The sequence below is a fragment of the Lipotes vexillifer genome, unplaced genomic scaffold (assembly GCF_000442215.2).
Source record: "Lipotes vexillifer unplaced genomic scaffold, Lipotes_vexillifer_v1.1 scaffold134, whole genome shotgun sequence".
NCBI lineage: Eukaryota > Metazoa > Chordata > Mammalia > Artiodactyla > Lipotidae > Lipotes > Lipotes vexillifer.
In genome coordinates this window covers 14,812-74,344 of record NW_006787464.1, presented here as the reverse complement: position 1 = coordinate 74,344, position 59,533 = coordinate 14,812, and the positions used below count along the sequence as shown (strand labels likewise).

Sequence of the window (59,533 nt, the reverse complement as noted above, 5' to 3'; positions counted from 1 at the left end):
CGCCAAAAAAAAAAAAAAAAAAAAAAAAAAAGTTTATGTAGTTTAATGTGTTATGCTTTTCTCATGGTTTCTAGGGTATGTTGTTTTTAGAAAAGGCTTTCTCACCACACCCATAAAAGTTCTATTAGATTTTCTTTTTAGCATTAAAATTTTTTGCATTTGTAATCGATCAAGAATTTACTTCACATATGACTTGAGGTAGCAATCTAACTTATTTCTTTCTAAAATGTTAATTTGTCCATGCATTATTTTTATAGTAAAAAATTAGGTCCAACTAAAATACTGAATACAGGAATTAAGCTTATCATTCAGTCATTAAAAATTATATTTTGAAGAATGTTTAATATTGCAGAAATAAACACATTATGTCATTTTAAGTAAAAATATATAAAACTTTGTGTAATAACCCAACTATGTAGATAAAATGCATACATAGAAGAAGGAAATAAATTTGGTTAAATATAGAGAATAGTATCTCTCTGGATTAGGATGCAGGTGATAATTTTTTTCTGCCTTTTAATATTTTCCCCAGTAAGCATGCTTACTTTTATAATCATAACCAAGTGATTAAAAAGAAACATTATTAAACACTAATAAAGAACAAGGTTAATGGGGACAGAACCCGTGATGATAAAAATTTCATTTGTTCCTTACCATTTGGATGAAAAGGAATTGTTCTAAATTTCACAACTGGAGGGACAAAATTATACTCCGATGTAAAATTTATTCTCAGTTGGAAGAATGATCCTGTGATATAAAAAGAAACATTTTTACTAAAGTGTCATGTTGAACTGATTAACTGTAACCTAACACTGAAGTTTATTCCCACAGTTTAGCCTCCCCAAGGTCCCTAGAGTTTTATTATATTAATAAGTAAATTGGATTATAGGATGCCTAGACTCCTCTAGATGGTGTAATAGACTCCTCACAATCTAATTCCATGTTTTCAGCCACATTCCCACCAGTCCTTTCTACCCACTGACCCTGTCCCCCTAACACCCGGCCCCTTCACTGTGTATCTCATCTTTACTGAACTCACTGCTCCAGAACCCTCTCTTGCCACCTCATGTCAGGCTGTTTACTCTGCCTGGATTTCCTTCTGATTCTAAACCTGGTGAATTCTCACACAGTTTTTAGGACCCAACTCAAGTGTCACTTCCTCGGGAAGCCGTTCCTGACTCTCCAAGGCAAAATTAACTAATCACTGCCTCCTCGGTATTCCATTCAAAATCCATAATAGAACATGTTATACTTTATTGTAATTATCCACTTACATGTTTTTCTCCCCTACCTCACTAAACAAATGTATCTTGTTAATCCGCAACTGTAAGAGTGCGTGGTCATTAAAGTTTATAGTGGCCTAGTTTGCTTGAGAATTTGATTTATGGAAATTTGTGGGAAAATCATAGAGGAAAAAAATGAGACATAATTGTGGGATTTTTCTGCCAGTAGGCATTTTGTTAGCTATTCTCTGATTTCATGGAAGACTGTTAGATGATATTCTCAATTGATATGCTTTCCTGTGTGTGCTTCTTAAAATCATGATAACATTAAGATTGGGCATAAAGAAAAATTCAAACCTGAAATTTCCATCCATGTTGACAAATGGCAAAAAATTAAACCATATAATGAAAAAATAACATGTAAATACTTTAGGAATTCTAGAAAATTTATACAATGCAACCTTAAAGAAAATAGGGTAATAATACAAAGACTTTTAAAAAAGTAAATTAGTTTCGAAAGCACAAACCATGCCAAACTGTATTCTGTAGACCTTCAATATCAACTTCCCATTGCATCATATCTTCACTTACAGGAAAGCCAGTAATACCCTTTAATTAAGAAAAATTAAAGCAGAAAAAAGATTAAATATTTATTGCAGCTTGGAAAATCAGATATCAGATTACAATGAATTCCAAAAGCTCTACGCTTTTTCTGATCATTTTTTTTTGATTTTAGGAAGGTGTTATATATCGCCTTATTACAGAGAAGTTAAGATAGATTCCAGAAAACACATGCAATAGAAAATTTTAAATAAATCAGTAGTGTAGTGTGCAAATCACAAGTGGGACAGTAAGGTCAAGACTAGAATGTGTGGCTTATGTAAGACAACAGACAATTTAAGACTCAAATTCAAAATGAAAGAAATAGTTGGAAAGCTTGCATTTCTTCAAAGATTTAAAAAACCATATGGATGCTATATAAGGCATGAAGTAGAAAATTTTCATTAAGAAAAACACAACTCTAAAATTATGCTCATATATAAAAATAAAATTTTCCTACACTTGAGGCATTATTCCAATGGAGGGACAAGAATGTATTTCACAGAATAAGGTTATTGGTTATGCTGAGGAATACACTTAAATATAGTCAATAAATACTTCTGAGCAACCACATAGTTATTAGGTATGTTAAGCGCTAGTCTGGATAACCATTACATCTCTATTATCTACATTATCTATATTTACCTAACACTTCTCCCTTCAACAGATTTTCTTCCAACAGAAAGTCACAAAATTCAGGTGGAGCAGAAACAACATCAAATGTTACTTTCATACCTCTCGGATGTTTGTTGTTGAACTCAATAATTGCTCCCGACATCTGTTAAGGCAATACTTCTATGGCAGGAGTGGAAAGAGAGCAATGCCATTGAACTACACCCTATGCAGCTGTTGGTAAGCATGCTACACCCTCTTTCTACGCACGGCTTTCTATTCTTTCTAAGTACACCCTCGCCCCTTCCATTTTTAAATTCTCCATATTGTATGTGATGAAACAGCCTATGGCAACCACTGAACAGCCTATGAACACTGAAACCTCATTGGTGGCATTTGGCGCAAAGCCTTCCTCTGTGTTAAAATTATAAGGGAAAGGTGCTTCTGTGTTATATGTGACAGAAGTTGGCAAAAAGTGCACTAGACAGGAAGTCGTAGAAAACCCTGTGATGGAATCCTGCGGCCAAATATTTACTGACCCTTTCTGAGGCTTAGGTTTCCGGTAGGTAAAACAAAATACTACGAACTTATTTTGTAGTATTGTAATTAATGAGTGCAACCCTGGACCTACTAGTCACTTACTACCTGATGGACCCTGATATTCAGGGCTTAAATGCCCATAAATTACTCAGCATAGTGTGCTCAATATTGTTAACTATTATTATGAAGTACAAATTGTTATTATTATGAAGTAGATAATTATACTGAAATAGGTTCATTAAACAAGTCTGTAGTGGCAAATTATGCTTAACTAAATTATGCCTTATAGAATAAACACAGATTAAACTGCTTTTTGAAAGTGGTACTCCAAGGAAACACACCCTCCATGTCTCCAGTACTCACCTCATAATTGTTTTTCTTCAACTCTTGGAATTCTCTTTGCAGCAAGACGTAGGCTCTGCTGTACATGATAAGGCAGCAGAGTCTGGCACTTGTCCCCGCACTCCTAGGGTTCGCTCTGAGGCAGGTGTCTGAGGTTATGGGTCACCTTCCCGCACCTAGTTAACTGACATAAGTTACTTGCTTTCTCGACCGAGCCTCAGAACGCTGTGTGCTCCCAAGATAAGTGGCTCTAAGTTGGACATATAACAGTGACTTTTTTTCTCCTCTGACTCTTCCGAAGGAGGACTTCAGAAGGAAGACTTGAGCACTTTCTCAACTGCGGTGTGTCACTGCAGGACCAGCCCACAGCCCATCTGAAGGCAAACCTGGATGAGCTTCTGGGACCACCCGCGCTGCTTGTGCGTGAAGTGGGCGTGAGAGGCGTAAGCGTAGGGCGGTCGTAGCGGGTTGTCTCCTCTTCACAGGTGTAACTAACTGGGTGCCGGCTTGGCCGGAGGATGCCAATCGGTTGCCAAGCAACTGGACCGAGGGGGTCTAAAGTGAAGGAGGTGGGAGCTTCTCCGCTCCTCATCCAATCAGCGACGTGGGGCGGCCTCTGGAAACCTCCGCAGCCAATCGTCCAACCGGTTCAGTTTGGAAGGCCAATGAGAGCCGTTGTTGAGGCCCCCTCTACCCCCGCGCCCCGTGCGCCAGCGAGGTCCACCAACTTTTGACTCTACCCAGCTGGGGTTGGCGGGGAGGAGGGGTGAAGTCAGAGGATCTAGCATGTAAGTCTGTAAGTCAGAGAAGCCTTCCCTCGAAGTCCTTCTCCGAAAGAATGTTTTCTTTTTCTTTGAATATCAGAAACCATCAGGTAATAAGTGACCAGTAACATAGGTCTGCACTTATTTATAATAACTTATATGGCACGATAGCGTTCATGATATGTTCGCATACCTTATTATGTCATCGAATCCTACAGTTACTCTGGGAGAATGCTCCACAACAGGGAACTACTTAAAATTTCTCAGATTCCCATCACTTGCCGGAGAGTTTTGCACCTGCTGTCCCTTCTGTCTAGACACTCACGACGTTCCTTCCATCCTTCCTCCCCACATTTTTCCTTCACTCATCGTTCAGATTTACCTTTGCCTATGATTCCTTATGGACTACCCTAAGACAAGATTAGGCTCCTTTCTTGTGATCCTAGAGGACCCTGTTAGTATTTATCAGGCTGTATCACAATTGCTCATTGCATTCTCTAGCCCACTGTGAGCTACTTAAAGGCTTTAATCTGACGGTGTCAACTACAGAAACTGGCATCCTTGCTCAGAGTGCTTTTTTTTTCTTACTATTTATTTACTAATTTTATGGAAACAGGACATGAATTCAATTAGTTCATTCATTCCACAAATTTTTTTTTTTTATACACAATGTATTTATTTATTTATTTATTTATGGCTGTGTTGGGTCTTCATTTCTGTGCATGGGCTTTCTCTAGTTGTGGCAAGTGGGGGTCACTCTTCACGGCGGTGCGCAGGCCTCTCATTGTCGCGGCCTCTGTTGTTGCGGAGCACAGGCTCCAGACGCGCAGGCTCAGTAATTGTGGCTCACGGGCCCAGCTGCTCCATGGCATGTGGGATCTTCCCAGACCAGGGCTCGAACCTGTGTCGTCTGCATTGGCAGGCAGATTCTCAACCACTGCGCCACCAGGGAAGCCCCCACAAATATTTATTTAGCATTTCTCATGTGCTATGGAATAATAAAGATGAAGTGACTACCCCTTTGGCTCCAGTATTCAGTTAGTAAATATACAAAACCAAAACAAGGGTACAAAACAAAAACCATAATTTCAGATCACAAGTGTGTATAGATAAAAAAACAGTAATGTGATAGAGAGTAGGTAGTTAAGGGTTAGAAATGGTGGTCAGGGAAGGCCTTGGTCAGGAGTAGACTTTGAGGTGATACATGAAAGATAAGATGAGAAGGAGCCAGCTGTAAGAAATGTTGAGGGCAAAGAGTTCCGGGAAGAGGAAAACACAATAGTTCTCAGTCAGGAAAAAGCTAGGCTTCAAAAGGGAACCAGGGAGGGCCTGAGACAACATGGCGGAGATGTGATTAGGATGGAGCCCTACATGGTGCGAAGTTTGGGTTTTATTTGAATAGAAATGGGAATCACTGAATGGCTTTAAGCATGAGAGTGTCATGCTCTGCTTTACATTTACAAAGTTACTCTGGCTGCCTTGTGGAGAATGGATTGTGCAGGAGACCATTTAGAAGGCTCCCATGGTCAATTTCATGTCCAGGTAGGGTAGCTTAGAAATTCCCAACATCTTAACTTTACTGACATTTGGCACAATAAAATGATTTGATTCTGTGTTTCATAGAACTGAATACAAAGGTTTTTTTTCTATTAAAATATCAACTAGGACCTGAGATTGAATTTTGGGGGGCTCTCCTTCGGATGCCATCAGATTTTCACTTGGATTTATGTAGGACTGGCAATGTATGGTGAAAATGAAGAAAGGGCTGCTTCTGTGAGAAAGTAATGGACCCAATTTGGGGATATTAACTAGGTTTCTTGATGATACTGTGGTGGCCCTGTGGTCCTTCCTTCTACTCTGATAGGGGAGAACTGTGATAATAAATGCAGACTCCTTTGTTTTTTGTGTAAAATTTTACTCTGGGAGAAATTATGTTAAAGTAAGAGAGAAAGATAACATTAAAGCATTCTTTGTTCTGAAGTTTTAGAAATTGGTATACATATGGTACTTTAGTGCAGTGAAAATCAAGCTGGTATATTCTCCTACGACCCCTCAAATCTACTGTTAGCCTTGCCCTCTCCTTGGGACTTCAGACTAGTATACCCAGCTGCCTGGTTCTCAGCAGGCTGTCTCAAGGACATTTCAAACTCAAAATGTCCAAAAATAAACTCATTACGTCCTATCCTCTCAAGCAGCCTTCTATCCTCTTTGTTTTACCCAGTTTCTCAAGCTGGAAACTTGAAGTTTGCTCTGACTCCTCCTCTTCCTCATCACTTACATTTAATCACTTACCAAGACCTGCTGCTTTTCTAGCTTCTTCTCACACCTTACCACCAGTGCCCAAGCGCACAGCCTTGCAATCTCTTGCTAGAACACAGAACATCTTTATACTATATTCCCTGTCTCCACACTTTCCTGTCATAAAACTTGACAGTATTTAAACTAAACATGTGATCATGTAATTCTCTGCTTAAAATACTTCAAGGAATCCCCTTCATCTCTCCAGCTTATTCTGCCTCCATCTACAGAGTTTTAAATGTGGCTTGACTTCTCAGGGTGTGGGTAGGGTCGCTGAAATTGTGGGCAACTTTGTATGTGTCTGTATATCTATGTGTATGTGTGTGTACATAGACTTTTTTTTTTTTTTTTTTTTTGGTAGAACAGGGGCCATGGAATTCATTCATTTTAATAATAGCCTGTGATGTAAAAAGCTTAAGAAACTATGCACTACAGTACAAAGGATTGAAAAGAGAAATGTTGCATTATATTTCTTATGGTAGGCAGAATTCTAAGATGACCTCCAAGAGCTCCACCCCCTGCATAATCCTCAGGACTGTGAATATGATAGATTTTTCTCCTGTGATTAAGTTGACTTATGTGGCATAGTTGACTTTAAGAAAGGGAGATTATCCTGGGTGAGCCTGACCTAATCTGGTGAGCCCTTAAATGGGACTGGGCTCTTCCTAAGGCGAGTAATTGAAAGCATGAGAGGGATTCCACGTGAGGGAGATCCTCTGTTGACACTTTTGAAAATGGAAGGGGCCAGGAGGCAAGGAATTTGGGCAGCCTCTAGGAGCTGAGAGTGGCTGCTGGCTGACAGCCAGCAAGAGTATCAGGGCCCCAGTCCTACAACCATAGCAACTGAATTGTGGGACAAACACATGAGCTTGGAAGAGGACCTGAACTTCAAATTAGAACATAACCTGGCCAATACTTGTGACACCCTCAGTCGTGCCATACTGAGATCTGACCGAGAGAGCTGTGGGCTAATAAATGGTATTGTTTTAAGATATTAAGTCTGTGGTATTTTGTTTTGCAGCAATAGCTAACTTATACTACTTCTTACCCAGAGTGCACAGCTACTGACCAAGACAAGCTTTGTGGCACAAGGTCAGTCACTTACTGAGCTGGATTTACCTGATTCAGTGTGGAAAGAACTTGGGACCAGTTGATAGACATTAACATATGGCTTGAGACAGGGTTAGGGGATAACATGGGTATGGCATCCTGAAAAATGAAGTGAACCAAGGCTCATGCACAAGTTTTCATCATCCTCGGTGAGCAAGGCACCTGACAGTCTATTTTATTAAACATTTGCAAAGTTACTGAGGCCATCTCCAGCTTTAACAACCAAGAATCCCCTCCCCCTCTCTTTAAAAACAATTCTTTCCCTCAGGAGTGGAACAGATGTTTTCGTTTTACATAAACTGAAAGACTGTTTTTCTCATCCACCAGGAATATGTACCAGTACAAAGTGTTAACCTCGTTTGGATTTGAACCCCCATCCTCAAGAGCAAAAGAAGGCTGAGGACCGCCAAATGTCAGCTCAGCTGTGAGAAGCGTTTTAAATCGTATTTTGACGTATGTTACACTGTTAACTAGAAAACGAAGTGCAGCACACATGCTTCTAGTAACTCTGGTTTCAAATCATATGATCCCTTCTTTGTCTTGAAGACCTTTTGATGTGTGTTCCCAATATTGAGTTTCTCTGCTTTTAATAATCTTATATTCCTTCCTCAATATAAATGTCATGAAAAATACTGAATGCTAATCTTCAAAGATCAAACAGGAAGAAAGAGGTAGGCAGCATAGTTCAGTGACTTGAATTCCTGAAATTTCTCATTTTAAAATTTTCTTTTAGCTTATAAAAGTCTAGGCTCAAAGAAAGGCTTGGTTCCCCTTTGTAAAGCTGAAGTTGCAGGCTCCCCCAAATTTCAGAATTCTGTTAGCTGTAAAATAATTTGGTCTCTCCCTGTCAGGTACCTGAGATTCAGGGGCCCCTTGATCACTATTTATATCTATATTTGTGTCTACCTAACAGAGGGGGACTCAAAATCAATACATGCTGGCTTTTATTTCACCTTCTTTGCTCTAGCTAGGGCGACCCAGAGTCCAGGTTTGCCTGGGACTGGGGGAGTTCGTAGGAAAAAGGACTTTCAGGGCTAAAACTGGCATAATCCCTGGTAAAATGGCACCACTGGCTATCCTAGCTTGGGCTTCAAGAACCTTTTTAGGGTGGGAGTTGTATAGACAATTTGGTAACAGCTGTTTGTTTTTGGAGTTGGTGTTTAAAGGTTTGTGTCTATTTGTTTTTCATGGCAGGCTGGTGCCCAGACCTTGTAATCATAGTTCTGAAACATCATGCCCAGAATTACATCAGGAGAGGATTTTAGCAATGCCTATGATGAAGGAATGCAGTGCCTGCTTGGGTACTTTACTTGCGCTGAAGTGTTTTAGGAGAACCATGTCTCCTTTCACTTTGTTCCCAACATGGGAACACCAATCACTGAGACATAATGCATTTCATAATATCTAAGTACGACTGTGACTGTTAAGTGTGTGTGTGTGGTGTGTGTGTGTGTTGGGGGCGGGGGGACTGGTTAAAGGATATAATTATTCTAGGCTTCTTTCACATATATATCTACAAAGGCGGACCAAGCTTTTAATATACCTTTGCATAGCGCTCTCAGTTGCCCCCTGGGGGGTTCCAGAATTTCAACATGGGAGAAGCTTTGAGGTGGCAATCAGCTTGGAGGGGCGGTAAGGGATGACATATGGTTTACGGATAGCTTAGCGATGTGTCTTGAAGCTGTTTTTACTTAGTGTGTGTTTATTAGGGGTGGTTTGAAGGGAGATGATGAAACATTCATGGGTTAAGCCCACTCCCACTTCACTGGCACCAGTATGGAGTGTTCTACGTTATGGCATGTGCATGAATAATTAAGTAGGATATTTGTGCTCTAAATATTTTACCACATTAGAAAATAATGTATCGCTTTATAAAAATTGTTTAAAACACATTGAATAATGATAGCAACATTGTCACTTTTTGAGCACCTCCTATGTGCCAGATACTTCTCATATATTTGTATATGTTCTCATTAAATGCTTATATCAACTCTGAAAGACAGGTATTAGAGAAAACGGATAAAATTGTATATACTATGTTTCTGAGAATTTTGTGTCAGGCACTCTTCTCTGCAACTCATTTACGTTACTTAGCTTCAATTCTATGAAGTGGATACATTTTCAGGTGAAGAAACAGCAGTTCAGTAACTTGTGTACATTCACATGGTTACCAAAAGGTGAAGGGGAGATTTAAATCCAGTAAAGGTTCTGACATTAGAACCTTTACTCTCAACCTCTATGCTACATTTATACCATTTTACGGATAAGGAAGTAGAGATTGCTTTACTTACTCAAGGTCATCCGGATCACGGGCTGGAGCAGTTGAAAAGTACATGTGCCTGCGCCATTCTCCTCATCCAGGGTCCATGAAGGGGGGGCGGGCGGTGGACATACAGTGTCAGATGCTATGTCTGAGGAATTTATAGATTTTATGGTCACTTTTATGGCACATTCTGGGGTGGTCTTGAGAACTTAGAATTTTAAAAATCTCCCCAGACAATTGTGATAATGACGGGGTTTGGCAACTATTGCCCTATTGTAGGGCTGGCTAGTAAGTTTCATTCCTGGTGCTATTCTTGACTGATTAGTAGGTTATCTAGAGCAGTATGTTAAAACTGTTAAGGCTAAATCTGAGCTCAGCTGGGAAGAGCACCAGTTAGTGATTAGCCGCAAACACAAGAGAGAAGGGCGCTGGTGCCCTGGGTTTGCTATACTGACTCTATGTACTCAGGGCTTCAGCTGGGCTGGGGATTGTGTTATTGTTCCCAACTATTCACCCCCTTCCCTGGAAGAAGGTTCTGCCTCCTTGCCCCTGACTGTGACGGTGTGGTTTGCAGTGCCTCTCGGTAGGTCTTCATCCATGTCCTATGGTCAGCTTTGGCCTCAGAATTTGTGTTGACCGAGAGAACGTGAGAGGTGGACGTGATATACAGCATGTCTGAGTGCAAGTTTTACGAGTGACTGTTTCAGTTCTGCCTCTTGCTCTTTTCCCTGAGCCATGAGAACAGTGTGTCCTGCAGGGACCTGGGAGCAGCTACAGCAGCTGACCCACCTCTGCTGACTGACATGAGTCAGAAATGAACATTGGCTCCTGCAAGGCAAGCTGCTGAGATTTTGCAGTTATTACTGCAGCCAGGCTGACCAATACAACTAATACACTCCGTTTCCAGAGTGAACTCTGGAAGTACAATTCAGTCCTAAACTGTCATTTGCCTTAATATTAGTTTTAGTCTTATCAGGTTGACTCTTAGTAAACTACCTAGATCATGCCATTGGGGAGTTGCAGCTCCTTTCAAGTGATTCTAAGGGGCAGAGACTCAAAAGAAACCTTTCAGGGAACTGTGTTAATATGGACCCCAATGATAACTGGAGTTACATCCCTAATGCCCAAGGGCTGCAATGGCTGAGGAGCACGTGTCATAGTATGGAGCCTGATCTCCACCTATTTCTGTTGCAAATTACATGTGCCTCTACGGCCATGGGGAGCTTGAGCATTAATCTCTGTCTTCGTGCAGCCAGTTCTGTAGTTTCGTGTGTGTCTTTGAATTTACATTCAAGAACATAGGTCCATGAAGATTGACCTTTAGAACCACTTTCCCGCAAACTGAATATCCCCTTATTTCAGCATGTTGACCTCTTGAGATAGTGACCTTTTAACAAGTGTAAGTACATGTAAGTACAGTAATGCCCTATCTGATCTTAGGAGTCGTTCTCCTAATTTAACCATTTTGGGATAAGAACAGCTACTAACCTGGTCACTTGGGTGAGGATCAGTGTCATGTCGGGCCTGGTCGGCAAATGTCATAGACCTCGTGTGAATAACCAATTCATAGGTGCCTAGGATTCAAGTAGTCATAAATAGGTAAGCAGACCTTCTCCCTGTACGGCTCTATGTTTTGAAGCCTTCCCAGCCTAATTTCCCAGAGGATTACGCTGCCCTTGGGTGCTTTGATGGTTTGTAAGGCTCTCCTTCCTCTGAGTTAACAGCTTCCTAACACTCTTGGCATTTATGGTAACAAACTTCAGGTGCAGGCATCTTGTAGCTGCAAAACTTTTCCTCTTACGTGTGTGCTCCCTCGTTCCTTCTGCTCCTCTAATATAGCGTTTCCTCCTTAGCGTTTGAACTCTTGGTTGAAAAAAATGCTCTATAAATGAAGAGTCTGAGCTTCACCTCTCGTACCTCCCGCAGAGCTTTCCGCCCTCCAGAGGCAGAGGGGAGCACGGCGGAGCAGAGGAGTACTCAAGGCCAGCCAGTGGGGACTGACAGACTGCAGCTGGCAAAGGAACACAGTGGGAGCAGCCACAGGTGACTGCATGCAGCCAACTGGGTCAGGTTGTCACAGGAAGCTCAGGGGAGGCGGGCAGCCTCTGCAGCTGCTTCTGCTTGATGTTTACTGGGAGCTGGGCCTTCCCCCCTCCCAAGAAAGACTAGCCTATCCTTGACCTCAAGTTGCAAAGCAGAGGAGAGTTCCTTTAGTTGTGTTAATCAGCAATGCAAGGAATCAAAAAAAAAAAAAAAAAAGGTACACTAAGAGACCAACTCTTTTGTGCTTGTCCATATGAAAGAAAAAGCTTTTAGTCACCTTCCAAGAAATGTGGTCTTGAGTGAACTAGACAAGGAGTATATTCTTGGCAAATCTAGGTGCTGTTACTTTTCTATCCAAGTGAACAACTACAGAAAATATAACCAATTGCCAAATGGTTAATGCAAAAGTTTTTAGTGTTGAATTTTTGATGAAGTAAAACCTGACTACCTTTAAGGGGACTAAAGTGGCTGAAATGTTCTTAAATGTTTATATACACATTGCTGAGGATGTAAATGACCATCCTCCCACCTTCCACCCCCCAGGCCTTTAGGCTGGCCTGTAATTCTCACTTATTGCTGGATCCCACCCCAGAATTTCTGATTCAGTACTTTGAAGTGAGGCCTGAGAATCTGCATGTCTAACAAGTTCCAAATCTGCTGGTCTGAGGACCACACTTTGGGAACCCCTGAGATAGGTAACCATCTTTGAAGGTGTGTAGATAATAAAGCCCGTCTTTAATCAGTATTGAGTGGTTTGTAGGAGGTATTATCCGAGGTGGTGCACGAGCCTGCAGATGGGGTGATTAAAGAATTAAGGGTAAGGTCCCAATCACAGAGTTGAAGGAGTTAGGGATGGTGGGAGGGGAAGAGCCTGGAGACATAAGAAGGAAATGGGAGTGAAGGGCAGATTGAGGAATTCAAGTGAGAGGGAGAAACCCAGCCTGACACTGATCTCACTGCCATGTGAAGTGATTGCTTTATTGAGTTTGATCGCTGAGGCGGTGACAAGAGCTGTACCTAAAACAGATGGATAAGGCCCTGAAGGTTTTATTGTATCCCCTTCTGTATTAAATAGCAGAAATGGACAAGTTCTTTGAACTTTCATAATGATACTCATTTTCCTTGACAGTGTGTATTAATCGCCAGATGGGGAGCTCTTTCTTTTGGGCAAATAAGGTCATAAAGATAAGCTGTGACAATTAAATGGCCACATTTCTTTTATTTTATCAATATGGTTGGCGTCTAAGTTGAACATAAGACGTACACAGCTTTTTCTTCTTCAGAATTCTAAGATGATTTTTGATGTCTAAGGTCACATGGAAACATCAAGGCAGAAAAAGGTGCAACTTTAAAAACCAATTTTCACATTACATTTGATTGTTAAGTAATTATTCAATATATTATTTTGATTTTAAAAATTAGAATCTTGCCATATATAGGTGGGTGATATATGGTCATAAAGTCATTGGGATTCTGCCTTCCACCTATGGTCACTAGCAAAAGAATGTCCAAGTCTATTTTAAAAGCTTACTTAAAAATAATCATTTCAATGAAATAGCAGTAAATACGAATCATGATTCCTCTTTCTAGGAAATGTCAAACATTAGGAGAGATAATATTAAAGTTCCCAAATACCTCCATAATAGCAATATTCAGGAAATAATATTTTACGGTAAACATTTTTAATAAACAGCAGCATAAAATAATCAGTGTTTAATATCATCTCTGGTGTGTGAAATACAAATGCATATATCCTCAATATAAAATAAGCTTCTTGTCATTACAATTCCATGCTTGTCTATTTGAAATGCCCATAATAACAAATCAAACATTAAGTAATACAGTGATTAAAATGCATGCAGTGAAAATAAGGAAAGATATGATAGGGCGAGATATCTGAATACTGCCATTATATATTTGAAGAAAATCTATACCGAGTTAAAAACAAACAAAGGAAACAAGGAAACAGACCAGATATAAAAATGCAGAGATATATTTCACTTCTGTGATACAAACCATAAACATAGTTTTGTGCAAAAAAGAGAAAAGATCTGAAAATAAAGTCATCTTACAAAACATTGTCCACAAAGCAAAAGATATTTTTCAGTCTGTGAAAAAAATACTATTTTAATACAAAGGGGACTGTGTTATGTAGTATCACAGTGCTATTATAAAATACATTATTACAAGTGGTTTTGAAATTTAGTTTGTTCACCTTAATGACTTCAGTAATTATAAAATGTTTAAAATAAATGTTATAGTTCTTTATAAAAAACTAATTTGAATTTATTTTTTACCCATAGTAATGTTTTTCCAGAGTAGATATCTTACTGGCTCATGGAATGCTACTTTCCCTTTAAGGGACTCCTAGAAAAACAGGTTCACTGAAATTGTGTTTACTTAAAATAATAAATATTCTGGGAAAACAATTGATTGTCGTATGATATACAAAACTGTGGTTTGAATCTTCATCATTAAACAGTTGCATAGCAACAAAAGGATACAAATATTCTCCTCTACCTAAAGTTAAGAAATGTAACTTCTGAATCAGCTTATTTATGCCATAAAAATATGTCTTAATTTATTTCTGAATAAATCTGAATATAGCCAATTCTTTGTGTTCACAGTACCTACAATCCACATTTGTTGTCTGAAGATTCAGTGTTTGGGAAAATTGCAACACATTTTGGTAAACATATTTCTTTGATTTCTCGTCCTAATTGAATTTTTTGTTTTACAAAATTGAAATGTCAACGTGCTTCTAAGTCTCTTACATTCTCCTCATCAAATATCATTTCCAGGAATTACTTTATATCCTGTAAGTCTCTTTATAAAGTCTCTTCAGCTGTAAAATAAAAAAAATGAGACTTTGAGACATTGCTCTTAGAATAAATGAGTTATTCTTTTAACAAGAGAAAAATCAATCATAACATTCCTTTCTATATAGAACTTGAAACCCATAAGAATTCTAAACTTGGCAGAAGATGGCTAGCAGGTAAGGCATGATATGCACATTTGATACCTTCCTTCCTCTAACTAAGGCAAAAATGATCACGTTGCTTCTAGTTACCAGCTTAAAAATTTCAGTTCATGGTTATCTTTGAAGCGAGAACTCAATACTTGTTTTTTAAAAATATACTGTAACATTTTGCAAATAGAATTCATAGTCTTTGGATTCCAACTAACACTATGAATACATTGTCATAACTCTTGGTGCTAGAATAAAATCTGTGAACATTTCCAGATCAGAAAAAAAAAAAAAAAAGTGAGAGAAACTTTAAATTAACTAGATACTGGTGTCAGAGAGTTTCCTCCTTCCCCAGAGTCCACTGATCATATGCACCCCCATACCTTAGACAGCTCATAAGCAGGAGGATGCAAGCATGGATGGGCTGGTCTGTAGCCACACCTCTTTTCTTCAGTGTTATTGGTCCAGGGAAGCTCCTGTGAGGCTGTCCCCATGGGAACCCTTGTTCCTTTCCCATGGATGCTGATCGAGGCCAAGGGGCCATTTTCCTGACTGTGCTGCCTTTGGTGCCTCATTTCTAATGCAACACAGTGAACTATCAACCAGCGGTCAATTTCAGCATCCACATCTAGCCTTATGATCTGATGCCCTATGTTATTTCAAGGGCTTGTGTAAACACACTGTGGAAAAAGCCTTCATGATCAACAGAGGAGACTCACAAAGAGGCACACTTTTCACGTTCCCAAAGAAGCCCCACTGTGTAGAAGGCTTCAGGGAAACTTACACTTATGGCTCGTTTCCATCTGGGATTTTAAATCTGGCCTAAAGTTTCCTCACTGATTCTGAACATCACTTCCATACCAACATGCATAGTGTCTAAATTGAATCAACATAATTCCTGAACATCTGTCCTGAAGAAAAGACAGCAGGTAGACAAATGCTATGGTATATACATTTTGGGGAGAGAACAGTCATGGCAGCCAAAGGTGAATACACAGAGCACCGTTTGACTTCCTTTTTGGTTTGATACTTGGTCATAAGGTTCGTTTCCTCTTCACTGGTTTGCAGTTTTCAGTACTTGAAACCAGATGTACCAATCCCAGTGGCATGGCCTACACCCTGATGGAGCGTTAATCCCACAATGTTTTTTTTCTGGCTGGTGTTTGCCCTGGTTGGTAAGACACAGTTAAACTTCACAGAAGATACTTGTTGCAATGTCTGCTAAATGAGAACCTTACTTTAATAAAAACATTTGAATATAAATCTTTTCTACGACTTTCTAGTTTTTCCTGTATACCACATTTACAAAAGTTGTGCATTTTACAGTTCTGCAGAAATCATAGATTCGGTGTGTCCATGAATGTTGGAGTCTCCTAGCAAAGATGGTTGCTTTGAGTCTATTTTGTAGGGTTTTTGAGACTTGTTGCCAAAAACGGTGATACCCATTCCACCGGGATGATTCGGAATCGACATGTGTGGTAGTAAGGGAATATTTGCTTCCTGATTCGATCCTGATGAAGGTAGGCTGGTCACATGACCAGTACTAGTCGACCCGCTGGCACTGCTCGGGGACCGACTCTTGGGAGGTGGGCAGTGCTGAATCACTCTGGGAGGACCTGTTGGCTGATAGTGGGCAGCTGGAAACGCTGCATATCCAGGAGGTATTGGGTATCCATTGATGGGGATGAATCGCTGGTTCTGAGGTATTGGTGGGCTGATGAAACCAGCAATCTGGCCCTGTGGTGTAATACCCTGGCTCGGGAACATGTAATTGGGATATCTGGGGTTACTGAGATTACTCACTGGGCTGGCACTAAGGGAGGTTGTCTGCGTGGTGGCATTTCCGCCGGAAGGAGTAGTAGAGCTGGTATGACTTGAGAGTCCCTCCCAGGACCGAAGCCGGACGTGAATATCTTTAAATCTTGGTCTCCTGGAAGGAATCTCATTCCAACACTCTGTCATGAGGCTGTACATTCTGGGGGGGCAGTCTTCGGAGCATGGTAACAGCTGTCGTTTTCTCACCATTTCGATCACTTCCTGGTTACTAAATCCATAATATGGCTGGAGTCCAAAACTGAATATCTCCCACAAGACAACCCCAAAAGACCAGATATCTGAATCAGAAGAGAATTTGCCATACATGATGGCTTCAGGGGGCATCCAGCGAATGGGCAGCAAAGACTTACTCTGCACCCTGTAGTAATCAGCGGAGTATATGTCTCTGGAAAGCCCGAGGTCTGAAATCTTTACATGAAGTTGCTCTCCGATTAAAATATTGCGAGCTGCAAGGTCCTTATGGACAAAGAAGTGACTAGACAGGTATTCCATGCCGGCTGCAATCTGAATGGCAATGTGTAGAAAATCTCCATGATCCAGGCTGGATTTGACAGTCCCATCTTCATCACTGCTACAGCCAACATCTGAATGTGGGGACCGCATGATGAGGAACTCGTGGAGATCCCCCTGATTCATATACTCAAAAAGCATACACACAGGTTGTTCCTGAGTGACAGCCCCTAGAAGGCAGACAATATTGGGGTGGTGTAGTTCGGCCATCAGGGAGGCTTCCTGTTGAAATTCCGTCCATTGCTGGGGGTTGTTATAATCTTTCAAGGTCTTTATAGCAACTAACTGAGCATGGTCCATGCCTGGGAGATAGAGGTGGCCCTTATAGATCTTTCCAAAGGCACATTCACCCAATTCTTCCATAAAACGTACAGCAGAAAGAGGCAGCTCTTTAGCCTTGCTCTGTATGAAAGAAAGGCAAAGTGTGGTTTAAAACATTTTCTAAGGCAAGACATTCTGGCATCTGAAAGGAGGGGTGAGGCATATTGAGAAAGGTTCTGTACATCAAATCAATTACAACATTGTACACCTAGAAGTCCTTAGAATTGTTGGCTGCAACTTAGGCATAGGCAGATTTTCGTCCATCACTCCCCTATCCCTCCATGCACACCCCCTGCTCCAACAATGGTTTCCTGCTGTTACCTAGAATCTTGCTACTCAAAGAGTGGTCTTGGGAAGAGCAACATTGAAGCTCACTACAAATGCAGACTCTTGGACCCACCTCGGACCTACGGAATCAGGATGTGCATGTAACAAGACCCCAGGTGATTCTGGTGGATGTTAGAGTGTGAGAAGCACTGCTGCTGAGGATAGAGCCTTAATCCTTAGCCTGGCACCTAAGAGTATTTGTGACCTGGTCTTACCCTTGCTACACCTCTACGTGATGGCATCACTTAGGCTGAATAGGTCTCCTCATTGTCCACATGCAAATGGCATGCATGTTCTTGCCTAATACCTTTGTTCTTCCAATGCTCTCCTATTTCTAAGGTATATATTGAGCTAAAAGCCAGAGACACCAAAACAAAAGGCTGTTCTGAGGTGCTCATAGTAGAGGTGGGTGCTTCTCTCTACCTATCGAATCCTTGCTGTGAAACTCTCCCTGACCACTCTGGTCTTTGCCTCCTCCGGAATCCCTCTGGCTTTACCGTCTGAATGCCACTACGTGCAGGATGCAGTGAGGTGACTGGCTACACGCTGACCTCCGCTGCCACAGTTCAGATTGGAATCCTGCCCTCTCCACTTACCGGCCGTGTGACCCTGGGTACAATATTTACTCTGTGCTTCAATTCCCTCATCTATAAAATGGGATGATAATTGTACTTATCTCGTAGGGTTCTTGTGAACTTTTAGTAAGTTAACATTTGTCACGTGTTCAGCATGATGTCTGGCACATGGTAAGGGCTATTGAACTTTTAGCTATTATTACCTTGCTATTGCTGCTCTTTTTTACGAATATACTTTGTCCTCTCAATCAGATTTCAAGTTTTTTTTTTTTTTTTTTGGCTGCACCGTGTGGCATGTGGTATCTTAGTTCCCCGACCAGGGATTGAACCCATGCCCCCTGCATTGGGAGCGCGAAGTCTTAACCACTGGACCTCCAGGAAGTCCCCCAGATTTCAGTTTTTTGAAGGGAGCTATTGCCTTTCGAACCAACCGATTATCTCTATGGATTTGCAAGCGGGTTATTTACTGATTGACCTGAAAACAGACAGGAGAAAGCATCTAGCTCACAATGAAAATAAATATTAAGTTGTGACGTTTGATCTTGACAGTAAACGTCTATTATGTCATGTGTTTTTACTATTTTTGAAATTTACCTCTGATCTATCCTGACATTTAATCTAATTTGTTAGGGAAAAAGTCATAAAAGCAATGCATTTGTACCTAAACTGATTTTTTAAATAGTCCCTTTAAATGCACTTTAGATCCTTATGTTTTTAGAAAAAAGTACTGCTGTGAGTATCCCAACTGAAGCTGATAATTTTGCAAATACATATGGAATTCAGAGCTCTCTGTACACAGTTTAAATCAACAGTTTAGAAAATTAACTAAAAATTTTCTCTAACCCAAACTCTGCTAATCTAGAATTCATGATGATTAGCTCTGTTCTAGGCTAATTTTTGCAGGGCAAAATGCCCATTAACCTAATTATAAGTGTAAATAAACTTGCAGCAAAATACCCACTTAAGAGGACAAAATAGAACTGAGAATTTTGAAACATTAATTCCTCCATGCAAATAATATTTCTTATCATCTATAGGTCTCACTAATTTGTTAAAGCAGATTTTATGGGGTTTGTATTTATAAATGTCTTACAGTAAAGTTACTTATGCTGAAAGTAATGGCAACTTCTTGCTTTAAACATTTAGGCAATTGAAGCTTATTAATACAGTCCTATTAATTATAGTATTGTTTGTTACAGATTAGAAATAACCTAAATGTCTACTTAGTGGAAACTGATTAAATTAATTGTGGTGGAGCTAGTAAAAACAATATTATACATTTGTAAGAATATTATACAGTTGTAAGAACAAATGAGGACACTTTCTATGTACTGATATCCAAAATCCTACTACTAAGTTAAAAATAAAAAGCAAAAGAACAGTTAATGCTGTATGCTGCTTTTGTGTGAAAGAGAAGGAGAAAAAGAATAAATATATTCATATTTCTGCCCATAGGCATAAAGAAACTCTGAAAGGATACTCAAGAAACAGCAGTGGTTATTGGGAGGATATGGAGGTGGGAACTAGGGGGAGGGGGGCAGAGGTGGGAGATTTTTCACTTTATGCTTTTTTATACTTTTCTTTTTTTTTTTTGCGGTACGCGGGCCTCTCACTGCTGTGGCCTCTCCCGTTGCGGAGCACAGGCTCCGGACGCGCAGGCTCAGCGGCCATGGCTCACGGGCCCAGCCGCTCCGCGGCACGCGGGATCTTCCCGGACCGGGGCACGAACCCGTGTCCCCTGCATCGGCAGGCGGACTCTCAACCACTGCGCCACCAGGGAAGCCCTTACTTTTTGACTTAAACAGGATCCCCCATGCTTTTGGTGATAGAGAAGGGTATGGGGCTGAGTAATAAACTACTTTTGAGGGAAAGTGGGAATGAGGAACTAAACCCAAGGAATATTAGACTGATCTAATAAGGCGTTAGGACTCTTCCCCCTTCCCCTGCTGAAGCTTAACCCATAGGCAGTGTGGGGTAATTCAAACCATGTAACCTTTGGACTCATACAAATCTGAATTTGCAACTTGGACCTGCCGCTTTCTATTATTAATAGTTAATATTTATATAGCACTTACTATGCGCCGGATACTGTTCTGAGCACTTGACAAATATTAACTCATTTACTATAACAACCCCGTGGGATAAGCCCTATATATTAGGTGGTTGACCTTGGGTGAGTTTCCTAACTTTTCTGAACCTCTATTTCCATATCTATAAAATAATATAATATCTAGCTTCCATAATTACAGTAGGGATTACATGCAACAATGTATGAAAGTAATTTCCACCTAATAAGTGCTCTTTAAATCAATTTTATTATCCTTCTTAGGGAAGTAATCCAGAAAGTGGAGTCAATGCAAATGATTTAGATCCATTTACAGCCTTAAATAGCTCTAGATAGTCATCTATAATTCTATGTTTAAAAAACGAATGCTTAAATTTCTTCTTGTTAATCTTTCTCTGTTCTCCTGTAGTTGCTGGTTTTTAAAAAAAATTCTTTAAGAATGACAGAGACTCTGTTTTGGAACCCGAGGGTGGGTAAGAATTTGAGTGGCCTGTGGTCTGCTCCTCTGAGGATTCTGGAAGATGCGGATGGAGGTGGAGGGAGCAAAGACCCACGTGGAAAAGTGGATGGTGGCAGATGGGAAAGGAAGCAAGCAGGCCAAACTAGTGGGGACTGGAAGAGAAGAGGAGGTGGATGGGGACCTTGGCGCTGGCCTGACACATGGCCCCTGGGGCTTCACGGCTAAGAAAGCCGGCTGCATTCCCATACACTGAGGTAAGAAAATTAGTTCTCTGGTATTCACCTTTGGAAGAAGAACTCTTACTCTTGCCATTTTACAGATGGAGAAAGAGGCTTAGAAAAGTATCAAGGAATTTTAGGAGAGCCAAAATTGCTGCCCTTGTGTGTACAAGGCCTTCTGTTTGAAACCAGAGAAGCTGGCTGGCCGGCAACCCCAGTTGGACACAGCATGTCTCTGGAGGCTCAGCCTGGGGCCTGACACCTTGCAGGGCTGTGAGGTCAGCCTTCAGTGTGTGGTCACTCTGTGGAATGATAATTGTTCTTCTTTCTCTCTGTTCAGACACATGAAAAAGTATGTTTTGGCCCAAAGTGTGTCTTGTCATAGCTCACCAATACCTGGTGGGCCAGACGGCATAGAGTTCCAAATCATCTCCAGCTGACAGGAGGAAGGAATAGTTCATCAGAGCTAGTCAGAACCAAATTTGGGGATTTGCTTTGGAAAAAAAGCACGGAAAGTAACCAAAATGACCAATTTCACAAAACCTTTCCTTGGAACACCTGTGCAGCAGCCAGCATAGAAATACCCAGAAAAAAACTGCTCAGAGCTTGGTTTCAGGGGAACAATTTACACAGTGATTTGCAGTTTTTAAATGCTCAAGTTATTTGGTACAAATGAGTCTTAACTATAGACTCATTTTCAAATTTTACATAAATCCTGACCTAGTTAAAAAATCATAAAAGCCCTTAAAGAAGCAGTCAGTAGACTGTATGGTGACGGCAGGAAATTAGCTGTATTGTTGAGGAACAGATGGTTTACATTATACAGACCCTTTAGGCTAAACTTGTTTAGGTCTGGCATATTGTAAATTATATTTTGGTAATGAAAGTGAAATGACCTCTGCTTGACCTCAAGTGGGGTTTGTCTGCTTGAACCAATGTAGTGGAAAACTATGAAAGAAAATGAAGTCATAAAGTTTTGGCAGTTCAATTTTGGCTCATTTCAAGTTAAGGGGTTATAAATCTGTTTAGTTTTTGTTTGACAAGTATTTGTCATACAGGGATGTACAAAATGTAAAGAAGTGTAAAATACACATGAGGCACGATGCCAAAGTAAACCAAGTACAAAGGAAAACTGGAATGAATAGGGTCCTGGGCTCCTATCTCTTTATCACTCCCTCCATTAGTTGAATGACAAGATGGGCTCCGTTTATTATATGCTGTAAGGCAATTAAGTACCTTAAAACCGAAACAGGCTTTCAGTTTAAATGTTAACATTTTTACTTCTCAAAGTAAACACACATCTGCCTCAGTGTGGTTTAAAAAATTATATAATTTTTTGGGGGGGGAGAAAAATCAAAGTTGACGTAGAAGTTGATACATTATTCTAAAATCCAGTTGTGCTCCTTCCCCTAGAAATCTTTGAAGAATAACTGTATTCAGGTTTAAATGAGCTCTTCACTGGAGGAAAATGAAGGGAGAATATTTTAGATGTGAGTCCTCAGATGTGAGTCGATGTGAGTATTGCAGTCCTGTCTAAACAGCTGCTAGAGAGGCCAGGCGGATGTTGGTGGCTTCTCTCACCTGAGTGATGAATACTAAGTGGGGACATGTGCCCCTTTTAGATCCATTAACTTTAGGTATGAAAGCAATGAACCATGGGTAGTTTTTAAGAATTGTAATTATGTAGATGGCAGTTGGATAAGGCGGACAGACTCAGTGACTTTATGTCTTTCCACCTCTGGGAAGTTACACCTTAGGTGATAATACACTTGAAATGACTCCTCTGGAGGACACTGCTTGCGACTAAGCTGCCATTTCCTGCTCACTTTTCCTAAGTGACTACCACAGGAAATGAGATGAGTATTCTGTGATGGCCATCAACATTGGCGTGCAGCACGGATCCCGCTCTGTGACTTTTCACCTCTAACCTGAACAGGGCATGACTGATGGCTCTACTTTTGAGTCCAGTTTGAAGCAGACACACAGATGAAAAGCAGAGCCACATGAGGGTGGAGGGAACCAGAGCTCAGGGCAGTGCTCTGGAACAGGAAGTTGGCTCCAGCAGCAGGTGCTGGAAAAGGACTGAAGTTCATGTTCCTACAATGGACCCAAACCTCCTCCTATAGTCCTTGCAGCCCCTATACTTGTTCCTTTCCCATTCCTCATGTCCCAAGGCTGCTGCCCTTTTACAAATCTCTTTTGCTATACACATTTGCCGATTCTAGCTGTATACAAGTATCTGTAGGAGAGGAGTGGGTCCCACACGGTGACATTTGTCCTCACCCTATTAGAGGAATAATGAAGCAGGCCCTATTGAAGTTAGGGGGTAAGTTTGGGTAATAGGAGGACATGACCAGGTCTGTTTCTCTTTGAAAGCACAGTTTTCTCTGAGAACTGTATCCCTTGTGGACTTACTCTCTGAATCTCAATTTGATCAACAGAGTCTACACCAGAGCAGGCACTGGAATCCCCCAGAGGGCCTCTTAAAACACAGATTGCTAGGCCTCACTCCTAGAGTTTCTAATTCTGTAAGTCAGATTCTGCAGTTCTGACAAGTTGCCAGGTGATGAGGATGCTCTGGGACTGGAATAAATGAGAGAACCACCGGAATAAATGAATATGACTTTCAAAAAGAAAAAAAAAGAAAAAAAAAGATCAGACAGTTACTGAGTGTCTGGTCCCTGCTCCCGGCATGATGAATGACCACAGTGTGTCTGTAGAACCTAATTGAATGATTCTGACTTACACGAGACAGAGACTATACACTCTGCTTCGGAAGCTGCTTTGGAAATGCCAGCTAGAGAAAAATGTAAGAGCCATCGACTGGTATTTCACTGGGTTATATTCTGCATGGCTACTGTGAGAGAGATTCAAGGTTTTGAAATAGAAATCACATTATAGCTTGGGCCATGTCATCGGTTTATTATATTTTCATGTGCAGCCAATTGTGTGGGATATATTTTCATAGCTGGTTACCTCAGTCAGTCAATTGATACTATACATATTATGTACCAAAGAGTATACACACAGAATAGTATATGAGAAACCATTTAAGAACCATGAGGAGAGAGGACACAACTCCTATCCTAGATGTTTGTAATCTGAGCTTAGTAATAACTACCATGTATTGAATACTTGCCATGTACCAGACACTGAGATCATAATAATGGCTACGATTTGGGGAGGGGGGGGCTGTTTTTGTGTTAGGCTATAAGTGCTTTATACATATTAATTCTTTTCATCCTCACAATAACGCCATGAAATTGGTCACTATGACTATTATCCCCATTTTACAGATGGAGAACCTGAGGAACAGTGATTAAGTGATCCCACAACTAGTAGGTTGTAAATTCAGACTCCAGGGTCTGTCTTCCTCATGACTACACTACACTCCCTTGTGGGGTCTCTCAGTGTTCAGTGCATCAACTCATTTAACCCTCATCACAAATCCGTGAGATTCATACTATGATTTCCGCACTTTATGGATCAAGAAATGAAGGCCTTCAATGGTTAAGTAGCTTGCCTATGGAAGCACAACTATTATGTAGTGATGTCAAGATTCAGCTCCAGCTGTGTCTGGCTCCAAAGATCAGGTACTTTTCTGGGAAGAAGAGGTGGTTTTCATCTGATCCTCAGAAGGCTCCACAAATTTAAAAGCATGAGGCCCACTGGTATAAAAGTGGAATGTCAAGGTGTAATTACTCTCTGGCCTCTGATGACCTAGACCTTACTCTGGCTGATCCTTTGTTGCTCCCATCAGTTGACTGGGGTAAGTGAACAAAACCATTCAACAGCAGGCTGTACCTGAGTTGGGCACAAGAGCCCTGGAGAGTATGTGAAACTGAGATTTTTTTTTTAGTATCTGGCCTTGGCTGTTGACAGGAATCTGCTTGACTCTAAAGCCTATTTTCCTTCCCTGTGCATTTTACTGGTTCTCAGGTAAACAGTGTTAGAACTGTGAAACAACTGACTCCACTCATAAATGGAAATGATTACATTCTAAAAGCTTAAAGGCCACAACCATTTGATTTTGGGAGATTATGGACATTTTCAAAGACTACAGCTGAACTAAGTACCTTCTGGTTTATGCAATCAAATTCTAGAGGGAGTTCCAACCAATAGTTTGCCATATTTGTTCAGAGTTCAGCTGCACTTCTCTGGAAGTGATTTAGCTTCAGAAACAGTTCTTTTCTCTATAATGTTAACTTTCTGATAGTTAGTTTGAATGTTTGGTGGTGACCAGGATTGTTTCTGTGGTGGAGTTACTTTATAATGTCAACAGGAGATGTTCTATTCTGCCTGGAAACAGGCAGAACAGATGCCAGTAATTTTAATGTCAGCGTGAGCTACCATGTGCTCATAACTTGGGCTTGTGTGTTTCAGTCAGCCTGAAAATTAAGGCAGTAGAGTGAAACAGGGCAGGGGTCCCCAACCACTGGGCTGCGGACGGGTACTGGTCCATGGCCTGTTAGGAATGGGGCCGCACAGCAGGAGGTGAGCAGGGAGCAAGCGAAGATTCATCTGCCGCTTCCCATCGCTCACATTAACGTCTGAACCATCCCCCCGCTCCCCGTTTGTGGAAAAATTGTCTTCCACGAAACCGGTCCCTGGCGCCAAAAAGGTTGGGGACTGCTGAAATAGGGAACACTTGGGCTCTGGACCTGGACAGACCTGGCTTTGAGTTTTGGCTCTGCCACTCACTAACTGTGTGACTTTGGGCAGACTCTTAATCTCAAGTTTCGGTTTTCTCACCGCCCCAAATCAGGCTCAAATTAGTACCAACTTCAGAGGGTTACTGTAAAGACTGTATCGAGATAACGCCTGTGAAATACTTCAGCTTCTTCGTAATATCCATTCATAACACGCATTCTCCCTAGAAGTAAAGCTTCTAAAGACATAGTTGTAAGCTGATCCCTGTACTGGACAGTCCCCCAGTCTTCACCATCAGACCCTCTCTGCCCTGAGGGATTTTATCCAGGCTGTGAACAGGGTGTGGGGCAGAGGATTTATGCTCACTGGATGGGCACAGGAATACCAGAGCTATCTAAAGAGCTACCTCTATAATCTTTGCTCTAACTGCCTTGCCCTCACCCCAGTTAATGCTGTGGGTTGCTGAATCCTATAGCTTCCAACCCAGCCCACAGTATCCGGTACACAGCATTTGGTGGTTGATTTAAAAGGTTTGTGATTGTTCATATAATCACTGTAACAAAAAAATAATAGTAACTTCTAGCTGTTGAGGACCTGTGAGGTGCCAGACACACTATCTTGAAGTGTCAGAAACAGCTCGTTTAGAATAGATTGGTGGCTGCTAGTGGCGGAGTGGGGAGGGAAGGGGTGGGCAAAATAGGTAAAGGAGTCAAAAGGTACGAACTTCCAGTTATAAAATAAGTAAGTTATGGGGATGTGCAGCATGGCCAATATAGTTCGTAATACTGATTGTATATTTGAAAGTTGTTAAGAGAATAAATCTTAAACCTTCTCGTCACAAGAAAAAAAATTTTGTAACGATGTATGATGGCAGATGTTAGCTAGGCTTATTGTCGTGATCATTTTGCACTATATAAAAATATTGAATCATTATGTTATACACCTGAAACTAATGTAATGTGTGTGAATTATACTGCAATAAAAATACATTTAAAAATCTCTTTTAAGTACTATTTGTATCCTTGTTTTATAAATGAGAAAACAAAGATCTCATGGCCAGTAAACAATGGAGGCAAGATTTGTAATCATATCTCTCTGCGTCTAAATCCTTGATCTTTGAAGTATATTATACTACCTCTTAGAAATAAGCTAAGAACAAATGTGGCTGGAAAGGTAACTTAGGCCCAGAGACTGTGGACTCCTGTGTACTGGGAAGAAGAATTTTATAACTTGAGATTTGGTCCTTCCAGGTTGGGGAATCATTATGTCAAGTGGGAGCTAAAGCAATGCCAGAGGATGAAATCAGCATGAGAGAGAGAAAGAGGAAAGAGAACTGAGAAACATCAGAGGAGGCTCCCATTTGGGGAGTTAAAAAGAAGAAGACCTAGTGAAGAAAAGAGGAGGAGATAGTAGGAGAGCCAAGAGAAAAAGCTCTCCAACACGGTGGTTAAGAATATCGAATGCTCCAGAGAAATTAAAGAGGATGAAGACTTGGGAAAGGCCATCGGATTAAATTACATCACTGGTGATTCCCCAGAGGCCATGTGAATAGAATGATGAGCTCAGAAGCCTTGGAGACAATGGCTTTAAGGAGTGAGTGGAAAAGTTATTGAGGCCGTTTTAGCACTAAGTGTAGTGACAGTGGATAAGAACAGGGATTTCAAAGGGGTGGCTCGACCACAGCAGGGATTTTTAGATGGAAGCATGTTGCTAGCAAAAGGGACAGGCCCAGGGAACATAATTGTTAGTACATTCAGCAATGGCTGAATACCTTGGCTGGAAAGGAAAAGGTGAGAGGAATAGCCTGGAAGTGGAGAAACAGAGAAGCGGGCAAGAGATGAGGGTTAGTTGAGAAATAAAATACAGCCACCAGTTTCAGAAAGCTATAGGCCAATTTTGCTTTCCCCCCAATCTTCCTTACATCAGCCAGGAGCTGCAGGACTTTGACCCCAAAGGCTTATTTAGGTTTCCTGACCCTCATTCTCAAACTCCTCCACCCTTAACCTCTTTGAGGGTCTAAATCCCACATAGGTGGGTCACATAGGGAAGGACAGAACTGGCTCACCCTGTGCTAGATGGAGAGGCTCTGCTCCCCTTCTAAGTCCCCAGGAGGCAAGCTCCACAGCTTCCCTCCCTCAGTGAGACTGCTCAGTGTTTCCGATGTGACAGCTTGTGGAGGGTGGGGGGAGGCAGAGGGAAAGAATTGGAGAGATGGCAAATTAGAGTTTCCAGGCTTCTTGGAGAAGGTTCATTTTCCACAGTACTTTAAAAAAAAAAAAACCCTTACTCAGATTGTAAAATTTGTAATGCAAGATAGAAAAACCCTACGTAGTTCCTGCATCACCAGAGTATTGTCAGAAGATTTTAAAGATGGAAAAGATAGGAGATTAACTAATCCAACTGAATGGCTTGAAATCTTTTGCTGAGCAAAATAAAAGAAAAATAAACAAACCGTCCTTTGCATGAACACAGTCGACCTCTTTCTCTGAACAGCTGAGAAAATTGAGACACAGAGAGGCTAAGTGGTTACTCAGGGTCACAGGGCAGTTAGAGGTGGAGCCGGTGGAGCATCTCCATTTCCTGACTGTTCAAGGCTCAGACGTAAGATGCCTGTCTGGTCCACTGGCTTCCTTTCCCCACAGATCAGAAGGAGACTCATGCCTCCTCAAAAGTTTTAACTTCCAACTGTACCGTTCACCTCTCTGGGGACTCAAGCCAGATCCCGTCAGCCAGTCTGTCTGCAGCTGCCTATTGTCACCTCTGAAGGGTATGGATTTCTAATCTCCCAGAGGAGCCTCTTCTTAATACAAACACTTCGGGTTGGTGGGGCAGCAGGGGGTGGGGACGGTGGGTAAAATCAGCTCAGCAAGTGGAGAGCGATGGACAGAGATAGTTTAAACCCTGAAGGGCACATTCATTTGGATAAATAAGAATGAGGCCAGGGCAGACCAGCTTCTACCCTTCATTCCTTTTTCATCCCAACCTCCAAATATCCTTTTGATTTTACTCTGGTAGGGTGTTTTTTTTCCAAGACTTTTTTTGTTTTGTTTTTTTCTCTTTCTTTCTTATGTGTGTCCCTTCCTTTTAGATTTTATAGGTACGGGTAATATTTATGTGTCAGTGACCTCTCAAAGCAGTTTTAGAGATTGACTGTTTACATTTGGGAATTTTCTTTAAGGTCTACAAAGTTCTTTGTGCTTTTTCCAGGAAAGGCACTCAGTAAGAACCAAAACAAACAGCTGAATAAGTCAAATTCGACTGGAGCCAAATTTCTTAGGAGAGTAAGAAAAAAAAAGTTAGCATTTGTTTTTGTTGTTTCCTTTCCGCTCCTCAACCCAGTCACATATTCTTGAGCCATTCCTACTTCTAGTCTGATTCAGAATTGCTTATGAGCTGTTTAAGGCTAAACTCTAAGCCTTGTGTTGGAGAAATCTTGACACTGGGAGATTTCGCAAGGCACATTTCAGAAACGGTCCAGAAATGATGAAAACAATGTTTTGTTTCACCAAGTCTTAGGAAAAATTTATCCCCGTATATTTTACATTTGTCTCCATGACCATGGAGGATGGAGGACTATTGTTGCTCTGGCCAAATTTCACATGTCCCTGGCAGGACTGGGGCTATGTAACTCAAGCTTACAACTGTTATCCAGGCCTCTTCAGGAGGTCTGTCAGAGCCAGGTGAATCCTGTGGTTAGTGTTCAGCCCAGACTGACAAATGGAGTGTCATATTTAATTATTTGCCTGCCCCCATACCCGCTTCCCAGCATGATTTGTCCTGTGAAAAAGTTATCATGGCATGGGCAAGTTCAAGGGCTCTCCCTAGAGCTGAAAAACCTCTATTCACATTTTATCTCTTCCAATTACTAGCTCTTTGACCTTAGGCAAGTTACTTAACTGGTTTGGAGTCTCAGTTACCCTGGTTGTATGAGAGTGATAATAATACCTACCTTATATAATAGGTGTGAGGATTAAATGAGATAATGAATGTAAAAGCTCCTGGAATAGTTCCTGATAATGTGTATCATTCAGTATATATTAGTTTTCTCTATTTGTGCCACGGAGCCCTCTGAGATCTTTATTTGAAGGACAACATAAATCCAAAACACCGTGCCTGTTGGACATATCATGTGTTGCAAAATAAACCTCCACTTAGAATGGAAGTGAATTGCAGATTGAGGCTGACGTACAACACAGGAAATTTTTCCGAATGGAAATGATTCTTCCTATAATTCCTGCCACAGCAACGAGGAGCCCACCTCCCCAGGATGGTGGCTGCTGCACAGTGACTACTAGAACCAAAGCGATCTGGCCCTCTCTCCCACCCAGAGCTCTAGCATTTGTAAGGCTTCTCAGAACTTAATAACAGAAATGACGGAGAAAGATTCTCACAGAACAAAGACTATTGCACTAGAAGTTTGAAGTCATGGGATATGTAAACGGTTAACTAGGTGTGACTACATGAAAGTGCAACAATGTTAACCCTTCTATTTTCTCCTATTACATTTATAAGGATTAACCGTGCTATTATGTAACACGCTGTAATGTATGTAAGTTGGCTAGCTAGCAGCTAGGATATCACGAGTTAAACCTCCACCGCCACCCATTCCCCAAGCCACCGAGTGAACTCAGTGGTTAAGAATCCACCTGCCAATGCAGGGGACACGGGTTCGAGCCCTGGTCCAGGAAGTTCCCATATGCCGCGGAGTAACGAAGCCCATGCATCACAACTACTGAGCCCACGTGCCACAACTACTGAGCCTGTGCTCTAGAGCCTGTGAGCCACAACTACTGAAGCCCGTGTGCCTAGAGCCCATGCTCCGCAACAAGAGAAGCCACCGCAATGAGAAGCCCGCGCACCGCAACGAAGAGTAGCCCCTGCTCGCCACAATTAGAGAAAGCCCGCGCGCAGCAACGAAGACCCAACACAGCCAAAAATAAATAAATAAAATAAATTAATTTAAAGAAAAGAGAGAGAGAGAACAGTGGTTTTGCTTGGAACAGAATACTTAAAAAATGAGTTCTTTTAGCATTTAAGAAACCCCAAAACCTTACCAACAAGACTTTGCAATAGAAAAATATTTTAAGACTTTTTAAATTAAAAAAAAAATTCAACAGCAAAGCAAAATAAAATCAAATGAGGACTATGTGTCAGGCCCAATTATGCTACCTTTTTCATTGGGTAAAATGATTGATTTGAGTGTGAAGGCAATTTTTTTCCCTAAAATTGTATAAAAAGTGATGCATCTCCTCTTTATGAGGGTCAAAAGAATAATATGGTCACTAACCCACAGAGAAGATAAATATTTGTTGAATGAATGTTCCTATGGAGTTGGAACACAATGAAAAGGCAGGCTTCTGTGGATGCAAGAATCCTAAGTTATTTAAATGAAATCTCTTTCCCGAGAGGCCTGGGATTGGGGTGCTGGCTTTCCGGAGAGAAAGCCTCTGTTGTATTTCAGCCTCAAGATGTGGTGTGTGCTCCATTTAAGGAAAGGGCCAGTGACCCTGGGTTCCTTGCCAGGACCCTGAGCAGCCCAAATGTTGAAAGATGTTGAGGAAAAACTAAAAGGAAGTAGAGGATTGATTTAGCAAAGAGAGATGGCTAAGGTGGGCTATTATAAAACAGCATTCAAAGATTGTGGGAAAGACAACACTTCTCTTAAAATATGTTTAAACCAAAGAGAAAGGGATTTAGGTTAGGCATGAAAAGGATTTTTTAAACTGTCGTAAAAAACACATAAAATTGACCATTTTAAGTGTACAGTACAGTAGTATTAATCCCTGCGCATTGTTGTGCAAGCAAAAGGATTTTTTGAAAGTGAAGTTAGTAAACAATGTCTGATTTCTCTCTCTCTGTTCATCTCTTTCAGTTTGATTGGAAGAGAATGGAATTTCCTTCTTTAAAATGTGGAAAAATAGTCCACATTCTGAGTCCCCAGGGGCTGGAAGAGATGATCTCATAAGAATTCCTTCCAGCCCAAACTCTACGTAAGGTAAGTGCTAGGACGGGCCCAGCACCGGATTGGTCACACTGATGAAAGTATCCTCAAGCTGCCTTGGACAAAGTTAGAAATGCATGGCTATGCTGAAAATGAACTCGAGCACTGATCAAATTTCTGATTCGATATCGTTTGATTTCTAAGCTTGGGTGGGTTATAAATGTTGCTTTAACTTCAAGTCTACAGAATAAGCGCGGCTCGGGACTGCTAAGTCTTACCTTGGGTTTATACGCATTCAACATGGACATCTCCACGTTTTGACCTCTGACGTGTTTTGGCTGCCTCTGGACGGGCGGCGACGATGACTTCTGGTTATTGCGACAGACACAGATGAAGAAGAAGAGCAAAGCAATGGCCAGGGGGATGGCAACGCTAGGCACCAGTATGTACAGGATTTCCATTTTATTCTTTTCCTTGGAATCCTTCGAATCTGGGTGTAGAAAACGGAAAAGAGCAAAAGTCATACTAGTTCAAATGACATGGAATAATATTACACGGCAGAGCTTAAAATGTCCTCCTATTCTTCTATACACACAAATCTACTGTGAGAAGAAAGAACCCTTGCTTATTACAGTTTGTTTCCATCAAACCTTCAGTGTAGTTTATCAAAGCTGAAAAGTTGAAAGTTCAAACGTTTAAAAATTGCAGAGGGACATTGTGAAGGCTTCGCGTGTGTGGGGGTCCCCCTTCTGATGTTGCCTCTCTTCAGCAGCAGGCCTGCATTTCTCCGACACCTTAAAAGTTAAACGCCACACGGATGGACTGTATACATCTAAGAGCATCAATGTGGACCCCAGGGGTCTTCCTCCATTGGCTGCCAGCCCAAATCAAACACCGCAACGTGGTGTTCCAGAAATCATGCCCTTGTCTTGGCTGGCCTGGACATATAGGGCCAGTCCTGCATCTTCCAGAAGCAATATCACCAAAGAATCCTGGCCCAGGGTCCACAAAGCCACTGGCCTGAGAATATGGGGACCTGAAGCCAGGGCCAGCTCAGTCTCTGATGAGCTGTATGACTTTGAACAAATCATTCACCTCTTTGTGTCTCAGTTTTTCTCATCCACAGAAGTGAAGTGTCTGTTTTGGATGGTGTCTACAATTCCCTCTTGCACAGCATCACTGTATAACTTGACACTTTTCTGAAACCCAAGAATTCTTCTTAAATGGTTTCATATGAACTCAGTAATTATGAGTGCTAACCCTCTGAAGTATATTTTTGAAATCTTATACATCCACTGTTACCATTGCTTGGCAAAGAATATAACATGTATAGAAGGACACAAGGACACATACTTTTCTCTTTTTGGCTTGAGTCTGACCATTAAACTAAATACCCTGGGCATAGACTAAAATTAATGAATTATTTGACTGGTAAAACAATGCAAGCATTATGGGACAGTAATTAGAGGGGATGCATAATGACATGTCCTGATCACCAGTAGCCACATCAGCTATCTAGCTTTAAGAAAATCCAAAGTGTGAAAATTCAGACTGACACAAAATTCAGAGATGATTATTTACTTAAAAGAATTAACCATGCATCCATTCCCTCATCCCCCCATTTGTTTCAGTCAGTCAATAAACAAACAGCTACTACTGCCAAGCACTCCACTAGGTACTGGGAATATAAAATGAAATAAGACATGTCCTTTGCCCTTAAGGACCTCGTGATCTGCTAAGGAAAACAGAGAAAAGATAATTACAATATGCTATTGGAAATACTACGAGGGAAGTATGGATAGAGTGGTGAAGAGAGCCCAGAAGTCCCTCTAAACAGCCCCTCTTCCCTGACACAGCATACAAAGTGGGGAGTTCAAAAGCCGCATACCCAGCAAAGCTTGGTAAGTGAGAATATACTTGTACATAATCTTTACTTGCACAACACCTTCTTTGGGAACCTGTTCAGTGAGATATGGCAGTAATTAATCACACTCCCCACAGAAACAGACTCAACACAAGAAATTAGGAAGGGGCACCAAAACCTGGGCGCTGGGACTGTGATCTGTGGGTTAACCCTCAGAGGGGCTGGGGAAGGGTAAAATCTGCTTGCTGAGTATAATAAAAATGATAGCTTTAATATTTCTTGAGTGTTTTCTACCAGCAGAAAATCATGTTAGCTGTTATTATTAATATGGCCTAAGTATTATTCTAAGCACGTTTCAAAACTCATTCATTTTATCCTTACAAGCAACCCCATGAGGTAGGCGCCATCCTCACCCCCATTTTTACAGGTGAGGAAGCTGAGGGGCAGAGTGGTTAATTTACTTGCCCAAGGACCTGCAGCTAGTAATTCAACAGCTTGGATTCCTCTCCTGTTGGTCTTGCTTTACACCTCCTGTTCCAGCTACTACACTAGACCGCCAGTACTTTGAGAGTGGCTGTTGTTTTGCACCTATTTTCTCATGGTAGGATTTTTCTTGTTTCACACAGGTAGGAAGAATGAAGGAGGTCTGAAAGGTGGGGAATAACACAAAAGCTTTGCCAGGTACGCTGCTTTTGAACTCCCCGCTTTGTACGCTGTGGCAAGTAGACATATAACCCACCCAGGCATCTCTGGAGGCTACCCTAATCATTCTAGTCATTAGGAACTGGGTCTCGGGTGTTTTAGTAACAATTGTGTCTGCATGTCTGTGGGTGGGTGGACAGATAGAGAGAGAGAGATTGCTATATCTATATAGACAATGTAGCAGAATAAAGGAAGATTATGTTTTAGAGTGAGAAACCTCTGAAGACTGCCTTTGACATTATCTATGTAACCTTGAGTAGGCACTTGGCCACTCCGAGCAAACTCATCTGTAAAATGGGATTATTTCACAGAACTGTTGTAAACCATAAGTGAAGTAACATAGAAACTATCTATTCTAGTACCTGTTACAACTCAGTCACCCAATGTTTACCCCCCACCCTTAGAGTAGGAAAAGATTCAGGAAATAAAAGTTTGGGGCAGGAAATTCTAAATAACCTTAAGCAAGAGTCACCTCACTGACCTCCATCTCCTCAGTTATTCAAGGAGGATAATGGTACCTGCTCTGCCCATCTTGTTTAGTTCACGTGAGAGAGGATGTTCACAAAAGAACCTCGGAAAATCTAAAACTGCTGCATATTTGTTGGATGTTATGCTTAGCGTTAACATTATAAAATACTTTCAAATTTCTCAGGACCCTAGGGGGGTAAGCTCTTCTTGTTATTCTTGGATTTTCAGTGAAATCATTATGAGGGTAAGATTACCAAAGGAACGAGGCTAATTTAGTACGAATGTAATGCTAGTCATTTTTCTGGCCGACATTTTTAGCAACAAGAGAAAGTAGGGCTCTCACCTGTCTGGCAAACAAAGGAGTCTATTCTGTACTTAGTCCGTATCAGATTATTCAGAGAACGCCTTTGACTGTAAACGGGAGGTCTGGGACAAATCCCCCTGTAGGTCTGCAGGAGAGCAAACTTCAAGAAGCTAAATCCTTTAAACATCGTCAAACTTGGCTCCTTCTGATTACAGTGAGGATATGCAAAACTAGCACAATATCTTCTTGCCAAGTGAAATAATCAAGCAGAACACTACGTGGTCATGTTGGAAGCGACAGAAAACAAATTCAGGCCTATTGTAAGTCTTACTGATGACATGCTTCCTTTCCCACACAGCTCTCTGCATTTGGCCAGAAGGGGAGTCGGTGTCTGGCTCAAAAAACTTCATATAAAAATATTCCATAGGGGCTTCCCTGGTGGTGCTGTGGTTAAGAATCCACCTGCCAATGCAGGGGACACGGGTTCGAGCCCTGGTCCGGGAAGATCCCACATGCTGCGGAGCATCTAAGCCCGTGTGTCACAACTACTGAGCCTGAGCTCTAGAGCCCGTAAGCCACAACTACTGAGCCCACGTGCCACAACTACTGAAGCCCGCGTGCCTAGAGCCCATGCTCTACAACGAGAGGCCACTGCAATGAGCAGCCGGCACACTGCAATGAAGAGTAGCCCCTGCTCGCTGCAACTAAAGAAAGCCTCCGCGCCGCAACAAAGACCCAACGCGTCCAAATATAAATAAATAAATAAATTTTAAAAAATATTAGAAAACCCCAAAAAGCAAAACATTCCATAGAACAACTAAACTTACTCATGGAAAATTAGAAAACTAACATTTGACCAACTCCTTTTTAATGTCCTAGCATTTTTATTCTTCATTTTAACCCAGGACTTTGGGTTATCTTGATTTCACAAACAGAGAAACTGAGGCTGAGAAAGGATAAATTTGCCAAAGCTAGGAAGTGGTGGAGTCAGGGTTGGAATGCGAGTCTGTCTTTGATGCCTCTGTGCTTTTTAAATTATATGGCTAATAAAAATTAAAATACTATATGGAATTGTTTTTCATCATTCTCCTTAAGATTCCAAGATTCCTTCTCAGTAAAGACTAATATCTAGTGGGAACTATACTATTAAAAAGAATCACATAAGAACAATGGACATTATTCTTACTATTCACTTTAAAGGGTAATGGACACTTCCGAGGCACTGCAAAGAAAATTGGCTGAAAATTAAAATGGGGAAGATTTTTAATACTTTGGAATAACTGTTTAAAAGTTAAATGCACATATTTAGTTACATCAAGTTAAATACTTGGGATTTTTGAAACCAACAATTTAGTCCAGACCACATGATTAATTTCCTTTTAAAAATCAACAATTTGGTATCACAGTTCACATCTGACATTCCTATTTTATTTTTACAATGATATTCAATACTTTGATTAGTAATTAAATATAATGGAGAAAAAATACTTCTTTCTTCTCCTGGGGCTTAAAGCAAGGTAAACACAATTTCTCATTCAAGAGGTACTTTTATGAAGTGAAACATATCTGGGATATTACTTTGAGTTAAAACACGAAAGTGCTCAGATCTTAAATCTGGCTAAGGTGGGAAGGAGTCTTATAGAACCTTAGAATTCAAATGAAATTAAACAAGTTGAATTATGATCTTGTCTGAAAAAAATTTTAAAACCATAGAAAACAAACAGGAATAGCCACCATTTATTATCTGAAAACTACAAAATAAGCAGGTCTGTGGCAGATAGGGGCCTGCCTTGGTGACATTTAGGCGTATACCTGGAAGCCGAAGGAGAAAAGGTGGTAATTAGGCCTTCAGTTGGCATGCTAAGCCCAGCCATTCGCTCTCTTGACTTGATAATGGAAATACTAAGTAGATGATCTATTGACTTATGTATTCTCAAACGAATTCTTTAAAAGACTCGGAATAGCCCATATACAGTGATTAACATTTTTCTCTTTGGAAAATGTTTTAACCACAGTAAGTTAGGGGCAGTAACTCATTTGTGAGCGCTTGAGAAAAAACCTTAGCAACTAGAATCCACACGAGTTCACTAAAAGTTTCTTTAAATCTCAGGGCCTCAGTTTTCTCCTCTATAAAAGGAAAGAGCTGGGCTAAACTTTTCTTTTTAATCAAAAATAAATTTTTAATTATGGTAAAAAACACCATCCTAACCATTTTTGTTTTTGTTTTTGCAGTACGCGGGCCTCTCACTGTTGTGGCCTCTCCCTTTGCGGAGCACAGGCTCCGGACGCGCAGGCTCAGCGGCCATGGCTCACAGGCCCAGCCGCTCTGCGGCATGTGGTATCTTCCCAGACCGGGGCACGAACCCGTGTCCCCTGCATCGCCAGGCGGACTCTCAACCACTGCGCCATCAGGGAAGCCCCATCCTAACCATTTTTAAGTGTACATTTCAGTAGTGTGAACTATAGTCACACTGTTGCACAGAAGGTCTCCAGAACTTTTTCATTTTGCAAAACTGAAACTCCATACTCATTGAACAGCAACTCTCCATTTCCCCCTCCCCCAAGACCCTGGCAACCACCATTCAACTTTTTGTTTCTAGGAATTTGACTACTTTAGATACCTCATATAAGTGGAATCATAGTATTTGTCTTTTTGTTGGCTTGTTTCACTCAGTATAATCTCCTCAAGGTTCATCCATGTTGTTACCTGTGACAAGACTTCCTTCTTTTTTAAGGCTGAATAATGCTCCATTGTATGTGTACACCACATTTTTTTAATCCATTCGTCCACTGGTGGGCATGTGGCTTGCTTCCTACTCTCGGCTATTGTGAATAATGCTCCAATGAACATGGGTGTGCAAATATCTTTTTGAGATCCTGCTTTCAGTTCTTTTAGTTGTATACCCAGAAGTGGGATTGCTGGATCATATGGTAATTCTATTTTTTACTCTTTGAGAAATATCCATACTGTGTTCTATAGTAGCTACAACATTTTGCCTTCCTACCTACAGTGCAAAATGGTTCTAATTTCTCCACATCTTTGCTAACATTTGCTATGTCCTATTTTTTGATAGTGGCCATCTTAATGGGTATGAGGTGAGATCTTATTGTAGCTTTGATTTCTTTAATTACTTTAATCTTTATAAGTGATGTTGAGCATATTCTTATATGCTTGTTGTCCATTTGTATATCATCTTTGGAGGAATGTCTATTTAAGTCCTTTGCCCACTTTTTAGTTGAGCTAATTTTTTAAGTTCCCAAATCCAATAGGTTTTATAAAATTAAATGTCTTTCATCTTTGATAGGATTGTTTTGGAGTGGTAGACCAAGCACAGGTAAACTTCAGCAAAGCATTTGATCAGGTGATGCGTGACGTCCTTATGGACAAAAGATGGCGGGCTAGATAATAATATCAGTAGATGGTTTTGTACTTTGCCACATGGCTGTACCCTAACAGTGTTAATCAGCAAAACAACATCAAATTATAGAAGGCTATCCTTGAGAGAACCTTCCTGTTCAACATCGTCATCAACTACTTGATGGTGATATGTTTATCAAACTTGAAAATGGCCTGAATCTAGGAAAGATACCTAATTGACTATAGAAATAAAATTTTAGAGATTCATACACAACAGGCTAAAATAATGACCCTTAAACCAACAGTTGAAATTTTACAAATAAATATGATAGCTTGCAGTTAGATTAAAGACCTTGCTTAGAGAAGTCCATGATTCAGCAAATCTACTAAATAATTTTGGAGGTAACCAAATTAAAGACAAACGAACAAACAAAAGAAGACTAATAAGTTTTAGTGAAGACTTGAAGGCTCAGTTGGACCCAACAACAGCACGATGAAATTGCTCAAAAGATTTTCATAGATGGCATTATAGCAACGAAATACCCTTCATTGGCAGGACTGAGTCACGGTCAAGAACATCATGGTCCTCTTCTGGTCGGTTCTGGTTACAAGACATCAAAAGTTTTCTACTCTAAGAGTCATGTTTTTAAGAGGGACTTTGAAGGAGCAGGAAACATCCAGAGGAGGAGGAAGAGGATGAGGAAGGAAAGGTGGGAAGAGCTACATGCTCTTTAGACCAAAGAAAAAAATCGAATGAAGGATGCAATAGATGTCTTCACATTTGGAGGAGAAATGACACAAGAGGTTAAAAACCAGATCTAGTAAATACATTTGTTCCTTACTAGGCTTTCCCCACCGCCGAATTTGAATTAGTGGCTCACATTTTTTAAAAAAAATTCAGGAGAGTTCACATACAAGTTTTAGTTTCTGGCATACAAAGGCAGATTTTGAGCGGGGGGAGCCACCCCATAATCACTTTGGTGTAGAGAGATATCCCTGTCTCTGGAGGTCTCTGGCATGTTCAAGCAGAGGCTGGTTGACTTCTACGTTCCTCTCAAGATTATCTGATCTTATAAACTGAGTTGACCGACATCCCTTATTTAGACCCCTCCTGAACTTCGGACTCTCTTACGAAGCAATTGTTTTCAAGCCAGTGATGGATATTTTCCCTGAGTGTCCTCAGCTCACCAGATCCAGTCTTAGTCCTTTTCTATCCAGCTCTATGCTGAGGCTGACCTCTATGTACAGGAGTAATGGACTCTGGCTTCCAGTTATGTCCAGCTGATAGGAGGCATTGGTATGATAAGAAGAACCCCAGGGCAAGAAGAGAGAGTAGGGTTGGTGTGTTCTGCATCCCTCCACCAAAGGCCACAGCACACACTGGACAGCCCTCTCTTCAGCCTCAGCTGTACTCTATGGGGAGGGGTAACCGATCATTCCCTTGACTCCCCAGGCCTAGAATGGTAATGCTTCCCACTCCTGCTAGCCCCAGGTCCTGTACCTCATTGGTTTACCCCAACTCTGCCAACACCTTTAAAAACAATCTCTTTATAAAATTCTTAGTCTATTTGCCTGTGCCTTTTGTTTCCTGCCAGAATCTTGACTGATGCAAAGCCAATAACAACAATCATTGTGGTGTTATAGCAGAATTCTGTCACCAAAAGTCCAAGATGACGAGCAGCACTTCCTATTGGCATGGTAGTGGGCCCTAAAGGTTAAGGGCTTCCAAAAGCTTATTGCTAGAGTGGCTGACACACTGTGTAAATGACTCAATGCATACTGGGGACAATAAAATAACTTTTGAGAGAAAATTATTTCATGGTGAAAAATGTTTATAGAACATGACTCAGTTATAAGTTTTCGGTAACTATTGTTCTTTACTTTGTCAAAAATATATAAAGACTGGAGACCAAAGTACATCTTGAAAATCTCTGTAGCACAAAAATAACTCTTCCGGAACACTTCAGACTGTACAAAGCAGTACTCTATTCCTTCCTCCTACCTCCTCCCCCACCTCCCCACCATCCAATTCACTGTAATGTTCAATTTTGGTTTGAAGAAATGGCTGAAAGACAAATTGCCTTACAACAGGTCTTCTGTGAAATATGGGAGAAGGCTGCTGACAGAGTGAGTTGAAAACTGCAATGTTCGCAATCTGGAAAACATCTGCCTTGCCCCAAACTGTAAACCACCACGTTGGAGAAAATGGTTTGTGACAAAGCAGAACCCAGGGCGGGTGTTTTTAAGGTTATGGGACAAGTCAGGGCTATTCAGGCACAGAGCTGGGCAACGTGCCCTTTGGCAAACCGTTGCAAGGCAAGGACTTAAAAGGAAATACAAAAGCAACAGGCCAGGTATGAAAACTCCAAATTGAGCCAAATGGTTCACTACTTTCTTATCAGTGGGTACTCTTCAGTGAAGCTGGTTTAGGTGTAAAAACAACACAGTAAGTCCCCTACATACGAACGTGTTCCGTTCTGAGAGCACGTTCGTAAGTCCAATTTGTACGTAAATCCAACAAAGTTAGCTTAGGTACCCAACTAACACAATCGGCTATATAGTACTGTACTGTAATAGGTTTATAATACTTTTCACACAAATAATATATTAAAAACAAACACAGAAAATAAAGAAAACATTTTTAATCTTACAGTACCTTGAAAAGTACAGTAGTACAGTTCAACAGCTGGCATCCAGGGGCTGGCATCGAGTGAACAGGCAAGAAGAATTACTGACTGGAGGAGGGAGAGGAGGTGGGAGATGGTAGAGCTGAAGGATCGTCAGCGATAGGAGACAGAGGGCAAGCTGCAACTTCACTCACGCCTGACGCTGATGGAACGTGAGTTTGCATCTTTGAAAGTTCGCAACCTGAAGGTTCGTATGTAAGGGACTTAGACTACTGCTGTTTGGAAGTTCTGGTTGCTTGGTAGATGGAGAAACCTTTAATTAGAGGTGAATCAGACATGCTGGCCTGGCTAGTGGAAGAACTGTGGCTCAGGACTTATCTAGAGTGAAATAAAGGGCCAAGGTTTGAATATGAAAACATGAATGTAATCAAGGTTCCGCCTCCCCATACAATTCAAGAAAGAAACAAATAGGGGATCTCAATTAGTTGGGGAGACAGACAGAAATACAAGCTACGTGGTAGAATACGGACAAGGGCAAATGGCTAGGTCATTGCAAAAGGAGCTCCCAAAGAAACATATTTTCCACAGTTCTCCACTCAGGGCTGCACAGAAAAGCAATGATAAGGGCTACAGTGAAGCTGTGAAGCTGGGAGGTGTGCCTAGGTGCCAGCTGGAAAGAACAGAGGCAAGTGTTTCTTTTTCAACTTTGTCTCCACCCAGCCCACAGTATTTGGCTTGAAAGGTGGCCACAGTGACTAGAGGTGAGAGCGTAGTGAATGAAGGTTTGCAGGCAGGATCTCACAGAAGATGGCCAACTCTGAGGACTGGGGACCTGGGGCTGCCAGGAAGGGAGGAAATCTAGGGCTTAATGGGAAAAGGACAAACGCTGTGAGGCCTGGGTGGAGCTGCCGGGGGACCTAGTCCCTATCAGGCTGAGGCTAAGTAGAGCACCCTGGGGTCTCAGAGTAGATGTCTTGTGGCTGGGGGCTCCATTCCTGCATCTGTGCACCTTCAGATAAGAAAATCAAAGACCTAGAGAGCTCATAAGGATCAAAGGGAAGAGGAAAATTATAAAGGAATGTTTATTCCTCTGAATAAGCTAGAATGTGTCCTGTAAGTAGTTGTAGCATGGTGGACAGAGGCTGGACGTTGAGTCCCGTGGATCTGATCTTGGCTTTAGTAAAAATAACATTGTCTCAGCTTCTCCATCAGTAAAATGGAGGAGATACCTTTAACATGTGGTTATTATGAGGGTTAACTCAGCACATTTTACTGAGCATCAGCTAAGTCGTAGGCCAGATGCTGCTGTAAAGAACTTAGCACAAGTGTTCAACCAACAGCAGACATCATGGCACAAACAGAAAAGCACATAACAGCACACATTAACGCTGGGAACTGTAAGACAGTGCTTAATGCGATTTGTATTTTTTTCACCTGATTCTTCCACTAGATTGTAAGCTACACGAGGGCGTGGCTTGTTAGCAAAATCTAAAGTGTAGTAGAAGTTCAACACATATTGGCTTTAGTAAGTGAATGAATAAATAATAACCATTCTAATTGCTGGATGCCTGGGATAGGAAAGAAAAGACAGGGAATATGAGAGGTCAAGTCTGGCTCAAACTATCTTTTGTTCTTTAGCTTTTCCCAGGCACTGCCTGGGCACACGCACACAGCCCTCGCTGAGCCAATTCCCAGAATTCACAGCAGATATATTTGGTTGTGTTTAATTTTATGTTCTGTCTTAGAGTAAAAGTTCACAGATAAAACAATCTGGGGCAGACTGTTCTCAAGTGCCTTTATTCTAGAAAGTACAACAAATGCTCACATTCTGCATTTAATTAGGTCTATACTTCTTTCAGCCTTACTTAGTTGAAATGAAAACAAAAGATATCAGTAGGAAAATGAGAAACCCCGTGGAGATTTTGAAACCTCCTTAACTTTGACTTAACAAAGAATGCAGGAACATTCCCATGAGACTCCTTTCTCTCAAATAACTCATTTCAGATATGCCCCACAGCTTACACCTCATTATAAGATGCAAACTTATCCTATCTCTACCAATCTATTTATCATCTATGTATCCATCCATCTACCTACCTATTTGTATACATAAACACACAAATACTCACACATATATATAAATCATAGAATTTACAAGACTGGCTATAGCTCTGAGTCCTGGGTTTACTTCTTATTAACCATGCGGCCTTGGACAAGTTATTTAACCTATGTCTCATTTTTCTCTTCTTGGGTAGAATAAAACTCAACTCATACAGTTATAGAACTATTATATATGAGATAATGCATAAAAAACTCTTTGCATAGTGGCTTTTTGTAAGCACTCAGTAAATGTTAACTGTTGTTTAATATTGTTATTCTATAGTCTAAATTGTATAATTTATACAGTATATACAATATGCTATATTCTATAGTCTAAATTGTATAATTCTTACTCAGTCTCAGGGTTCCCCAAACCTGGCACTACTGGCGTTCTGGGCTGGATAATTCTTTGTGAGGGCTGTTCCGTGCACTCTGGGATGTTTAGCAGCATCCCTGGCCTCTACACAATAGGTGCCAGTAGCATCCCCCAACCCCACCCAGCTGCGATGACCAAAATATCTCTAGCTATTGCCAAATGCACCCTGGAAGGCAAAACTTTCCCTGTTTGAGAACCACTGGTATAGCACAAACAGCAGTGAGTGGCCCTAGGGATAGGAGACCTGGTCTCTGGTAACTAATTTGTGTTCTTGGGTCAGTCCTACCACTTCCCTGGGCCTTGGTTGTCTCATATGTTAAAGTAGGGCAGGAAATTCCTGCTTTATCTTTTATGATTTTTGTAAGGATGAAATGAGAAAAAAAATCAAATGCTCTAATGAAATGTTATAAAAGTAGGATTCTACGGGCTTCCCTGGTGGCGCAGTGGTTGAGAGTCCGCCTGCCGATGCAGGGGACGCGGGTTCGTGCCCCGGTCTGGGAGGATCCCACGTGCCGCGGAGCCGCTGGGCCCGTGAGCCGTGGCTGCTGAGCCTGCATGTCCGGAGACTGTGCTCCACAACGGGAGAGGGCCACAGCAGTGAGAGGCCAACGTACCGCAAAAAAGAAAAGAAAAGTAGGATTCTAGTATGATTATTTTGTTACAGGTGGGCTATGAAGGGGCAATTACAAGAAGGCTTGCCTTGGAGCAACAGTTGATGCCGACCTGCTCTCTTCTTTATTTCATACCCTGGGGAGCCGCTGGCCTCTCAGCAGCTTCTTATTGATCACATGTCAAGGACTCCCTGTTCCTTTAATGGATGTATTTGTGGCTTGGCCTGAAGAATTCAAAAGGAACTGTTTTCTTTCCAAATGAAATGAAAGTTTCTTTTTAAAAAAAGTATTATTGTAAGTGGTGAAAACTGGCTTGTTATCTGCAGATTTAACTTTCATCTAAATTTATCCCTCATATGACTAGAATTAACCAGTCCTCAGAATTATGCAGACTGATATTCAAAAAGAAATATCTTAGGGTTTCCAACATCACTGTACTGATTAATACAATAATAATATACTGAGCAATACTATGATGGAATTCTTCATCAGCAAGGGAACATGTTTAGATGTCGTATCATGTTATGGGACTCAGTATACTGAAATCCAGAGGTTGAGCCTATTGTCACTCTTTTATTTATTTCTGAAAAATCTTTAAATGGGAAACAGCAGAGTGTCTGGGAAAGAGTGCAAACTTTGAGTCTGGTCAGAGCTATGTGCAAATAGACGAGGGTTCAAGGTCCAATCCCATGAATTGTCTCATTTAGACTAGTCCTTTAACCCTTCTGAACCTTGGTGGAATATGTTAATAACATCTATCCCATAGCGTGGTGATGAGTTTTAAATGGAGATGAAGATGTAAAGCACAAAGCACCATGCAGGCACATGGTAGGTAACATAGGTGGTCGTTCTTTCTGTGTCCACAGTCTGAAAGACTGTTCAAGGGTTTCTTTCACCTTTTGGAGAGTGTGTCTGTCTGACTGCTTTAGGAACAGGGTTGAAATGGAAAGCAATACTTTTTTTAGGTATCATTTCGAATCTTGACTTAAACTAATTGTAATAAAGCTTGAATCCGATTATCAACAAATCTTCCGGTTTATGAGTAAATTATCTCCCTACTTCTTTATTTTTTATATTATTTTTAAAAATTGTTTTCAAGCATAGTTGATTTACAATGTTGTGTTAATTTCTGCTCTATAGCAAAGTGACTCAGATATACATATCTCGGTATACATTCTTTTTCATAGGGTATTGAATATAGTTCCCGGTGCTACAGAGTAGGACCTTGTTGTTTATCCAACCCTATGTATACTAGTTTGCATCTGCTAATCCCAAACTACCAATTCTTCCCTCCCCCCCTCGCCCTCCCCCCTGGCAACCACAAGTCTGTTCGCTATGTCTGATTATCTCCCTACTGCTGATGAGGATTATAGTTGGAAATTAAGGGTCAGAAGTCACCTACAGGACAACGGTGTTCACCCAGAGTCGAGTAAACAATGTGTTTCTTCCTTAAAATAATTCATTTGGTTTCCTTAAGGCCACACATCAGTCTCCTGAGACAGCACAGTGAAGCAGCAGGAAGATGAGTTTGGAGTCAGACAGACTAGCGGGGTGACTCTGTTGCTCTCTGAGCCTCTGTTTCTTCCTTGGCAGCATAGGGTTAAGAATACCTGTCACAACGTGAGGATATTCTTAACCCTCTTATCCCCCTTATCTTAAATAAAGCCTCTGAAACTCTAAGAATGATGCCTGGCACATGGGAAATGCTCAGTAAGTATTGCTTTTATACCTGGCTCTCTTGCAAATCTTCACACCTACCTGGTGTAGGAGAAGGGATGAGGCAACTAAGTAAACGATTATAAATCTACATTTTGTTTTATTCCTTTCCTATTAATGTTGAATATAGCATGTGGGAAAAGTCATAAACTTTAAGTGCAAACCATTTAAAAAATACAGGATAATTTGCTTTGATGTTTCCAGTGGTGGCTCTGGACGAGTTAACTTCATAATTTGTTCTTCATGCTGCATATGAAGGCATTTTAAAGCCCAGCGACACAAAAAGGGTCTGCTTACCTCTTTCTCAAACTGAGTATGTTTAACCATCTATAAAATCATTTTGCAGGAAAAGATACCGTGGTAACAGGTAACACGTAAGAATGAAACTGTAGTATAATAGTTTCCCAAATTTTTATCACTAAGGGTTCTTTTAATATTTTTATTTCTTTTTCCTAATGGCCTCTGTAGTATGTTTTAGCTTCCTCTTCTTTACTCCACAGCATTTGTGCTAACTTCTCCCGTATCACACACACTGCATTGCGATTGTAACATGAATCGTATTTTCTTCCTTGTTCACACTCCTGACTCCATAGTGGGCTCAAACAATATTTGCTAAACTGAGAGCAAGCATTCCTCTATATGTGAAGACTACATACTAATTATAATAAATTCCTCTTTATATATTGACTATATAATAATTATACTAGAAAATATTTATTAAACATTTATTATCTTCCAGACATTGTAGAGTTTTCCAGATATCAACTCATTTATTCTCTCAATAAACCCTGGATGTATATCATTATTAGCTCCATTTTACTTGGTGTGGCTTTCCTGTGACATCCTGACTCTCCCACTATGCCTGGGAAACTCAGGTGACATTATCAGTAGAACTAGGATAAGGAAGTTGATTCAGTTCCAAAAAATTCTGAGACTCCAGGTATCAGCAGCATTTGCATTCTCTTTCTCCTACCTTCCAAACATTTTCTAGAAAAAGGAACAAACTCATTCAGAAACTTCATTTTCTTTCTATACTTCTGCAGTATAAAAGGATGAGACGAAGGACGCAGTTTATCCACAGGTTGCCTTGGATCACTGAGTAATGGCTATAGATTCATCCTCCCTTGTGGGCGTTCTTAAGGACACAGGGAAAACAATTCTCTTTCTGCTTCCAATGCACCTGTAGTGCTAAAAAAGGTACACCTGGACACGGACCATCGTGGGTAACACATTTCACTACATGAATGATGGTGATAAGCTGTACTTCTGGAGAGACGGTGCCTGTTATACTCACTAACACAATGGCTGCAGGGATAAAAGCAGTTTCCTCCTTGAGAGTGTGCTTTGGTACCCTAAAACATGTTTTATGTCAAAGCAGCAAGGTTTATCTATCCTAGAAACAGTTTGAGATCAAACAAACACTATCAGTCTCCTCTGCCCCCTTACACGATTCTCCTAAGGGAAGGGGCATGGAGTGCGGATCTTTTAAAGTGACTGAATCCTTTAAAGGCAATGACGGTATTTACCACATGCTGGGATGTCGCACAGGTCAGACTTATAGTTTTCATCCAAGGTGAAGCACCAGGGAGCTTCCTTCTGATTCCCTGGGTTGCGGCAGTAGGAGTGCCCTCCGTTCAGCTCTGGAAAGCGGAGGGCGGTGAAGGTGTGTGTGTGTGGGTACTGGGAATTCCACGGCTGGCACTGGCGCCCTGACTTGGTCACACTGACGGTTCCCCGGTAGTCCACACCTGTGCTGTTATAGCACTTGTGATCTGAAATACACAGAAGAAGAGCCCAAACTGTGAGAGAGAAGCAGAGGAGGTGCTGGAGCTCCTGGCCAGCAGTTTCTGGAGGGAGGACATGTGATTACCCTCACGGCTGAGGCTTCCCTGATGGGACACAGAGTGGGCCATGCAGTGACATTCCTGGGAGGATTTACAGCTTATGCTTCAGGAAGAGAACCAGTCCTCCACAAGTATTTTTGATATTGAACACAGGAAAGAATCAGAACTGGGGTGGGACCTGGGGGCACTGGAGTCATTTCCTAGTGAATGGTGCAGGGACAGTTTCTTCCATTTCTGCACATGAGTCCTGTAATAAAGAATCTAGTTCTCAGAAAATGTTAGTTAGCAGCAGGGCACTATGGGTTTCTGACAGGGGTTAGGGCCATTGCCATGCCAGTGCACATGGGAAATGCATAGAAAAACAGTCTTTTGTTTCATGGAGGTGAGACAAAGGAGGATGGAGGTAAGCCTCCATATACATATTTTTTAAATTGTGGCACAATACACATATCATACAATTTACCATTAGTGCATTTAGAACATTCAAAATATTGTGCAACCTTCACCTCTGTCTCATCCTAGAACACTTATATTATCCCCCAAAGAAACTCTATGCTCCTTAAGCAGTCACTGCCCTCTCTCCCCTTCCCCCCGGCCCCTGGCAACCATTAATCTGCTTTCTATCTCTATGGAGTTGTCTACTCTGGCTATTTCATATAAATGGACTCATACAACGGTGTCTGGCTTCTTTCTATGACAGTATTTTCAAGGTTCATGCCATGTTGTAGCATGTAACAGGATTTTACTCCTTTTCATGGATGAACAATATTTCATTACGTGGATATACCACAATGTATTTATCTACTCACCTACTGATGGACGTTTGGGCTGTTTCCACCTTTTAGCTGTGGTGAATAGAGCTGTTATGAACCTTCCTATACAAGTTTTTGTCTGAACACCTGTTTTTAATTCTTTCGGGTATATAGCCAGGAGTGGCATTGCTGGGACATATGGCAAATTCTATTTTTAAGTTATTAAGGAACCAGAAACCATATTTTAAAATTATCATCGTCATGCAACTTCTTGAAGATAAGCACTGCATCTAATCCACCACTGAATGCTCAGCCCGACACAGTATTTGGCCCGTTGGAAGGTAGTCTGACTATCAACACGAATCATTACAAGGGATCAAGATCCACTTTTCATGCGGTTGCTGGCCCCCGAGGCAGCACAGAAGGTCAGGGGCTACCACTTACTTTTATTTATAGGATCCGCCATGGGAATTCCAATCCGGATACAATTTGCAGCTTCGGGGCTCTCTGGCTGGGGGAGATCTTCACAGTTTGGCAGTTTCAGCCTCATCAGAATCATGGGATTTGATCTCGCAAAAATGTATTCTGTTTGACACAGGACATTTTCCAGGATTTCACATTCATCGCGACACAAGTCCCTGGGCTTTGGGACAGATGAGGTTTCATCACAGTATGGGAAGGCGTAGTGGCACAGGGAAGGAATGGCGAACTGAGAACACTTATCTGACAAGTGACTGGAGGTGCCGATCATGGTGAAGGCAGCTGGAAAACAAACACAATTATTAACTCCCAGGGGCAGGGTTTATCTCTCCCGGTTATCTAGTCAACAGATATCAGATGTAAACACACATTGGAAAGAATCTGCTGTGCTCAAACAGACAAGGCCAAGAGAAGGAGATTCATTTCAGATGTCTAAGCAGCTTACTTTCACTGGCTTGAAAAAAATAATTTTGACTACAAAGTTAAAAAAACAGGATTAAGTTACATATGTACGGTTTCCTAATAAAAAGAATTAATTAGGTTAAAGTACAATATATTTTTCATTTTTACTACAAAGCAACAGAACTTTGTGTTTCATCCGGTACTTTTTATTAGTTTTGTGAGGCTTCTAAAACATTTGACAGCTGCAGGGCAGAACTTGCTTTATGCAGTGACTGAGCCCGATCACAGGATTTAGTTTGTGTCTTGCCTCTGAGTTGCTGGATGACTCTGGGTAACTTGTTTAATTTCTTTGTGGCTTGAATACTTTCTATTCCATCTTCTGAAAATGAGGCAACTCATCTGGAAGTTCTCGAAGAGCACAAGTCATTTGTTCCAGTGTGTATTATAGAATATTAGTGGTCACTTAGCCTAACCTCTAATCCCTGTACAAAAAGAGCACTAGCCTTTGCATAACTCTACTGACAAGGAGCTTACACTCACAAGGCAGCCTAAGAGGTTGTTAGTACACTGTTTCCCAAAGTGTGTTCCTCAGAACATTAATTCTGTAGAATGTTAAAAGTGTTTGAGAAGTTGGGGTTCCATAAGCAAACAAGTTTGGGAAATGCTGTGTTAAAAAAGTTAAATGGATTTTTAAAAAAATGTTAATACTTTCCAGTAAGCTGATGTCCATTGAAAATGTCCAAGAGAGGATTAATATAATTGGGTGACCAAATATTTATATCAGAACTCCCATTTATTTTTGTGAATACTTAGTAAAAAGTATGTTCAAATGTTCTTTTACTAGGTTGAAAGGTTTCTTCAATAGCCCCTCCCCAACAGTCCTGCTTCCGCTCTGGAATTTCACAGAGACTTTCTGCTTGAAAGCCTGAGGGCTTTCGCAATGGGCAAATACATCTTCCTACAGCTGCTTCTTCGGGTTAAAGAGCTCCCCTGGCCCTCTCTTAGCTCCTTCAATGTCCTCACGGGACATAGTTTCTGGACTGTTGGCTGTTCTGTGTGCCTGCCTTGGGTTCGTTCTTGCCTCTCTTAGATCCTAGAGTTGCCAGGTAAACTACAAAGGACCCAGTTACACGTGAATTTCAGATAAACATTTGGGACATACTCATCTTAAAAAATTAACAAATGTAACTGGGTGTCTTGTATTTTTCAGTGCTAAAGCTGGCAACCTTATTAGAATTTCAGAAAGGTCATTTTAATGTGTTGCCAGGGTACAGGGCACAGAGGCATAATAACTACACTAATGGGAGAGGCACGGGCGGCCGCAACCACCAGAACTAGGTGTATGAAAACGTGCAAGGTGGCCGACACTACGTACCTCACGTGTGCTAGGTAGTGCTTCACTATTAGATTTCCATGAAAAAGATACTTTCAATTCAGGAAAGTGAAGGGTAAAATAGAGAAAGCTAGAGCAGGAAGAGACCTATGATCATCCTGCCTCCTCGCTCACTTCACAGGGAAAGAAAGAGATTTCCATAGAGAGTAAGAGACTTTCCCCAAAGTCACAGTAATGGCAATATTGGGATTAGCATCCAGAATTATGGGCTCTAAATTCATCTGCTTTCAGTCGACACAACATTGCTTCCAAACATAAAGCTCTGTGAGGGCAGAAACGTACCTGGCTTATTCCCCACAGCATCACATCCCCAGTGCCCAGCCCAGGTCCTGGTATGCCAAAGGCACCCAATAATATTTATTGAGTGTCTGAATGAATGTGAGACTTCTCAAAGCCTCCTTTTCCTCCAAGGGCAAACTTCAATAAATTATTCTAATGTAAATTCCAGAGCAGAGATTGCATCTCCTGCTTCTTTATGGCCCTGCTCCTAACCCCTATGCTTAGCCTAATCCTTTGTCAAGAGAAGAGCTCAGTAAAACTTCTGGCGAGAAAAATTGTTATGCAAGGTATAAATATAATTTCATTGCTACCTACCTGTGATCTGATTTTCTATTTCCCCTTGCATATGCAGAGACTCCATATAGACAGTGCGGTTGCCAATAAATCTTGCACACGCAATCCCTCTGTATGGCTGACAGAATCCATCTTCTTCGTACTCATCTCTAAAAACAGAGCACAGACATTAGAGGGTGCAGTACACACTGGCAGTTGGCTCTGACTACGCGATGCCCCAGACAGTCACTAGGGGGCGCAGGCGGGCACAGTATCCTAAAGAGTGGGCTAACGAATCCGACTTTTTCCTCAGTTCCCTCCATCGTTTAAAATACCTGTTGGTCACGTCGGTCAAGTTTCCTTCACCCCCAGGAAAATCATCCTGAAGCACAAAATCATCCTTAAATATGGGAGAAAACACTTTTATTTTCGCAGCTGGTGGTGGGCTGGAAGATGATGTAGTTGTAAGAGTAAAGAGGGAATGAGTTGGAAATCTGGGCACATGTTCTATAGTTTTTTGTTTTTTAAGCACAGATTATTTCCTCTTCATTTGCTACAAAGGCGTGGGCGCGTTATCCCCAAGGTACACTCGGACTGATATGTCAGTTAGGAGACTCCACGGGGAGAGAAGCTGGGGGCAGCTGGAAAGAAATCAGAGGGCAGTCCAGTTACGTGGCTCCTGCTTGAGACCTATTGTCTCCACCCTGCAGAGAGAGGTCCATGGCAAACCACGGACCGGACAATTTCAAATGAGTCACTAAATCCCAGGAAATCCAGAGCAAATGCTAATGGATACTTGCTTTCATAATCCCCCTAACACTTAAAAAAAATAATCTTTAAAAAATTTTTGCTGCCTCAAATGACAATAATAAAAGGGAGGGCAGAGATTTTATTCTGAAGACAAGGGGATACCAGAAAGTGATGTGATTAGTGACAGTCTGGCAAATGGCTGGAGATCTAAGGCTGGAGATTAGGACCCAAGATGGCAGGTTCAGCTTGAAAGGACAGAGGCCAAAACCTCCCACAAGGGCCTATGATAAGCTCAAGACACCAGAGTACAGAATATCAATCTGCTTCTGAAAGGCAGACCACAGCCAAGCAGAAGAGGCTATCTGCCAGGCTTATGGGCGGACTTCTAGCCTGGATGCTCCTCCCCCGTTAACCTGGCTGGAATCAACACATCATCTGAACAAAGCATCATTTTTCCTCTTTGGCTTCTTCTAAGTTAAAGTACTTCTAGAGCAAAAATCAGGAGAACAAAATTCTCCTTCTACATTTAACATTTGCATATCCTTAGGCAACCTCCCAAGTCCTCTGAGCTATGGTTTTCTTATCTATAAGATGAAGCTAATAATTGACCTCTCGACCCTGTAAGTCACAGTCATGAGGATCCTATCAAGTTGTGTAAAAGCTTTTAAAAGGTGCTACACTGAGGTAACATACAATTATTATTTAAGCACTTACAGTTACCGAAGAAGACATTTATTTAAAGGAGAATTATTTACTAAGCTTCTGCTTCGTAAAATCGACTGTGGTCAGTGCTGTGACCCTGGACTTCCACACCTGAGGGTTCAGTGAGGGAGTCTAGAAAGCCCACTAGAATAGGAAACCGGGTGAAAAAATCTGATAGAGCTGATCCTTAAAAGACACTGGTTTTCAGTTGCTTTCTACTCCCTATTCACTAAAACAGTCATTTTGAAGGTGGAGATGGGAGCAGTATCTTCAGTGTAGTCCTCCAAATAGTTTGCAGTGCAAAGCTCTTAAAAACGTAACCTTTAAGTACACGTACAAATGAATATATCATATACCTGACATAAAGACACTGAAATTTTAATGTTGCAAAATCCTGCAAGCACTCTAAGTGTTTACTTTCATAAATCCTAATGTTGAAGTGTTTTTGGCTTAAGTTTTACTTGGGTTGTAAAATTAGCCCCACTTTTATTGGGTAGCTAATCATAAACCTATGGGGAGAAAGAAGTTTCTCGATGACCCAGCCTTGGGATCTTGGAGACTGAAGTCCGGAGACCAGAATGCACCCCCCCAACTCCCACCCCCACTATTACAGACGATGTTTTTCTATCCCTAGGCATTAGCAGAGCTCTGGATTTTTAAGGTGTCATTATGAGAACACTTCTTTCTCCCCCTCATTAAACCCTCAAGGCCTCAATTTATATCTCTTGGGAGGACAAAACCCTGGAATTGCCCCCAGATATAAATCCCTGACCTACTGGGAGTTTCCATATTTTATGTGTGAGGCTTAGGCTAAACTTCTTACCACCTTTCCAGTTCAAGATTCTAAGAAGACCCTTTGAATACTGTTTCTTGGAATAAAATGGAATGCAATTCCTTGGCTGCGTATCTCTTATCAAGGGCTTAGAGCTACAGGTGTATTAAATTTTTGACTGTGCCCAGAATTCTTGATATTCTGGCTAGTCTCTTGGGGACAGATACAAAAAACAAAACAAACAAAATTAAAAAAAAACAGTATGTAATGTCACCTGCTAGGGAGTAGTTCTCAGTCCTGTTTGCTTATACAATCTCCTTTAGGAAGCTTTCGAAAATACCAGTTCCCAAACCCCACCTCGGACCTATTAAGTCAGTCTCTGGAGATGCAGCTTAGGTATTCATGCGTTCTAAAAAGGTCTCAGGTGATTTGAATGCGGTGGAGAACCACCGCACTAGAAAAATAAACATGTATTAAGTGTCTGCCACTCTTTGTGCTGAGTACTATGCTAAGTGCTTTCGTCAAAGTAGCCCCTTGTGCAGTGTCATTATCCTTATTTATCAGAGGGAGAAACTCAAGTTCAGAGAAGTTAAGTAACTGGCTCAGATTCACCAAGCCAGTAAGTTGTGGAGCTAGGATTTAAACTCAAAATTCAAACTGAAGCTTGAATACCAGGCTGTTGGATCCGTAATGATGTTCTACTTTTCAATACTACTTTAAATTAAATCAGCCTAATAACAAATAAGAGGCTTTGTAATGAGCCTTTACTCTGTGCCAGGCACTGTTAAATTTCATTTATGTATAAAATCAATATTAAGTCATTTAATCCTGACAACAGTCTTATACAGAAGGTGAAGGTGTAATTATTCTCATTTTACAGATGAGAAAACTACAGGGTCAGAAAGAGCAAAGAACTTGTCTAACGTGACACAACAAGCAGAACTAGATTTGCCCCAGACTGGCACTTGAAACCATGGTATACAGCTTCCTTTCAAATGGCTGGTTATAGACATTTTTGCATTGCTTCCGGGGGCCTTCTACTGTGAAGATGTTTTGGTATCTGCTGGGTAGCACAAAGATTTTCTTTTAAACATCAAGTCGCAATCACCTTTCATCCCTTCCATTTTCCCAGCTGGCTGTGGCTGGAGGGGAACAAATGCTCCTCCAACATTAATCAGCTTTATGCTTTTCTCCAGCTCACACTTCTTTCATCGTTGATGCCCTCCATGCTCAGCAAATTAAAAACATGAAGCAGCAAGGCAGAAAGAGTGCAAGGGCACTTGCTGCGAGCGTGCCCGAGGCTGCGTTCTAGGGAGAAGAAAAGTGCACTAGGAGAGGGCAAACGGAATTCTGGCCATTCATCACAGCAGCTGGCACAAACATGTGCCAGCTGCCTCAACGTGATGTCAGGATGCCCGGGCGCTTTGTGATGGGCACTCCTGTTTCTCATAAAGGTAATTTAGTTACTGTGTTACCAGCCCCTCAACCTTCCGAAGTCGCTGTCATGTGATAGGGAAAAGCAAACACAGTTTACCCTCTACCTCTGGGGTCTCCCCCTTCCCCAGAGCAAGGAGCTTATGAGGGATGGTCACGCGAGCTGATAGCAATGATGACCAACGTGGCAGCAGTAGGAGTATCCACTCAGGAAGCACCACAGATCGAGAATGGGGAAACACTGACCACGGGAGTTTGACAGTGACAGTGGGAGTCAATAGCTACACATTCCTTGGCAAACCTCTCGGGTCTGGAGCAAGGCTCTCGAGAGTTCTCCGAAAATGAAAACAATGCATTGTGTAGTGTGGGGTCTGGGAAGCCCACGATGTCGTTTTTTGAGAGTGGGGAGCAGGAAAGGAGGAGAAAGGATGGGTGGGTAGGTGGGGTATGGGGAGTAAAAGGACGCAGAATACCCCAAATGGATGCCAAAGTGGAGTTGTGCCAAGTTTGGATCATCAGAGGCCTGCTGGCGCTCTCTTTACTGTTTCCAGGGAGAGCAGGGTTTCTGAAGCGTGCCTCAATTTAAGGCAGACAAGAAAGCAAACTCAACTGTTGCCTTAGACACATGATTTCCAAAGAAGCCCTTAATATTTGTGGAAAAACTGGTGAAAACGGAATGAAGTCTGTAGATTAGTTAGTAGTGTTGTACCAATGTTAATTTCTTACTCATGATAACAGTACCATGTTGATGCAAGACATTAACATTAGGGGTAATGGGATAAGAGCATATGGAAACTCTGTACTACTTGTGCCACTTTTCTTAAATATAAATATTTCAAAATAAAAAGTAAAAAACAAAAGAAAAAAAAACGGAAGTGTTACAGGATGGCGGGCAGTCGGGGTGGGCACCTTACTGTATACAGATGAGCAGGAGGGGCTATGGCGTGAGGGTATCGGGAAGGCCCTCAAATGACCTCATTTAATCTTCCAAACAACTTTATCAGAATCTATCTGGGCCTATCCCTGGGTGGCTGAATTCCCGTCATGAACAGTTCACTCATTTGTTTGAGCTTGGCCTACTTCTAAATTCAAATACTTCCAGGAGAGATGACATACTTGGTCAGGAAGAGCTCAGTATAGATGGATTTTTCATTAACTGCTGTTGGCACTTTCATCTTTGTTGAAAGTTGTATACAAGGAGGGTGGGGCAATTGATGAGAGGTCTGTGTGTGAAGAGGAAGGCAATCTTCCTGGCCTTGCACTTCAGTCCAGGGCCAGCCTACGGCCAGTGAGATGACAGAGAAGGCAGACCAGGAGGGAGGGTATGGGAGACTGGTTCATCAGTCACTTGTTACAAAGGGATCTTTTCAAAACACAGACTTGATCAGGTCATTTCCTGCCTAAAATTCATCCTAGTTTCTGACTCACCACAGTTTCTTGACTGTAGTACACAAGGCCTTTCCCTAGTTCCTGCCCATTTTTCCAGCCCGGTTCCTGGCCTGATGAGCCTGTGAACTTAATGAGACTAGCCATGCTATTGACCTTGGTAGTTTCCAAACAAGGAATGCACTTTGCTGCTCTCCTGGCTTCGCCTGTTCTCTTCCTGGGACCCAGCGCTCCCTCCATCCTCTTTCTCACCTTGTGGTTGCCTTTATGTCTTTAAGAACCCAATGCTCCAACCCCCCCGGGAAAGTTAGTCACTGCCCACTCCACTCCCCCCCGCCCCCCATCCAGCACCTTTATCACACCACTTCTACGCATTTCTGACTTTATATTATGTAGTGCCCACTTCACCACTACTCTAAGGCAAGGACCATGTCTGACTCGGCTTCGTAACTCCAGGGCCCGGCACAGTGCACAGCTCAGTAAATAAGAGCTGAATGAGGGAGAGGGTGCTGCTGAGAGCTGTGTCTACCCCCACCCCACTGTGCACAGACTGACCAACAGAACTGTAATAGACATAACAGACGTGGAGATGACCTAGGCTAGCTCTCAGACATGGACCCTCTCCATACCAGAAGGACCCTCCAAACTGGAAACCACTTTCTTCTGCACCAGATTTTACACTGGGGCCTGACAGGCTTAGTCAAGCCGAAGTGATTCTTACTGATGAGTGAGGCCCTAACATGTTCCCCTTGGGGGTAATACGACTAGTTAAAATGCATGCTCCTCCTTACTAGGAACAGAATGGACATAAAGGGACTTTGCTAACTATAAAATCTCACTCAAACAAAAGAATCTCAGAGACTCAAACAAATACTTGTACACAAACGTTCACAGCAGCACTATTCACAATAGTAGAAACAAGCCCAAAGGCTCATCAACAGTTGAATGGATAGACAAAACGTGGTAGATCCACATGGTGGAATATTATTCGCCACGAAAAAGGGACAAAGTACTGAAACATGCTCCACTGTGGAAGAATCTCCAAACCATATGGTAAATGTAATAAACCAGATGAGAAAGGACACACAGTATATGATTCCATTGACATGAATGAGCAAATCCATAAAGACAGGAAGCAGACTGGTGGTAACCAGGAGCTGTAGGAAGGGAGGAATAGGGAATAACTACTCAATGGGTATAGAGTTTTATTTCGTTGTGATAAAAATGTTTTGGAACTAGAGAGAGATGGTGGTTGCACAGCATTGTAAATGTATTAACTGCTATGGAATTGCTCACTTTTAAATAGTTAATTTTAAGTTATGTGAATTTCACCTCAATTTTTATGAAAAATCTCATTTATACACAAGGTAGAGGGAGCAATAAGTGGGAATTTTAAGCTTCAGAGCTGGGGAGAGATTTTGGGAGGTGTTTCCAAGCACACTCATTGGCCAAAAGCGCTGGCAATTTACACAGTCCCAGCAGGTTTGTTTGTTCTGATTCTCATGGTTCTTCAGCTGGAATGCCAGAGACAGTGCTCCACAAGCCCACAACTTGGCAGCCTCACGGGGCACTGACCGCCTTGAGTGCCATCTTCCAACACTTCTGAATTTACCCCACTCGGTGCCTCTTACAAGCCCCATTTTGAGCCATGGAGATGAAATCCCATCAAGATGCCTGTCCCCAGAGCCCTGAATCTTGGTTTGAAGGAAATCCATCATGCAGTTCAAAGACATGTAGTATCCCTAGGCGTGCTCCAGTTAGCAATTTAGCAAAGTTCGGGTTATTTCCTCTCATGTGGGAAGTAATTTCACTTTACCAATGCAAATATAACAGGTAAGTTACATTTGCTTCCCCAAAGACCATCATGGACATAAATGATGGAACGTATCCCTTTCTAAATTTGCAAATCAGGCCACATATTACCCTGATCTGGTTAGAGCACAGCCACGGCAGATCCACACCCACGGTGCTTCCCAGGGCTGGCACTAGTAAGCTTGGGGCTGGGTGCAAAGCTTCCCACCTCATAGGCAGGTTCTCCCTTGGGAGGTGCAGTCAGATCTCTTAAAAGGTGAAAATCAGCTCTGTCTTTGCATTAAAAAGGGGGATACATGATAAAATTAAGAATTTGCGTAAAGGATGCAGAATTACCCAATATGGATAAACACTCAGAGACACAGAAATTTTAAGAACAGAATATAACCTGGTGTGGTCTAAAAAAGTTACCACCTCTCCAAAGCCACCTCCTTCCTTCTCCTGAAACAGCTTTGAGCCTTGAAGCATCCTTGGTTAACTGCCAACCAGGAGGAGGGAAAATAAAGTCATAGCAGCTTGGAAGAAAAGGCCCTTGGAGAAGAGGTATCAGGATAAACATAGGTGGAGACATGGAAAGAGCTGGCTGGAGTGAAAGAGAGAAGGTGGGCATCTTGGAAGGAGAGCTGTCGGGGGCACCAAAAGTATACTTTGCCTCAGGCTGCCTGCGGTGGAGAGATTACAGGTTAAATATGCGATCCCAACGTTATCGCCCAAACTCTGTTTTCAAAGACCAACCTGAAAGTGGGCATCAAAGAGGGTAACGTGTAAACACACTTGACCTTTAAGATCAGCTTTCAAAGTGACCCAATCAAGGCACACCAACCCAGAGAGGTGATGACTCACAGAGAAGACTTCAATCTACAAGGCTGAGAAATCAGCCCATCCTAATAGCCCTTCTCACCCTGGAATGCCTTTGTGAGCACGAGCAATTGTGAGGCAACTGTGTCAAGTATCACGTGCTGTTTCCCACACCCGGACCCTGACAATTGTTAACGTTTATTTCCTCAGCAAGAGTCCGCTCTCTCACACCACTTTTTTGCTTTGAAAAATTAAATTAAAATTTTAAAGTTTTTTTTTTCCCCTTGGCTGTGAACCATTAAAACAAACAGATGGGGGGCGGTGGAAAGATGGCGGAGGAGTAAGACGCGGAGATCACCTTCCTCCCCACAAATACACCAGAAATACATCTACATGTGGAACAGCTCCTACAGAACACCTACTGAATGCTGGCCGAAGACCTCAGACCTCCCAAAAGGCAAGAAACTCCCCACGTATCTGGGTAGGGCAAAAGAAAAAATTAATTAAAAACAGAGACAATAGAATAGGGACGGCACCTGCACCAGTGGGAGGGAGCTGTGAAGGAGGAAAGGTCTCCACACACTAGGAAGCCCTTCGCGGGCAGAGATTGCGGGAGGCGGAGCGGGGAGCTTCGGAGCCGCGGAGGACAGCACAGCAACAGGGG

General features: G+C 41.6%; 2 protein-coding genes across 2 annotated transcripts in view; both read right to left on the bottom strand.

The window, feature by feature from the left end:
* Positions 1–3,844, bottom strand: part of UBE2U (ubiquitin conjugating enzyme E2 U) — a 77,008-nt gene extending 73,164 nt beyond the window's left edge. Inside the window, exons 1-3 of the mRNA XM_007460076.1 lie at positions 3,339–3,844; positions 1,751–1,832; positions 655–747 (exon numbers count right to left, since the gene is read on the bottom strand). Of these exons, the coding sequence (XP_007460138.1) occupies positions 655–747; positions 1,751–1,832; positions 3,339–3,404 (241 nt within the window). The 5' untranslated portion in view covers positions 3,405–3,844. The remainder of the gene's footprint in view (positions 1–654; positions 748–1,750; positions 1,833–3,338) is intronic.
* A 12,071-nt stretch (positions 3,845–15,915) lies between these two features.
* ROR1 (receptor tyrosine kinase like orphan receptor 1) lies at positions 15,916–52,769 on the bottom strand. The gene is made up of 6 exons (XM_007460075.1): positions 52,764–52,769; positions 51,258–51,385; positions 48,833–49,150; positions 47,319–47,564; positions 31,945–32,156; positions 15,916–17,511 (listed from the first exon to the last, which is right to left on the bottom strand). The coding sequence occupies exons 2-6, from the start codon at positions 51,301–51,303 to the stop codon at positions 16,084–16,086; spliced, it is 2,250 nt and encodes a 749-aa protein (XP_007460137.1). The 5' UTR covers positions 51,304–51,385; positions 52,764–52,769; the 3' UTR covers positions 15,916–16,083.
* Positions 52,770–59,533: the final 6,764 nt, after the last annotated feature.

What these genes read in the sequence shown, in the direction of transcription:
- ROR1 (XM_007460075.1), bottom strand. Translation starts at nt 51,303, where the DNA reads ATGGAGTCTCTGCATATGCAAGGGGAAATAGAAAATCAGATCACAG. An exon ending in GGCGGATCCTATAAATAAAA is followed by an intron (nt 47,565 to 48,832) that starts GTAAGTGGTAGC and finishes TGTGTATTTCAG; the next exon opens with ATCACAAGTGCTATAACAGC. An exon ending in TGAATGCGTATAAACCCAAG is followed by an intron (nt 17,512 to 31,944) that starts GTAAGACTTAGC and finishes TCTTTCATACAG; the next exon opens with AGCAAGGCTAAAGAGCTGCC.